At 40.0% G+C, this 72,089-nt stretch overlaps 1 protein-coding gene across 1 annotated transcript; it reads right to left on the bottom strand.

Moving 5' to 3' along the window:
• Positions 1-11,858: 11,858 nt before the first annotated feature.
• Positions 11,859-46,789, bottom strand: hhip (hedgehog interacting protein). The gene is made up of 13 exons (XM_053502683.1): positions 45,880-46,789; positions 41,728-41,920; positions 34,858-34,993; positions 33,193-33,394; positions 26,800-26,951; positions 26,091-26,264; positions 25,767-25,910; positions 24,752-24,873; positions 23,562-23,685; positions 22,458-22,588; positions 21,388-21,472; positions 13,607-13,755; positions 11,859-13,499 (listed from the first exon to the last, which is right to left on the bottom strand). Exons 1-13 carry the CDS (start codon positions 46,132-46,134, stop codon positions 13,303-13,305), a joined length of 2,064 nt encoding a protein of 687 aa, XP_053358658.1. The 5' UTR covers positions 46,135-46,789; the 3' UTR covers positions 11,859-13,302.
• Between the last annotated feature and the right edge of the window lie 25,300 nt (positions 46,790-72,089).

Genomic DNA, 72,089 nt, shown 5'->3' with positions numbered 1-72,089 from the left:
CACGTAATTTAGGGCAGCCAGTTAACCTACCGGCATGTTTCTAAGAGGTGAGAGAATGACATGTTATGAATTTCTTGGATGTATTAGCAAAATGCTCTAACCACACTAAGCATTAACAAGTCATTACACTGAGCCACGGTCAGCAATATAATGTAAATAAATGCGTGTGATTGGCTACAACGAACCATAATAGAGGATCTTCTACAGAACAATGGAGGAACAGAGGAGTCATATCTTTTTTATAAATTCTGCTACAGTGTTTTTTCAAGTGTTCAGTTTAATTTGCTAAATTACTCTGCTCAGTTCACATCCAGATAATAATCTAACCAGCTGATGACCCCTGATCTAGAGAATAGAACATTTCTTCCACTATTTTTGTTCATATTTGGACAATTATTCTCTATTTTTAGAAGCTGAATTACCACCAGCTGATCAGATGCTGTCCAGAATTTCTTGCCGAAAGGACTTCAGCAGAGGGAGCCTTTATCCTTTGTGTTGAAAGGCTTTCTCTAAAGCACTGACCTACAGCCGGACTCTTTTAAAGCCGCACTTGAGATGGAATGCAAGGGCATCATTTGGCTTAGATTAAATCTCTGAGGGGGCTGAGGATGATTTTAGAAAATATTATGCACTACCTCGTGTGGGGAATCACGACACAGCACCACACAAATCTGTGTATGAAAACCAGAGCGCCGGTCTTTTTAAAGAGACGGAAAAAGGCGCATCCTGTGCCAAGAAAATGCAAATGATGTGAATCCAAAAGGAAGAATGATATCAAAGTACCAGGCCTCATCAGGGATGTGAGAGCAACACAACACTCCACTGATATTCATTAGGGCATATTGTGCAGTGATTAATTAATTTGTAGCACGCAGCCATGCCGATGATTAGAATAAAACTCGTGACAGTGCTGTGGGTAAATCAGGATGTTTTCTATTAAGCACGTGTATGTGTGTGTGTGTGTGCGTGGACAGGCACATGTGGATCAGGAGTGTGTGTGTGTGTGTGGCCTGCAACAAGCAGACATTGACTGTTCTGATTCATTGTGAATGCAGTTTGTAAACAGCACATTCTTCTCTCCCGCCTCAAGCTTGGAGAAACGATAGAGTGCCAGCTGTCAACACAAGCACAGGGCATCATCACGCACATCAGAACGCAGGTCTCGTGGACTGGATAACCATGACAAAAATGAACTTAATGAACATACACATATATACATACACATTTTATTCTCAAGCAGTGATGCTTTTTATTTCTTCCCCTTTTTAATAATAATGAGATTTATTATTGTATTGATGATGCATCTGCCTTAAGCCAGCTTATACAGTACACCTGTCCTGCCGAAAGTGTGCTGATAAATTTTCTATATTTTTTATTTTTATAGTAACAACTAATAACTTAATGGCAGATGCTCCTTCTAAACAAACAAACAAACAAAAGTTTGCTTGACATGGTGATGGTTTCTTGTATTTCAGAATAGATTGGCTGTACCCAATGCACTTCCAGTAGATGCCACAGTCGAAGCCACAGCAAAACAATACCAATGAACTGGGGTATCAGCTGAGATTAAGACAGATCAGTATTATTTTAAAAGTATTTTTTTTAAAAAATGTTTTGAAAATGAATATATTTAAAAATATTCACTTACTTCCACTCATCGTGGAAAGATTCAATGGCCGTGAATCGAACCCGGACCCTGGAGGTGCAAGGCGACAGTGCTAACCACTACACCATTGTGCCACCTTTATTTAAAAATATTTATATATTAAAATATTTTAAGTACACTCTTACACTTTTTTACTAGAAGTTATAAATAAATTAAATGTTAAAAAAAATACGTACAGTAGAAAAGGCCGTACAGTGGAACTATTTTATATCCAGCTCCATGTCATGCTGTGTCTGGTCTGTACTATGGTCAGCCTGATGTCTGCTTGGTTCTGCCTAAGCCATGCCCTGCACTGCCTGAGCCATGCCCTGCATCATCTGAGTCTTTTAATGCCTTAGCCATGCCTTGCATCGCCCAATCCAAGCCTTGTCCTTGCTCAGCCAGACACTGCACCTGCTCCAGGAACATTCTCTGGCCTAGAGGACATGCTATTGTTTCTACTATCTGGGTTCAAAAGTGGTTTACTTTTTTCAACACCTGACTGCAAGGACATAATGGTCATCCTTCTGTCTGGATTTGAAGATGTCATGCTTGCAGCCCCCCCTGGGATTAAAAACATTATGCTCATTTTGCACCTAAGTTGCAATATTGTTCTGGTGATTTTCTGGTATTCTTGCTTCAGGGATGCCATGCTGGTGCTATTGCCTGGCTTTAAGGATAATGTGGCAGCATTTAGCATTCCCCAAAAAACCCAGGAAGATTCGTCCCAAGTCTTGGTCTTTACCTATTCCAGGTCCCAGCTCTGCCACAGTGTGCACACACGAATCGGCCCTTTTGCTTACATCCAGCTTTGTTACTGTCCACACACCTAGTCCAGGGCCCATGTCCATGCCCAGCTCTGTTCCCATCCTTATATCCAGTGTGACCACAATCTATGTGTTGGAAATCCCAACAAAAATGTGGGAAGGGAGGGAAGAATTATGCCAAGGTCTACCCTTAGAGGCTGTGGTTGAACTATGTTTTATGTTTCTTTATAAAAGCTTTGTCTTTGTTCAAAGATGCTTCACATGTGTGAATATTAAACTAATTTTTAAAAACCCTGGAAGCTATCTACAAAAGGAACAATAGGTAGACAGGTAGAGTGGCCAACCTATCAGTCTTGAACAGGTGCCCTCTGGCAGAAGTTTGGTGTTGGGGTTCCTTCTAAGGTGGGAGCTCAGCATGGGAGGCTGCCTCCCTCCAGCTGTGCATTGTTGGCTTTGGGAGTAGCTTGGCAATAAAAGCTGCCCTATTGGCCTCTGGCAGAATCTCGACTTGGCAGGTTGCCCTAACTCAGCTTTGTGTAGGAGCTTTGCAATACAGGTCACCTTGACAGCCTCTGGCAGGTGTTTTACTTGTGAGGCTGCCTTGTTGACTTCAAGCTGGAGGCTGGCACTGAGGCCAGTGTGTTGGCCTCTGGCAGTAGCTTGGTAATGGTGCTGCTTCTTTGGTGTGGGAGGCTGACTTGTCTGCTTTAGGCTGGTGCTCAGCTTGGGTGGCCGCCTTGTTGAACTCAATTAAAATTTATTTATATAGCGCTTTTAACAATGGTCATGTGTAATCCTGTTGGCGTCTACCACTTCCTTCACAAGAATGGAATCTGGCAACTTACCTTCGCTTGCTTTATTAGGAACACCTTTACACTTGCACATCAGGAAGTTTTCTAATCAGCAAATTATGTGGCAGCATTGCCGTACATAAAATCTCGCAGATAGAAGTGAAGAACTTCAGTTTATGTCAACATAAAGCAGAAAAAATCTGATCTCCGTAACATTATCTGCGGCATGCTGTTGGAGCCAGTGGTTTGAGCTGCCAGGGAGAATTTAGTTTCAATTATCACTCTTTACATGCAAAAAAGTGAGGAGTGAGATGGAATCAGAGCATTCTCACATTTAAAACAATTCATGGTTGTTTTATAGGGATAGAATATAGGAGTTAAAATGCATGCTGGTCAATGTGTAATTATGAAATGTGTAATTAGAAAAGGTATCAAATAGTAATAAAGTAAATGTATGGCAAATGATAAAGAGGCATAAATAAAATATTTAAGTACAGGTACAAGTCGCATAAATTTTAAAGTTTAAACATCATTCAAGTCTCATAATTATTTTTGTTTTATATTTTAAGCTCATAAAAAACCCTTTTTCTTTTCTTATGCTTTAGATCTTCTATAATCAATTTTTAATGAAACCAGTGTCGTAGTGCTAAACGTTTGTCTGCTCTTTTTAATTTAGCTCTGTTTACTGTTGAGTGAATTAAAGCAAAAAAAAACAAAAAAATTATACAGAAAGACATGCAAGTAGGCAAGATGAACAGCCACATGTACAGGTTGATATAAAACCACTCTATACAAGTACCACCATAAAACATTTGCATAACTTGTTTTAATGTGTTTGGGAAAAAAAAAAAAAAAAACCTGCCCAGTTGCTTTGTGAAGATACCTCAGCATGGAAACTTTTACCTAGGTGGTCCCTTTCCACCCATCCAGTTGTTTACTTCATTCTTCAAGGGATCACAGCTGAGACAAACAGACAAAAAGTGTCTGGTTTCACAACCGCACACAATGGCCTTGACACACCTTCTCTCTTTAACGCACATGTTCACATATAAACACTTTTGTTTAAAACTATACACACACAGCTGTACCTGCGCACACAAACTGGTGCATTCGATACTGATGGGTAATTAACAGCAGAGCAGCAACAGAACTCAGACGATGATCTCATTCCTCCACACCCATCCCCCTGGCCCTCCTTTCCTGACACTTACCTGTCTTCTTCTGCCAGTCTCCTGCCATCAGATTGGGCTTGGTGTGTGTTTACATGACAGATTGGGCCCCAGTGGGAACCTTAATTGCATAATTTCATGGATGCGAGTCAGCGTACCGGCTTACAAGCAGTAAACATGAGTGGAGGACCAAGGGTTTTGATGGAGTTTATGTTCTGGCCAATACATAAAAACCATGCATGCTTGGGTTGGATCATCTGTTGGCTCTGCTCAGAGTGTGAGTGTGGCAGCGTGATGGATGTAAGTTGGGAAAGCGCCATGAACCAGATGGTATAAAGTGTAAAAGCCATGGTTGGTATAAGGAAGTTAATTTGGACTAAGCAATGTATAGTGCATGATTTTTAAATGGCATACACTGCCATACTTTCTTTCTTTCTTTTTTTTTTTAATAACAGTTTTTTTTAGTTCAATGCTGCACCCAATGTTCTCAGCATAGGCACAGAATCCACCATGACCCAGACCAGAATAACATTGGAATGAGGTGAAATCCCACTGATTACTGTACAGTTCACAGTCCTGTTGAATTCTTGTTTCTTAATAATTAGAATGTGTTCATTAAATTTCCTCATTATAACCAGCAGCTCTCTGTTTTTATATTAAAAGTTTACAAAGGAACTTGTAGAATGGATGCTCACATTTATTATGGGCTTATAAATAGAGTTAACACTGAGGCTTTGCATCTCCAGGGTCAAGGGTTCTATTCCCTCCTTCAGGTCAGTGTGTGTGTGGAATTTGCACTTCCTTTCTGTGCATGCTGGATTTTTTCCAGGTACCAAGTTTTGTACTGTTTTTTAAATTTGGTTTTGGAAGGAATCTCTAGTGTCAGAAGTTTCTAGAGTTTGTTACAAAAAACGTTGAATTTTCATTATTTCGCTTTAATGCAGAGGGGGAAGGTAACTAAGTAAATTTACTTCATTACTTCACTTAAGTAGATATTTCACATACATGTACATTATTTGAGGAGTTTTATCAGAGGATACTTTTTAACTTTTTTTACTACATCATGCAACAAATATCTGAACTTTCTCCTTTACTACTGTACATTTCTGTATGGCTTTACGTTACACAAACAAAGTGGGAGGGAATATTTGAAGTAGGGAGCTCACCTGCTGGCGATTATGCATAATCGTATGATTTGCCTTCCCTCTGTAAAATGCTTAGTCATATAGCAGGTGTTTGAAAACGTGCAAACGGTTGCAGACAGCAACGAAACTGTTCGCTCAGGGAGAGAGACTCTTACTATGATGCAAAGCCTGCTGTGAGCTAATACAGTACAAGTTCAGTATATTTGATCCTTAAGTAATAAAAAATCATGCACTTTTGTACTTTTACTCACGTATATTTGAACATGGTGACTTCTGCTCTTACTTGAATAATACCTAAGCCATCTCTACTTTTACTCAAGTACAGGATTTTTGTACTTTTCCCACCTCTGCTTTGATGTGGTACAGTAACAGTAGCTTCGGGTTGTATCAGGTGACACAACATTACCCCATCATTAAATGTTTTCTAACCAGAACACCTCCAAGTGTTCCATTTATAGTTCAAAGGTTTTATAGTTATTATTCATGTTCATAAGTGATTGTTATAATTCTGCAAGTAATTGTGTCAAAAAATTTTTTTTTAATAAATTACATGGTTTCTGATAAAACTGCTTGTAAACACACAAACACACAATAAAATCGAATTAATCTTTGTTATTAGATTATTGTTTTTCTATTTCAAAACCTTGTATTTCCAGCAAAGTTAAGGCAAAATGTCAAAATCACAATCTTAGGCTTCCTGAACGAGTGTGTACTGTCAGGAATATCAGAATTCCTCATTCCTGGCCACACACACTGCAGCAGTAGTCCTCAATGACTCAGTCATGTAAACACATGAAGTAACAGAATATGCTGTGCAATCAAGGCCGTGACAAGAACAGATACAGAACCGAGGGACTGTCATGCAAGGAAACTACATCAGCTGTTTACCCAATCCCTTCTGAACCATATCAATACAATTTAACTTGTGCCCATTATTTAAAAGTATTCTACCTTACAACTCAAAAAAAGCTCATGTATAATTACATAATCACACGTAAAATTTATAATTGTTCCCCGGTCATCGTTTTTTAAAGCAGGATCCATAAGAATAACGTCTGTCCACATACAAAGAATTGTAATGTACTTCTATAATACCACCCATCCAAGTCAGAGAAATATTTAGTATACAGGCTTGTCATGTTTACCCAGTGCTGGGTTACACTGTTTATTAAAGATAGCCAGACAAGGGGCCTTTGGGGGACAGAAAGAAAACCATTCCAAATGAAAAGAAATGATTCATGCCATAGATAACACGTAAACTAAAACGTACCCCATCACCCTGACTCTTGCTATTACGGTTGGCTCCAAACACTTAACAGACAACCAGGCATCGAGCGACTCTCTGAATACATCATGGTGGCTTCGATGATGTGGGTGGTCCTCATTTGTTATGATAACGAGCACTCAATCTGATTGATATTTGGTGATATTCCCTGGGTGATGTGTTATATTTATTTGAAGAATTTAATTAAACACTGTCATTCTGCGCAGCGAAACTGCAAAGGTTCATTTAGACCCAGCGTATCTTTGTGTGCTATAAAATCAACTCATATGAAGCCTGTTTGGATTTGGCGTGCGCCCCTGAAATCTGATTGCGCTTGTTTCCCAAAAACCGCACCTTGTGGAAGTGTGGAAATGGAAATTCTGTACGACTGAGGTCACTTCTGTCTTCTTCAGGTATTGTAACAGCAGTGTGAGAGCGCAGCATTCAGTGTCCAGGGTTTTAGTTCAAGATTAACATTTTTGAAATATTGCTCTAGCGGCCACCTCGGCCGCCTTGGCGTCCTCTGAACGTCTCTCTGTGCACTGTACGTTGAAAAAAAAAAAAGAAGAAAAAAACCTCACTGGAAATTTGGCCAGTGACGCACAAGGAATGAGACACTTCCCAGCACTGAGCCACAACAGACACCAGGGGCACCTACGTAAAGCAATAGTTTGTTTGCACAGAGAAATATTCTCTGATATATTTGCGGCAGGACGCTAAAATATTTATGTGTGCAGGACACTGTGTGCACACTGAAGCCTCTCAGTGTGTCCGTCTACCTGTTGTGGACACAGTTTCAGATAATCTGTGCTCAGTCATGCATAGCAATAGCCAAGCCAGATATGAAAACAGGAGTCTACAAGCAAAAATTATGTTTTTATTTCATTAGGACAAACACAACCCTGCAAGAATTGTTTACGGATTTCACAGATAACTAAAAAAAGAGATATAACAGATATAACAAACAGAAAGACTGATGCCCGAAATGAACCTCTCTCTCCCTCTCTCTCTCTGACATTCCACAACATCACATCAAATACACAGTGTGTCATTCATTAATAGATTCAAATAATGTATTGATTAAACACAAAAATTTGTAGTATAGGCAGAATAACATACTTTACTCATGCAGTTATACACACATCAGCTAAAACATTAACACCAGAAAACATTAACACATTAGCATTTATTATCAATTATATGCCAGCAAACTGGTGACAAGATGATGGGCACCCAAGGCTCATCCATGCCCAAGGCCAGTCCATCTGGTCCGATCCCACATCTGCCAGATCTGGGATCCGCATCTTACCAGATCCCAAAACCAGTCGAGCAACCATGGGATCCGCTGCACCACCCTACAACTCGTGGCACCCAAAGGATCCGCTGCCAACATCCTGGTGCCAGGCACCACAGAACTCCCACTCAGAGGTCTTATGGAGGGGAACCTACACAACGCATGTTTTTTGTGCGCAAATCATGCACTTTTTTTGTTATGAATTGTTGCATCATACTAGAAATAATGGCTTATTTCTGCATGATTTGTCATGCAGTCATTTTGTCTTACTTAAATGTAACTACATTTATTGTTGTGGAATGCCCACATTTTGCCCATGCATACCCGGTTATTACTTCATACTGTATGCGTAAGTTTTATTTGGTTGATGATTGAAGTGAAAAACCTGGTTACACATTGATTTAATGGTTAGCATTGTGGCCTCGCATGTCCAGGACCTCTAGGATAAGCTCCAGGCCTCCTGCGACTCTTTACAGAATGAGCGGTCTAATGAAAGAATGATGAGAGTGAAGTGAAAATAAGTAAACACAACATTGAGAGTTGTTGTTAGTTGTAGGTCTTTCGGCTCAGAACATCAGATCCACAAACGAAAAGGTTTTACGCAAGATGCCCATTCTGATACAACCCTCCCATTTTATCCAGGCTTGGGACCAGCACTGTATGTATTGGGCATTGGGTGGAACTCGAACCCGGGTCTTCAGCATGGCAGGTGGGGAATCTACCATTGAGCCACCCATTCCCTAAACACAACATTGACAGTAAAATATTCTTTCTGTCTTTCTGTTTTGGTTTAAGGATCTTTTACCCACATTTTCTTCCTTCCTAAGCTTGCTTAATATTCCTAAGCTCTATCTACAGTGCCTACATATTTTCTGTGATGAAGACAGGGACTGTGAGGGCCATTCCAAAAGCAGGACCTCACATTTCACAAGTTAGTTTATGGTAGCTTTTGAGGTATGTTCTGGATCATTCTCCTGTTGTAGAAACCTCTGTTTAGCCTAATTTTGACAAATTATTGTCTAAATATTGACAACCGACAATTTTTTTTGATAGTGGAATCTTTTTATTCATTTACTTGTGGATGGTTTCCTGTGCCACATAGACGGGAGTTTGGCTTTGGCTTTTTTTCTTGTGTCTCTTGTTCTTCCTGTCTCTTGTTCTTCCTGATCTTGCCTTAACTTGTGCAGTTAGTGGACATCCAAACCATGCCAAAGAGTCCTAATAAGCAAATTGAGGTTAAATAAGTTCTGAGATTTTGCCAGCTGGATGTCTGAACTTTTGCACGTTTCAATTAGTATTTTATTTATTTATTTATTTATTTATTTATATTAAATGATCAAATATAACGTAATTATGCATTACCACTTTATATTACAATAGCTATAAAACAGTTGTTCCCCCACCAGTATTTCTTTTCTTCTTTCTCCTAAAGTTAATAGGTTAAAAACACACTAATTTCAGAAACCAGAAAATGCAAATACCTCCATGCTGAAGACTTTTCCCAGGAATAAAAAGAAAACAAAGATTTACTTTGGACTGTAACAAAATTCTGACACTGGAGACTTCTCTAATACATGCTCTATTAACCTTCCTTTCACAATATCAGCCATAACATTATGATCACTGACAGGTGGCCTGAACAACATCGTTCACCAACTACTCCGATTTCAGCCAACATTAACATTGATTATCAATTATATACCAGTGAACTTGTGAGAAGATCATGGGTCCACAAGGCTCATTTTATGCCTGCGGGGACCAAAGGCCAGCCAGTCCAGTCTGATCCCATAGAAAAGCCAATGCAGAAAAACTTGCTGCAAAAAAAAAAAAGTCAGCGCTGGCCATTATACTGTAGATAGGCACCAGAACACCCAGTGCACTCAGAACCAAGCGGGCAAAAAGCCCAGGGCCGCTAACCCGACCTGCAAACTCCTCAGATCCCAATATGATCAAGCACCCATGGGATACGCTGGATAACAAGTCTGATCCATAGAGACCCCAGCATGTAACCCATAGCACCCAAATGATTCAGTGCCAACATCCAGGTGCCAGAGACCATGCCAGAGGCCCTGTGGTGCCGCACCTCGAAGGGCCAGAGGAACCCTTATGACACGAGGGGAGCCTAAATCCTAGGTGTTTTTAATGTTTATGTATATAATCTTATGGCTGATCAGTGCATATGATAAAGGAAAATAAAAACGCAGTCAGCGCCTGAGGGTGCGGTTTCTATAGCAACAATAATGAGTTCATTAATATTACCTATTATAAGAAAATGAAATCAAAATCGTCTGGCCAATCAGGATTGAGATTGAGAAATAAGTCCTTTCATCAGTAATAACAAACTGGTGTATTTTTACTAAAACTTTTCCTGTTTGTAGGCTGACAGTTCCTGTTGGTGTACCTCACTACACACGTCATCCATTGAGTGTATTAAAAAAAAAAAAAAAAACAGTCTTGCATGCTATACACTTTAATAAACATAATGATACTTTTGGAAAGACACCAAGATGGCCCTAGTTTTATTTACAATATATGATCAACTTTTTCACATGAAACAGAACAAACATTGCAGACAACTTAAATAACTTTATGGCATGACTACTTAAATAATAGTAGTAAAATAAAACAAACCAAAACAAAAAACGAAAAAAAAAATAAAATAAAAATAAAAATGGGTTACTCTATTCACATGACACCTTCCCAGCAGCTCCAATGCAAGTTTCACATTAAGTGCTAATATTACAGAATAGACTTACAGCATAGATTCCTTACATTTACCGAAAGCAATGAAGTCAGTTTCACATCATAAGAGTTGTTAGTGTATGTCTGCAAAAGAAAGTAATCACTCTCAGCGACACGGACAGCAGGTGGGTGGTGGATGGGGGGATGACATGGTTTATTAATTAACGCAAATCTTTCTCGGATTAAATGTAGTAGAGCAAATTTCCATCTCTTTGGATGCACTTGGAATACGAATTGACTGGCATATTCTGCAAGGGCTAAATTCAAGATCAGCAATGATGAACTAAGACTGTTTAGGTAGCAGTAGCAAATATAGACTCGAAATAAGTATATGTTTTAAATGAGTATCAAATTAGGTATTCTGTCTTTTATAAGTGTCAAATCTGTTTATGTTGTCAGTTATGTTATGTTATGATGGGGGAACCTGAAATCAGTCAGGATAATTACACAGTCCTTTGCAATGTGGAATGTTCCATTGGCGGTATCATTCACTTTATTGTTGACTCATGCTTAGAGTATATGGTTACACATCTTCCTGTTTCTGCCTTTAGGCATGCCTCTTTTACACATCCTCAATACAATCGGTCATTATCAAAAAAACAAAACAAAAAAAAAAACACTGACTTGCATCATTTACCCATGTTAAATGTAACTTATTATAGCGATAATAAAACATCTTCTAATAATCTTATGACTGAATCAAAATGCTGTTACACAATGTACAGAAATTCAAATAGGTTTATGATAGCTTTCTTTTTTTTTTCCCTACGTATGAAAAAGAAATCAGGAAAAAAAATACATAATGTGAATCCATAGGCTTAATGTAAAACTGCTCTCTAGTAATACTCTCCCCTGTCATATATTATTACGCTTAAAAAAATAAACCTTCCTCTATTGAAACAATTGTAATACTATATTACTTTGCAAAGCTAAGTAGTACCTTTCTTAGTACAGTACTATCAGAAATGTACAGCACTACGCGGGTTCCCTTTTGACACTTTTAACTGAAGACCAAATTCATATATATATATATATAAAAAAAAAAAAAAAAGACACAGATCGTTGATTGATAGATAAAACAAGATCCCAGTGAATGCTGGTAATCTATTATTTGTTAATATTATATATTTTTTATACTCGTGGCAGTGTAACTAGCTCAAAAAACGATGTGAAAATGGTCTGACGTGCTTGATTTATACAAAGCTAGCTGGGTTTTTTGCTGAAAATTCAAACAGGAACAACATGACATACATGAACCTAATGAAATGTATGTAAATCTATGATACATTATTTATATTGAAAGCAGCGTGCATGGTCATGAAAAAAAAGATATATAATATATATGTATAAAAAAAGTTGGTAGAAATATTGGAATCAAAGTGACCATCGTTTAAAAAAAAAACCAACAACCTTGATTTGCAACTATATTGTTATACAAAACACTGATTGCAGCTGTCTTTAGGGTTGAACTGATTTTTTTCAAAAAAATTTACTAAAACCTTTTTTTTTTGCAAAAGTTATTAATGGCCTTGCAGAAGAAACTATAAACAGACTGGCATCAAGTCCCAACTACGTGAATCCATGACTATTGCTGGTGTTACAATGGTTTTTTTATGTTTTGTCATCAGCCTTTTTATATATCATAATGGTGAGTAGGAAAAAGTGAGATTTCTCCAATGAATTGATAAAGCATTCTGTTCACACATTGATTATTCGACTTGGCCTTTGGTTGAGGTGATGGATCCAGGGCGATTATGACTTCCTGTGGCAAGGTTCAGTCATTTTGACTGTCCATTTGATTTCCCAGTTTGAGCCTTGATTTTAGGTCTTGATTTCGTAGATTTGTCTTTCCTTGGCTACACAGTAAGTTTGCAGCCGTTTGTACAAACTGTGAAAACTGAGCTTAGATTCTGAGTTCCAGTGATTTTAAGGCAACTGAAGAGTCCTTTTCACTGGCGAGCTTTAAAAGCAGAAATAAGGACTGAGTCCTGACGTATACACAGCAAAGTTATAGCTAAAACACTGAGTGCTGTACCCTTTAGCATTGTGTAAAGGCTTCTCCTGAATACCCATTTGTACCACAGTGTGTGTAATGTGATGCATGGGACAGTGCTTGTATATCGGAAATGTGGAGCAAAACATGGAAATATAATTCTGGAACAATGTTATTTGCTCTAAATCTCAGTGTGGGATCTTTGTCAATAATTTAATTTAAAAAAAAAATGGAACTTGCTTAATGAGTCCTCATGGTTTACCCAAACAACAAGGATTGCATTGAATGCATCGAGCAAATTTGGGAGTAAATACCAGCATTAGTGGTCCAATGATGGTCCACCATATGTGTGGGCAGTCAGTGATGGTAATGAAGTTGGGATGCAGGTTGGAGGTTGGGGGGTGTTGATGTCCTGAAGGCAAACCCTCCAAAAGGCCTCCTTAAAATTCCGCCTTCAGACCAGAGTAGAGGATTGCAGTCATCCTGCCCGATCTAGACAATGTAGCTGGTGAAGTCCAGCAGATATGATGTCATGTCAATGATGTGATCCAAAATGCCACTTTTGTCACGATCATCCTGGGTGCCTCGCTCCCCTTTCTCACACTGTGCCCCGGAAAAGCCTTCCTTACAGAAGCACTTGTTGGGTTCGATGCAGACGCCACCATTTCGGCAAGCAGGTTCACACTTGGCTGTGACGAATAAGCAGACTTTGTGATTCCTGCTCACTTTTTTCATTTAACACCAGTATCAATTAGAATATGTAAGGATATGTGTGCGCGTTCTGCATTTGACTCACCTCGTAAGCAGGAGGGACCCTCCCAGCCATGGTTGCAGCAGCATTTGCCCGTAGGAGTGCAGTGGCCATTTCTGCATTCCCGAGAACAGGAGCTGCTCAGCATCTCTGGAGCTTCTACTGGCCGCCGGCATTCTTTGGGTACCTGAGGCCTGTGGGAACATCACACTATGTTCAAGTAAGGTTGATTATAAGGTGAGGTTGATTCTAACTGTATGGTTCCCAAATCTGATTGGTTGGAAGATAAGGATTAGATATTTTGCTCAACAGTTACAGCAGCATTGTATGAAGGGCAATCAAGTCAAACCAGGACTTGTAAGTGAAGGCGTAAAACTGATTTTTGAACATTTATAGACGATGTCAAGTACAGTACTGTGATAAGACTATTAGTCGCAGTAAAACATTCGAATGGTGCAAATGTTTTAAAGAAGGCCGTAGTTTGTGAACGATGAGGCTTGTAGCCCATTGCAGTTGTTCCTGTTAACATTCGGCGAGTGGAACGCCTGATATCCTTAAAAAAAAAAAATCGATGGATAACTTGTCACCAACCTGCAGAAGAGACGCCTCTATATGCGTAAACACAACCATTCACCAACACTACTTTCACATGAGAGGAACTCGGCTGGGAGTTATTCCTACATCCCCCATACAGTCCTGACTTCGCTTCAAGCCATTTTCACATGTTTGAGCCATTAAAGGAGTTCCTGGGAGGCCAGTGTTTCCAATCATGGCTCCGGCATACTGAGGAAACTTTTTTGTCTTGATGCACTAGATGCACTAAACATGCTTTCTGCCAATTAGGAAACATGTTGCACTGCCTCTGAGACACTGATACAGTGATATTTTTGGTGGAGACCAAAAATCATCGACAGCATCAGCCCAATCAAAATAAAGCTGTAAGTAGGTTTTCCAAGAATGTGTGCTTTTGCAGTTGTTGGCAACATCTATCTGCACTATGAATGGGAAACTATTATTACTATATAAATAATAACTATTAAACTTTAAATTATTACTGAATAATAATTCACTTCAGGGTGGTATGAGTAACTTCGCCTTTTTGTCGTTGTAAGACACGCCCCTCTTTGACCATTTTCCTATAACAACACACCGCCAAGTGATGTATTTCTTACCGAAGCAATGATACATACACACCCTGAGGCACATATTGATCAGGGTGGATACACATCCCACTGTTTAAAAATGCGAAAAACATGCAAGTATGGGGAAAAAATGTTATTGCTAGTCTTCATATGATGTATGACGGTACGTTTCTTTTGGCCCGGTAACATCTGGAAGTGGAAACAGTACCGTTTTGTGTGTAATGGGGCTCGAAGGCGAAACCTCACCATCACACTGAGTAGCTACTAATGAAACTGTGAGAGCTGCAGCTCTTCAAACAACCTAATGCTTCCACACACCGGCTAATGAGCCAGGCGAATCTCTTCAAGACTGTCTATTACTAAGTGGGCAGACCTGTTGACATACCCAACATGCACGCACACACACACACACACACACACTGTACTGTAATTGGACTCCACTAAAGCAGTGGCTATAAGGAACAGGCTGGAGAGCACTTAGTTAGTTCACATCCTGTGTATTTCACTGGGAGTGGTGCCTGGGAAAGTGAGGTGGCCAGCATGTGAGGAAAGTGGAAAACTGAAAGGAAGCTACCATGTGGGCCTTTCTCCACTCTCCAGTGCTCCACTGGTTCTTATGTCACAAAATGTTTTAGAACCTTTTGCATGCGAAAGAGTTCTGGTTACTAATGATATTAAAAATATACGAGAGGAAAGATCATTCCCTTCGGTATATTTGAAGCCTGTGAGTTGAGGCATTCATGACTTAAGTGTATATGTGTGTGTGTGTGTGTGTGTGAGAGTGTGGGATGCTGGAACCACCCTGACAGGCTCAGTGACTGATGGCAGGAGTAGGGTGGTAACAAGGGGCTTCTGGCAGGCTGTATTTGAAGGGTGGGATGGGGTGGAGGGGATCTGAAGGGGGTAGCAGGGGTAGTTCCCATGCTTCCCACCGTTGCTTTCACCACCCGCATCAAGTCTCCCCTTTCTCTTAACCGTACTCTTTTTTTTTTTTTTTTTGTGCTGTTGTGACAGGCTGTATGTTGTTAAAACAAAAAAAAAAAGTGCGAGAAATAAGGGGAAAGAAACTGAGATGGAGGGTGAAAAAGAAAGAGCAAGAGAGGAAGAGAAAGGAGAGAAAGAGGCGGTTCCCCGGAGGATTGGGCTAACGCCGTTAATGACGCGGGGGTCAGCGCAGCTACTAAACAGTTTGCAGTACTGGCAGGGTGGCCGTGAAAACAACACCTGCTGCTGCAGCCCTCGACAAAGGCAGCTGGGTCAACAGGCACTGTGGGAATGTATCAACTCTGAGAGGCCACTTGCATAAAACACAGACTGATAAATTAAAGGAGGGCCATGGCTTATTAGTTTAAGGCCTTCCTGGAGCCTGCCGTTCCTCCGCGCTGAATAGGAGGCCGAACACATCGGCTGCTCGGATGCTCTTTGTCCCGCTACTCGAGTAACCTGATTCTAGTTTGGATATGAAACTTACAGTAAAAAATAAAAAGTACCTGCCTTAAGAGTGAAAAACTCTGTCCTTCACAATTCATTTCAGCGTCTGAATCTGATTTATTCTGATCTTGATTTATTTATGACCACGTCCTGCACTAAACCATTTCCCTTATCTATTATATAAAACTTGAATGAAACGCCATTCGTAGCTTGCTAATAGTTTGTCTTTAGTCTACAACTTCTTTTTCCTAGACGAGAAGCCTAGTAGCTTAATGTAGCCTCTTAAATCTTATGTACGAGGTTTTAGGCTAGTTGTATTGTCAAAATAGCAAAGCATGCTAAAACCTGATTTATGTTTCTGCGTCATGCCTACAGTACGCTGAGCCTACGCTGCAGGATTTATACTTGTGCCCTGGTGTGTTTGTGTCGCTCTGCAATCACGCCACCACACTGCTAGATGGCGGTGGGTTATCTATGCTGCTGTGCGGAGGATTTTTTACGGAGTGGATCTTGTTGGAGTTAGAGCTAAAAGATGTTGAACGACAGTAACTTTTACTGAAATTACTGCAATGCTGAAGGAAAGAAGATGACTTTTAACTCAATAAAAGAATGGAAGCATAGAAAAAGAAGCCAGAAATGAGGTGCTACCAGGTGGACCAATCATGGACAATTCTGATCAGAAGGTCCCAGGTTCAAACCCCACCATCACCACCATCACCAAGTTGCCACTGTAGGGGCCATTTAGATGTATAATGAGATTTAAAAAATGTAAGTTGCTCTGGATAAGGGTGTCTGACAAATCCTGTAAAGTAACAGTAAAACATTTGACATCCATTGGATTGGTCAAGACCCCGCTTGAGCAAGTGGTTGGATTATTTGTGACTTCAATGCACCTTACTTATTGCTGTAATCACGACTCAATCTTTTGGTATTTTTCGTTGCCATTTCTAATTTAAAACATTATGCATCGTCCAACATACATACATAAAAAGCTGCATATATGAAGTTTGATGCATGACAGTATCTAAGAGCGGATTATCTTTTCCTGTTGCCAGTGAGAATCCATCAGCAAAACAATACATACGTACAAAATCCTAGGAGTCCCACAAGAGGTGCATTTTATTTTCTTTTTTTTTTCTTTCAGAAGACAGTTTTACTTCCTGGCATTTAACTTGCTTAATTTGACAATACACCAGTGGAGTTATCCTAACAGTGGGGTGTACTTTGGGAGTTACGTTCGTCGTCCATGCCAGAATGAGCTTCGTCACGCTACTCGCTGCTGTCCCTCTATCCGTTTTTTGTTATCTCTCGCTATTGTCCGGCAGTCTTTGTGAGTACATTGTGTCAGAAAAATTTACTGTGTATTGTATCTGTAGGCCATTCAGTGACACTGCAAAGGGGCTTTGTCAAAGGCGAGGACGTGGTGGAGAGTTTGTAAGATTTAGGGGACAAAGTCAAATAAAGGGGGCTTTGGTAAAGACTTGGGGGTTATAGAACTAGAAAATGTGAGCAGTTTTTTCTTTTACGTATTTGTATCCTACTTCTTCTTCTTTCACACATCTCTAGCTTTCTCTCGCACTTGTGCACACACACGTGCATACCTCCTAGCCTGTTGAGAAAGGCCTGAAGTGATTTGTGGCTTCCATAACGAAAGTACTTCATTAAAAGGCTTCTAAAAAGCCCATTCAGAACCCAAGAGCTCAGCGCTGAAATCCAATCCACTGAAAGGACAAAATCTGCATGAAACATATGCTTTATATACTATTTTTTTTCTCCTCTTTACAGTATGCTCTAAAGCTCCATTGTAAGGTATGTTGACCAAAATCGACCTACCACAGCCAGCTGACTGCTTATGAGGAGTTTAGAATTACGTAGATGGGGGGTGGGAAAGCTGATAGCTTCTTTGTCGCTTCGCAAATTTTTGTGAAAGTGTTTTGGTTTGTAGATTAATTAAATGAAGAAAAATATTTCAACTCTGGAAAGGGAAAAAACTCTAGGCTTTGCACTGCTTTTAACGTACCAGACTTCCTACTGGGCTTAAAGGAGAGAGAGTCACCTTTCAATTTATGAACTGTCAGAAAAGGAATTAAAGGGGTTTTTCTTGCACAGCAGGGATGTCCTTCGATGCCAAAGGTGCAAGTGGAAATTCTCGTAAAGCACTCGGCACATCTGCTCAAATTTATGTTTTTGTTGCTTACTTCAAAGGGAACACCCCATACGATATTGTCACTGTAGGTGCTGATTCAATTCGTATTGTGGTCATGTATCATTTTATACATTTCCAGATTTTTCATATATATATATATATATATATATATATATATATATATATATATATATATATATATATATAAAATTTATTTTTTTTTTCTCGAGATTTTCTTACAATTCTAAACCCAATTTAGCAAACATGCTGCTATTTCCAAACAGGATGGATGCTGTGCTGCAGATGAATAGTTTAAAGCGCACCACTTGTAGAACACGGCAACATTTTCAAACCTCCAATGGGAACATACTGTATATAATTAAAAAAAAAATTTTGATAAATCGATTCTGGAGTTAGTGTGGATTTGCTGCACAAAAATAACTGAACCATTTTTTTTCACAGCCACATCTACAGTATAGGACTACATGGTATCCTGTAAACATGTGGCAAGATTGAGATAAGGAAACATTGTGACTTTGGGCTTTATAAAAAGCAAAGCACAACATTTTCAGTAATTTATTAATTAATTCATTTAATTTTCTGCTATTTTGGACAGAGTTGAGATGGATCCTCAGGCTGTCCCAGGAACACTGCCTATTTATCATTCGATATTCGTGCATTGCTAAATTAACTCTGTCTAAAAGTTACTCTGTTGTAACATGGTTACTGAAACATCAGGGACGGTTGATCTGATGTGTGCCCCCACATCTCCCCGAAGCCTCACTGCGTGAGAAAACCGACACAGCGAATCGAAATCAAAGCATGATGTGTGTTTTTTTTAGCCCCTCAATTCTCACAGATGCAAGAACCAAAAGGAAAACGCCTACGATGCCACAAAGTCACAGGTACATCAATGCAAGACCACCCGTCATGATGGTTTGAGCGAGGTCTGTGGTGTGATCGGCTCGCTGTCGTTTGGTAACGAGATCCTGCGAACTGACGGGGTGTGTAAATCAGCGCACCCAACACCGTAGTTCTTACAGACTAAACAAACTCAATCAATCAAGGGAAGAATGGTTCCTTGGAAAAAACGCAGCATTGCCAGAAAACATAAATAAAAAATAAAAAAAAAGGGTGAGAGAGGCCTGGGCATGGAGGGAACATCTGTTGCATAATTAATTGAGTTAGACTTGGGTGGCACTGTCATTACTTAGTTATATGTTTACAAAAACGCTAATTCTCATTGCATTTTTTTTTTTATAATGATTCAAAGCAATTTACTTTTGGGATATTATAAATCAAGGCAGAAACATTTTCTTTTTCTTCTAGAATATTTTAATCATGAGCAAGTTCCTTGTAATAGGTTTGATAGGAACAATACAAAAAGTGGTTTCCCCACTTTGGAAGCTCTATTGGTCACGTCAACCTGAGAACAGCGAGACCGTTGACAGTAAATGGTTAGATTTTGACTGGATTCAGCTTGGAACACCCCCTAACATATGAACCTTCTCTGTCGTTATAAGGAAAACATCCCTCCTGTTGATGACAGGTGTGCAAGTCTCGTCAAAGCTCGGAAAATATGCCAGCAGAGACCACACATGCTCGCCAGTTAACCAGTGACGCCTGAACTGCCCTGACAGTGTTGGTGTTAGAAACACATTACACTAACATTTAGAAATGGTATGCTTACTCTCCAATTATGGCTGAGGTTTGTGTTGGCTGAGGCCGGCAGTTGTGTGATGATTTGTTTAAAGGGGCATAGTCCTTGTGTGTGTGTGTGTGTGTGTGTGTGTGTGTGCACGCAAAGGAAAGCGAAAGAAAGAATGTGACTATGATATACTTAAAGTTAAAGAATGTAAAAAAGCTTGGGATAATCCCAAGCTCTCATTCTTCTTGTAAGCACAATATGCAGGCTGAAACTGAGCGGTAGACAAAAAGCAGAGTCTTATTACACAAGTTAATAGTTTGACATTAGATCACTGGGATGCTGAAACAGTCCAGGCTCACTTAAGTGAAATGAAGTCAGAGGAAATAATGCTGAATACTGCTAACTACACCAATCAGCCATAACTTTAAGACCAGCGCCAGGTGAATTGAATACTGTAACATTTATTAACTATTAGTAATCTGGGAACAGGATCATGAGAACCCAAGACTCATATATGCTCGCGGGGACCAAAGGCCAACCGATCCCACAGGAATGCCAATGAAAATAAAATAATAGGGTTAAGAGCCTTGCTCAAGGGCTCAACAGTGGCAACTTGGTGATGCATGGGCTCGAACCCCGGACCTTCAGTAACCCAGTAACCCACAGCCTTAACTGAATGAGCCACCACTGCTGAAAAAAAAGTTAATGCTGACTATGAGAGAAACGCACCAGAACACTCAATGCATCACAGATTGCTGTATATGGGGCTTAACGGGTAAGGATGTTGACCTAACCTATAAATTCTCCAGATCTCAATACGATCCATGCACGCATGGGATCTGATGGACAAACCAATCTGATCAATGGAATGTGCAACATACAGCAACTGTGGCATATCTTCAAAGGTTTTGTGGAGCTGTTTTGGTGGAAGAAGGGGAACCTAAAAACTGTTTGGTTTTAATTTTAAATGATTTACATCTTATTGGTGATTGTTGTTTATTGCTTTAAAGTATTTTTTTCCTTAGCAATCTCCAGTGGCAGGCCACTTGCTCCTATTAATTTGTTAGTTCATCCATTCACTTGTTTGTTTGTTTGCTCATTTAATTATTCAGCTTCAGTAACCATTTTATTTGGACCAGGACTGCCTTGTATCCAAAAGTGCCAATTTTAGAAAAGCAGGAAAACCAGAGAACCTGCTATATGATCTTAGAGGCAACCTGCATAGAAACTCCAAGCAGACAGCCTAAGCTCCGGATTGAAACCTGCAGCTATGATACCTGCTGCATCACTCTGCCTCCTTGTAAAGTCAAAGTTACCAAATTATCCATAAAGAGCTCAGTGAGCGGGTTAAGGTAGCCTCTACAGGTCTGATGTTCTGTAGGTTAGGAGATCTTGAAAGATTTTTACTATTGAGGTATAATAGTGAAAAGAGCTTGATATCAGTAAAATGTTTTTTTACCTTTTGGGGTCCACCAATTTGTAAAGCCTCCCACTGTGTAACTGCATGGGTAAGCTTTTGCTGGATGTCAAGATGTAGACCTCACCTGGTTAAAAAAAGGAGATTGGGAAACCATGAGGATGTCATGCATGCAGAACTTGGTTTATCTACTATGGCAGATTCATGACTCTAGTCAAATAAATCATTCTTCTACTTACCATGTTCTTATGGAACGTTCATCAAATTGATAATTAGAATTGTGGTTTTGTAAGTTCTGTAAATTATAGAGCTGAATCCGTGTGTTTGATTTCATCCATCTGAGCACCAAAACCCTCCCTTGCAGATCTCTACCGCTTGGATGGCAAAAAAATAATAATAAAAAAAGATGGTGCCTTGCTTTGCTTATTCTAGGCATTTTGGAACAAGTAGTTCATGTTCCCCTGTGATAAGAGGTCAAGCGGGATTGTACAGCATGATGGAACACAGGCTTGCTGTGAGTCACTTGGAGGTTTGATTTCCACCAAGTCCTGCAATCCGATCCCTATGTTCTGACATGGAGGAACTTCATCACTGAACTTGGCACATGGTTCAGATAAATGATTGCTCCGGAGAGGAGAGAGGCTGTTATCACTGGGTGTGAGGGTAAATTTGTGGTTTGGTTGGGGAAGTTAATTGCAAATGGAAACCCTAGTCACTGACAAATCATTCTGACCTTTGAATCTTGTTCATATCTTCTGTCAGCAGCAAGAAAGAGAGGAAGTCATGTGTCAGGAAGTTAAACTACTCTGTCATAATGGAATGTGCCATGGAGGAAAGGTATTATGGAGTGGGAGTTGGCTTTCCAGTGTGACCTTGGCAATGCCTGTTCTGTATCACTGAGATATCCTTTTAAATTCTGACTCTTTTTTGGCCTCAAAGTCATCTGTATTCAGTGTCTTGTATGCAAGGCATCTTATTATTTTGGAAAGAACTATTCTGGACTAATGAGCAGGGTACTAAAGAATAGTAATAATCATAAGTAGTATTATATTTCAAACCCGTGCTTAGCAGTAATCAGAAAGCTAAGAGTAAAAAATAAAGGTTACACTCACCTAGTTCATCCTCTCCAAATCCCAAGATCTGTCCAACCAAGGTGGAACCGCACGAACTTCTACTTCCAAGGCAGAATGGCTTTTCTTGCCATGGCCGGTCCTCTGATGGTCTCTGGAGTATTCTGAGCTTCCTGAAATACCAACATGGTGTTAAATTTCACCCTAAATCATGGCACTGAGAACAAATTATCAAAATCTGAAAGACCTAGGATCAGCCATTGATCAGCCATAACAATTAAAACACCTATTTTTTGGTTTCCATTTGGGCCAATAGGGTTCTGGAAGTGTGCAGGACTTTGACAGATCGTTTGGGTGCCTTTTTAGATATTTACATTTAGGCATTTGGCAGACGCTCTTATCCAGAGCGACTTACATTTTTATCTCATCATACATTTGAGCAGTTGAGGGTTAAGGGCCTTGCTCAAGGGCCCAACAGCGGCAACTCTATGGTTGTGGGGTTTGAACCTGGGATCTTCCAATGCCTTAACCACTGAGCTACCCCTGGCCCCTAGATAGGAAATGTTTGTGCTCAATGCTTTCTATAATGCTCAGAATTGACTAAAGCACTGACTGGGATTTGAACAGACAGGTTGACTTTTGGCCCCCTCAGGCATGGGAGAGCTTTGGATGCCCATGATTCTGTCCCCAGTCTACTGGTGATCGATGTTGTGAAGTTCACCTATCAGTGGTCATAATGTTATGGCTGACAGGTAAACTTTTACATTAAAAATTCAGGACAAACAAAATACATTTCCAAAAAATTTTTTTTCACTAAGTATTCTCCATTTTTGGACAACATTAGTAGATATCAGAGGACGCTGAGTTACACAACTGTGTTAGTAACAGAGTGTTAAGCGGTAATAATATGAGGTTTTGAACAAATTTCCAAATTTCCCTTTTTCTGCAAAAAATAATATCCCTTTTTCAGAAAGTGTGCACACTTGGACACACCAAACCAAAGGAAAGCTGTCACTTAGCATCATATAGATTAGAACTTACTCCCTATACCACTAAAACATTAAGAATAGTTTCTTACTTAACTTTATTTGTAACTATGTGCCAACATGTAACACATACAGTTTGTATTGTACTTAATTATCTTACCCATTTTTGTCACCAAACACGTAACTTCCATAAAGTCTTCTTGATTGACAGCCTCTGTAGATGAATCCACCAACTGGAAGTGCACCACTGCTGGACTCCAGGTCAAAAACAGATGGTTCATTTTCTGTACAAAAAAAAAAAAGGCACACAATCCTATCATGTCAACAGCATGCCAATGAAAGTTCCTAAAAATGTTTTGTATAAAAATGATGATTCAGCTCTTATTTGAACGTCCTTGTTTTCGAACCTGATTGCATCTTTCTATTACGTCACATTGTGTCATAACATACATAGTACAGCAACAAAGACTCAGTTTGCTTAGCAATGTATATCCCATATTTCCAACAATCCTTCAGCATGGCAGTGGAGGAGGGTTTTAATGACCCATGGCTTGGAAACATTAAAGACAACTTTATTTTATGGATAGCTGACTATGCTCCTTTTTACGAAATGGCATCGTTAACGTCCAGCTTGTGTGAAGGAGGGTCCACGTTCTAACAAGGGTTTGTGTACTGTGTGTTTGAGACAGTGTGTATAGCAACATAAGTTATGGCAGCTTTGGGAATGGCCGGTATTATAATGTTGCAGTCAGCGTGTTGTAAAACTACTCAGTGCTGTTTAATGAACCTATACTTTCAGCAAGTTGATGCTTTAACAGTGTTAAAGGACCAGTAATTTCGCCTATTTATTAGACCTACTTTGGGGCATGCGTTGGTGGGGTATATAATGTGCTAGCATGACTGATCGGGTCAGACGTTTAGCCATCTAAACGAGCTAATTCTTAGATTCAAAAGGAAGTCTTCTGGTATTGATTAGGCTCTCAGCCATATGGTTTGTGCTGAACTGTACCAAAGCACCATGGACATGTTAATTACGTCTGACAATGATATATCATATTCATGAACACAAACTTTAATTTCCCTGGCAACAACACTGTATAACCCTTTTGATTCAAACGTTCTTCAGTTCTCTTCCACAGCTGGAGATGCCTCAAAGCCCATGTTGTCACATTCTAAAAGAATGTAGTAATAGTAATGAAGTTAAAACTCAGTACTGATAGTTTTAGGAAGGAAACAGCGGTAATGCAGAGATAGTTTCTTTCCTTGCATAATGCTGTTGTAGTTATTAAGACACGCTGAAAACTAGTTAACATTTATAACTCTAGTATAAATGGAGATGAATAGACATACCGTAATCTTTTCCTTTGCTGATTTGCAGGATTCTTCCGGTTGTTGTGTTTCTTCCTGTCGTATCGGTACACAAGATCAGGAGGCTCCCGTTGGTGTCCATGTGAAGTTTATCCACCGCACACCTAAGACACAATGTTGATTAGGACAGCCATTAGCCAATAACCTGGTCACAGAGTGTATTACTCACAAGAGCTGTGTGAAATATGCAGCTTGTCATAGTGTTTGTTTAAAGCCAGTAGAAATTCTTATTTCTGCATTTTCCTAATGTCCCCAACATACAGTTGTTTGTTTTTTGCATTTGTCCTACAAAGGCAATCTATAAATAACAAGGCTACCCTTAAATCTTTTTCGAAACTTTCGAAAGTAATAATAATAATTATAATAATAATAATAATAATTAATAGCAGATTGGTATTATTACACTGTTTCCAAAGAAACTGAAAAAAAGGGTTATACCCAAACGTTTTGATGATACATAGCCTACAGATGGGTGACAAATGATTAAGTCCCTAGAATAGCTTCAATATGCCTTGGCATTATCTCTGAAATTTTCCTGGAAGGATGAAGACTGTTCCTTTGATGATGGTGGTGGAGAGCGCTGTCTTAACACATTGCTTCCAAAATCTCCTACAGTTTTTCAATTGAGTTGAGAACTGGTAGTATGGCCATAGTATATCATTTACAGTACATGGGTCTAATACTCATCAATGGAGGATACCATGCCCACCAGGATAGAAATGTTTCAATATAGGATAAAGGTGATCAGTCAGAAGAATGTTGGATTGATTGATATGCTAAACCATACCAAGCCATGAAAGAAATGACCCCCATAACCCCCCAAACTTTCCCTCTGAAGGAAGCAGAAGAAGATAGCATCAGTAGCCAAAGCAACCATCAGAAACCAACCAGATCCTTTATTCAGATGACTTTGGAGAACAGACTTAATCCAAACCTTAGTCATCTTGCTGACTTAGTCATCTTATGACTTGCTCTGAGGAAGCATCCTCGTACCCACCTGCCAGGATCATGCAGTCCATGGGCGAAGATTTCTGGTGGCTGATTGGTGCTGTTGAAGTACGGGTTGTCTCCTGGTATGACATAGGGTGTGGAGCAGTGATCCGTGTCGACATCTACCCTCAGAACTGATCCAGTGAAGTCACTGCAGCAACAAATCTCTTTTAGTTGGTTGATAGCAAATATCAAAGTCAAAGACAACCTACACCGCAAGCTCACTGCTCATCACGCCAATGGTTTTAGAGCTTTAGATAGCTCCATGTTTTGTCGTTACCATCTAGTACTAGATGTGCATATTCCTCATAAACATTGTTGGTAGAATCACCTCAATCCATCCATCTCCTCCATATCATCCAGAGTGATCATCCCATCACCCAGAAAGATATGTAATAGCCCATCAGGTCCGAAGTGCAACTGCCCGCCTAAGTGCTTCCTGTGGAGCTCGGCCACCTCCATTAAGACCCGAAAAGTCCTAGTGTCCACCTGGTTGGGGTTTTTCCTTGAATAAAACATAGGAATTGTTCAATATACACCTTTTTTTATCCACTGCCATCTTGATCTGTGCCATAAACCTAAATTTATATAAAAAAAAAGCACTAGAAATAAAACACATTTGTATAATTTATATTTTAGAAATAAAAATGTTTGGTTATCCGTTACATGTTTATTTTCCAAGAACTGTTGTATAGTTTAAGTATTAATCATGCAAAATGTTAAATTAAATACATAACGCTCGATTGCTATATTGTTGTGTCTGTGAAAATCAAACTAACTGCTTAACTGCTGCATGTTTTGCGATGGTGCAGAAAAGAATTTCCGTCAATGAACTTTAATTATGCACCCCCATTAAATCTCTATAAAAACATCCTTCACTGTCATAAAATATTTTACAACATGCTTGGCAGTCAAGAACCTGGTTTTAAAACATATCCTGAAACATTTAATAACAATCATGAAACAAATTTTATTTCCCTCCCACCCATCAACATGGTTCAGTCTGAGATGTGAGCAGTGTGTAAGTGGCTGACTGTTACCTGGACACTGTATACTCGACCACACGGAGAATGTGGTCATGAGGGCCGATAGCCCAGCGCTCCTGGTTGGTCGTGTAGGAGACGTAGAGCTTGCCGTTTTTCTTATAATTGGGGTGGAATGCCAGGCTTAGCAAGCCCCTTTCATCTCCTCCCTGCAAGTCAGATGGGGAGCACAAAGAATCTAGAAGTTAATTATGTTCCCTTTTTAAAAGCCAGCGTAGGGCCAGGCTTAAAGCCAGGCCCCCCATGTCCCTTTCTGTCCCTCTCTTTCTTATTCTCTCCTTTTCTATCTCGCTCTCTCCATATGGGAGCCAGTTACCCCCATGCCCTCTTGCTCCGACTCTCTTTTATTCTCGCCCCCCTTTCTCCCTCCTTGACTACTGCATTACAAACAATTATAAAACATTTGACTCCCGGCAACCCCCCCCTTTTTTTTTTTTTTTTCCTGGTCCTCCTTTTGGTTATGTGTGGCTCATTTTTGGGGCGAGGCCCCTCCATGATGCTTGGTCCCTCCCTGCAGCCTCCACCACACTAGTGATTTGTGTGTGTAATCTTTGGGGGGATATCCACGAATGCAGCGGCGAGAGGCTGAAAGAATTTATTAGCTCACTGGCAGTTCGTCGAGAGCACAAAAAGCCCAGGAGTCCTTCAGCCCAAGCTGTGGGCCTCCACCTTCTTATCCCATCTCGACCCCCACCCTATTCCCCTACGCACCCTCTGTTTTTTAATCCGTGCAAAATTTGAGAGAGGAGGAAAAAAGGAATGGAAAAAAAAAAATCAAAATAAACAAGAAGCAAACTGCCAACTCCCACTGTCTTGGCAACATGTTTAGAATAGCAAAGAAATTGCTTGTGTAATAGGTAAACCTTTGTTTCACCCTGGGGGCAGCAACATCGGTTGTCACAACTCTGGTGGTCTACATCATTGTCAGCTGTAATAAGCAGCTGTATCATTTCAATCCCTGACCGAACGATCAGGTTGGGCTTTCATCTCTCTTTTTTTTTCTTGTATTGTTAGGAAAATGAAAAGAATGAACAGAATGCCAGACATATGTGTTCAAAATGTTTGAATAACAGCTTTTTTTTTTTTTTAAAGAAAGATTGTTTTTGAACAAGGATTTAGCGCTTTGGGATCGGACGTAACATGGGAGGAATGTTTTCACCCCACAATGAGCCAATGCAGCGTGTCCAATAAACAAATACAGTATGCCGTCATGTCAGTTATGCGGCATTCCTTTCGGATATTTCACAGGAATTGAGTAAAGAGAGGTCTTCTGTGAACTGCTTGAGTTAACTCTGCGGTTCAGCTCGCATATCGAGCCAAAACACACAGACCATAAATTGGTCAGAGAAGCTCTGTTAAGCTGCGCCGATCTAATCCAAGTTGGACAGGCCAGTGGCACAAATGTGGACGCGAGTCTGAACCATCCCTGGAATGCTCCAGAGAGGAGTGTAAAAGATCTTCAGAAACTTGAGTAATCACACTCCGGAGTCTTTTCGTTTCGACCGCAAGAGTGGGAAATCCAACAGATAAATAATGACTTTATGGCCTCATTAGGCTCGACCAGACATTTGTTTTTATTAAAAGCCTGTTCCTGGGTCAGCAGTTATAATGCAACCAAGGGAATGCATCTTAGTGTGTTTCCTAGGACTGATTTTATAACCGAAACGCTAAAACAAGCCCATGACTGAAATTGCATGAGCCTTAAACATTGACCATTGAAGCGGGCAGACCCCAGTGATGATACTGTGTGGCAAGAAAGATCCACTCCTGACTCCTCTGATCTGAATTAACAGCTGAAGTGTAGCTGAAATGAAGCCAAATTCACTTCATTGTGGTCCATTTATCATTAGAAGAGTAGGAATACCAGTGGGGGCAAGTTGTTGGCAGGCTTGCGCCCAATGAACAGGTCTGCTTAATTGCAACGCTGGCACAAGCGCCCCAATCTTCAGCCAAGACACTTCAACCACGTATTTCCAAGCTCTTAAGGAATTTACAAGCTGGACATGTTGCAAGATAACCTTTCTTATGTAACAGCAACCATAACATATTACTCAAATCAGCGCTAACTGGGTAGGTTATGATGTCTTTCTGGTTTCTGTCTCTTTTATTATGATTTCTTTTTTTTTTAATTATTATTATTTAGACTGTCTTCAAGTGTATTATACCAGCAACAGCTTCTTCTTCAAAATGCCTTCCTAGGAGAGGCTTAGTATATTTAGCGTGTGTCTGTTTTACAATATCCAGATTCAGGGAAGCAAGCATGCGATGACCATAAGAGCATGCCTTTATAAGTGTTCTGCCAGTAGTGGAACCAGAGCCAGGAAGCGAGAACGAGATGTGCTAAAGCCACACACTACACAACACTCCTCCTAAATTTCACGTAGCCATTGGCAGTTTCCTGGCTTTTGGATTTCAAGGCTTGATGCATAGCTTAGCTCGGTGTAGCTTTTGATCCTAGTGCGCTCGCTTTGGAAATCCTACCTAAAAAGCATTACCCACAAGCTGATTGCAAACTAAACAAACAAACAAACAAATAAACAAAAAAGCCATCTGAACTCTTGATCCCAATCTCTGGGCTTGGGTTTCACACACATCTAGTGTTCCATCGCCTTCAAAAAACACACAATCCTACACCTGTTGTTATACATTACTGGAACTGGAAATGGACTACAATGGAAAATTGTATGGAAGACAGCAAATCGCAATGTTTTCGGCCACACTGGTTTACCCCGAGAGCTAAACTTTCTTCTTGGGGATCAGGACAGTGCTGGGGGGTGTTAAGTCAAGTGAGATGACAGCAGTGGTCGTTTCCTGAAGTGATCTGTTAAAAAGGAGGGGGGTGAGCAGGAGGAAAAAGGCCATTTGTCAAAGCTGGGGTACTTATCCCAGACAGGTCTGAGAGCCCTTCTTGCTCATCTGAGTGAAAAACCCCAACAGCTGTGTGTGTAGTGTGACAGAGAGCATGACATGCCGTGAACTATTTGCTTCAGCGAGAAATACTTTATTGCAGCTGGCTGCCTTCGTTCTGGCAATAGAGCCATGCTCACGTTGCATACAGATGTCTTCATCCCCGCCGCCATGCACCCCGGACTAGCAGACACAACAGCGGAGCGGTCCCGTGCTTTCGCCGCTAACAATGCAACGTGCAACGAATCAAGTCTAAACTCTTAATCACCATCTCCCTCGCACAAATATTTTAAAAGATCAACACATGCTCCGGGTCTTTACGTGTCACCATGAGGACTGGAGTTCATTTCGGCATCTGGAAAAGCTTGACTCGACGCAAACCCAAAACAAGTTAATTGGCGAAGCACCGGCGCTTAAGCGTAGTCTTGCTCTGTCAAATCCAGACAACGTTAGCAGCTGGTTAACCTGGTAAACACCGCACATGCAGCTGTGATGGCATGGAGGAAGATCATTATCCTACAATGCACAGCTGAATAGAAATAAAAAAAATTTCAATTACCCAGTTGGCTTGGGAGTCAGCTGACAGGGTTTAATTGTCCCACTTAAGGACCGAGGAAACGCGTTGCACTGGTGTGAATCAGGAAAGAAGAACAGTGAGTATTGACTCTTCATGTATGTATAAAGAGGTCAAAAAGAATAATTGTGTCTGAGTCTCTTGGCAAAATGGCAACCATGCGAGGTATGCTAGTCTAAAAACAAGGCTCATTCAGAGTGATAATGACAGAGGTGGAATATACACGCGTTTCTGGACCCTTGGGGCCGAAGATACAGCAGACACTATTTAATCAGAGAACACCCACAGCGCATGAGGGACCTCCCTATAGTGGACAGTGCATTGTTATTGAACTGGTGTAATTGGCAGCCAGAGGACTGACGGTTTAAGGAAACATAGAACATTAGAATCATAGCAGTGATAAAAATACTATCTACTTTTCCTAAGGAACCAGGGGACCTACCGCGGACGCAAAGAGCGCAACATCCTGTTGCCGCTTTGTATAAACACCATCCGTTCTGTGTAGCTCTCGCTATGATAGCAGCCAAACTTCACAGAATAGGACTCTTGGGGACGAGCAGGGCTTGAGACTTCCCTAATTTTGACATAATGAGTGTTGAATCCACAGCCAATTATGCTTAATTACGATAAGGTGCACAAGGTCTTCCTAGCGAAGCGTTCGCATGTCAAATTCACGGAAGCCCCTAATCACTCTCTCTGGGGAAAAGAAAGAAGCATGCGACACATGTAAACTTCCTTCTTCTTGGGACGCTTGTGCAAATAAATGCGTTTTAAAAAGAATGCACTTGTAATGGGGACAGATAAACATCCGTAGTGGCACACGGCAAAGCTCCTGTTGATGTATGGGAAGATATCTTACAATCGAGTGTCCACGTCCTCTAATTTTACAGAAATTTAATTAACCATAGCCTTTATTGGCTGTAGCATGAAGAATAACATACAAGTATATGCAACATATAATCTCTTATCTCTAAAGCCTGCTTTACGCTATGTAATTTTTCACTTGTCACACTGTAAAATTTGGTCGCCTTCTATAAGAGAGTGTGAGTGCTCAAGATTCTATGCTTAATAACAGACCTGTGATTAAAGAAATATATATGTTCTGCTTACAGCATCAGTTGGTCAAATCTATTAGATGCACAGTTAAATGGAGCTATAGATATAAAGTAAGTCGTCCAGGCCATTTAATTGGACTGATGTCCTCGTCCCATTATATAAGCATAGCAGGGGAATTGATTGATTGACGAAGCAGGTCCTATTCTGATACAATAGATGGCGATATTCCCCTTTCAGGTGGTTAGTAATTGACTTATTATGTCACAGAAGTTAGCTAGTGGTAAACTGGTACCATGTCAAACAGTAACAGCAAGTTTGGAGTGCTGCGTGCTGTACGATTAACTTTTTGTACAAATTAGATGCACACCATCCTTTGTGGCTTCTTCCACTGTTCTGCATTTTGCTCGACGTCTGGGGCAGGGAGTAGCTCGAATCCCAACTGCATAATCTGGGTGTGCTAGTCTGACTTTTCGAGTTTGATTCAGTAAGATTTCAGTCTGACTAACATGCTTTCATTTATTTTAAATGTGTGGTTTTAGTCGGACAAACACAAATTAGCCAGACTGACACCATGTACTGAGTGTAAAGCAAAAAGCATCTTCCGTATACATTTTGCCATTTCCCCTTCCATATTGCACTAGTGGGTTCTGTGTTCTTCTACTCACTCCTTCTATTTATACCAACACTGTATCTGGTTTAAAATCTTTTCAACTTTAGACTCAGGCCTGCAGGGCACAGACAAAGTGTGAGGTAGAAAGGTAAAAAGTCTTGCCTTAGGTTTTACCCCAAACGTCCTTAGTTTTTATTTAGTTCAACATTAAAATATACTAAAAATGCACCTGACCTGCATTATGGCATCCTGGAGATGAGACTTCCCTGATACCAGGAGCCCAGGATAGATGGAATTCCATTCATCCTGGGCTCCTGGAGGTGCTAATTGCTCTTCACTACAGACACATTCACATCTTCCTGTCTGGAACTAATCCATGGAGTAGAGCGATGTGTATTCAAAGAAGCACTCCTCTCTCTCTGAACTATTCATGACTGTGCCTGACACTGAATATGTCTGTTTATTTTTGCTCTATAAAGCATGCTAGTTATTGTCAGGCATGCACTTCCACACTGGGTTCAGGTAATACACATCACCCCAGTTGAACCAGATCAGAAAAAACGAATAGAAACAATACATGTGCTATTTAACAAATTGGGGGCCATGCCCAAAAAGTCGAAAGCTCTTGTTTAAGGGGGAAATAAACCAGATGGTCCAGCTTCTCGCGACCAAATCGGTATACTAATGGTGTGTACAGGACCTCATTAATCCCATTCCCACAAACTCCCAAGGGAATTCTGATTGATCTCCATTCACCTAATATAAATTTTTTTTAATGTTATATATTTATATTTTTTCTTACAGTTTATTTAAAAATATAAACAGTTTAGTTTTTTGAACATCGATGCAAGCAGTTAATGATGATGCATGAATGAAAACAGGAAATGCATCATGCAGTGCTGTGCAAAGAGGATGCAATCTCTTATTATACTGTAGGGCTAATTAACTACGCCTTTTTTTTTTGCTTCCCAAAACTGTCCACCCTATTTTGCTGGATTGGATTTGGTGAACTATAGCAATGGTCGACTTGTAATTGTACAACATTATTAGATCAAAATCTGAAACCAATGATTTTATTTTGTCTTTTTGGCCAGAATTCCCAGACCACCGCACATAGTACTGGCCCAGGTGAACAATAGTCTAAAGTGCTGTTTTTTTAGAGCCAAAAAAAACTATATATATATTTTTTTTACCGTATTCCACCCACTAACTAGCATTTAAACAATGCTTCAGTGTGTCTCACCTTGATCCCAGTTTGCACTAGCTTGTGGATGTCCAGGTATGGCTCTTTAAGAAGCTCCATATCATGGGTGAGGATGTGCACAAATCCTTCCTTCTCCACAATGAAAAGGCGCTGCGAGCCATCCCCACAATGCACCACGGCCACCGGCTGACGTAGTCCACTCAAGATCTCCTGAGCGCAGTAGCAGTTGTGCTTATGCTTCCTGATGAAGAGAGCAGCTGAGTCAGATCATTCAATAATAAATTGTTAAAAACAACATTAGGTGGCATGGTGGCAAGCACTGGGGCCGTGCACCTCCAGGGTCCGGGTTGGTGGAGTTTGCTTGTTCTTTCTGTGCTTGGTGGGTTTCCCCCAGCTAGTCCGGTTTCCTCCCACAATTCAAAGGCATGCAGCTTAGGCTAATTGCCTGTAGTGTGTGAATGAGCATGTGACTGTGTATGTGTGTGCCTTGCAATAAATTGGCATCCCGTTCCAGGGTGTACCACTCTAAAGGAGAATGCTTCATATAATGGATTTTCGAATGATTTATATCGTATAGTTTTCTGTATAAATTGGTGAATTGGTGAAAGGTGTCTCCAAGTCTTTAAGACAGGACATTGTGCGTCGTGTGGTTTCTCAATAACATAACAAACTCCGTTTTTTTACTGTGGAAAATGGGAGGTCAATGAGGGAGTGACATTAATTATAAAAGAACAAATTTTAAACATTGCTTTAATATGAGAAGAATAAATCACTATATAAAAATTTTTTTATCTTTAGGGTCACAAAGTTGACCAGTTGTCTATACCAGCAAGTGCGTCGGGAGCATTAGCGCGGTCAGCGGCAGGTGCCGGCAGCTACAAAGGGAATCGACACAGGTTTAGGAATGCACAATGCGATCCTGCTGATACGGACATTCTGGTCTGTTTTGTCTAATATTCACACTGATAAATATCAGACAAATATGTCTATGTTTAAAGAGTTACTATCTACTCATATTTACATTACTGAACATATCCAAAGTGTTTTCTCGTTGCTCTGGCTCCAAGGATGGAACAAACGAAAGATGTTTTGGCAAAAAAGTCAGGTGTGGATTAAAGTGTTCCGGAGCAAATGTAAACTAAATCGATGTAGTCCTTATCAGAATCCTGAGGTTCAAACTCAACATCGGAGTGAACATTTGAGCTCTTTAGGCCAAAAGTTTTTAAAAAAATTAAAAAAGGACACCTATTTTGTTGGTTCTCCTTTAATTCTATCAGCTAAGATAGCTGCTTTCAGAGACCGTCCCTGACCATGTCCTTTCACATAAGCTTCAAAGCCCACTGGTGCAGATCAGAGCAGGAGCAGCATAAGCACTTTCTTTGTGCCCGTAAAGCTGGCTAAACCAGCACTAGACAAACAAACCTGGCTCGGGCCATGAGAAGGAGGGGGCATCGAGCCAGGCCGAGAGCACAAGCGGGAATATTTTTACATGTAGGCTCATTCATGCATGTTGGGACATCAATGACCTCTGCTCCTATCTGCCACAGTGCTGGCATTCATCGTCTGATAAACTCAATTTTTTAAATCGTCAGCACAGAACTAACTGTGACGTGAAGCCATCTAATCCATGAATGCCAAGGATTGCTCTTATGTAAAGAAATGCAACAATTAATCACTGAAATCTGAATGTACATCTATACATACCTGTCGATTCTCTCATCTCCCAAGTAGTTGGAATCCTGCCCGCGCAGTAGCTTTCGGTGGAAATCGGGAAAGCACAGGCCCCCGTTCCTCCTCCCGTAGTATTGGCAGAACTCGTCTACATCGGCTTGGAACAGCTCTGCCAAACACAGACAGACAACTGCGCTCAGCCCGAAAACAGACACCACGCGAGTCTTAGAGGATGATGTCATCGCCTCCAAGACCAGCAGAATCCCCTGTAGCTAAAGCTGTTCCCCAGGCAAGCTCACACAGTTCGAGACGTCTCACCACAGGCTCAAGCTAAATCCCATCTGTGGTTATGGTGCTCTAGCTCGACACTTGCTTTAACATTTATAAATCTTACTCTTAGATGAACCTGTAATCCACAACATCGCTGAGTCTGTAGTGGGTGTGGAGTTTATGTACCGCTGATATTACAACTACAAATATATATGGGACGTAAAGGTAAAAGACATTTTAAACACAGCGAAGTCATCCTTTACAACAAGTTATGCATATGTTTTAGATTAATAAATTAAAAAATAACAGTCTGCTGAACTTTTGTCTGTCTCAACAAACTATAACTCACGAGTACATTCAGGACGTGAAATTTTTTAAATATTCGAACAATTCAACAGGATGTAACTGGAGGTTACATTTTTCTGAATTTCCAAAAGGTCATGGCAAAAAGAAAAGTATGTTCTATGATTTGTTCTTTTTTTATTTTCTGAGATATTGGCTCAACCCTGGAACCTACGGCTACAATCACATTACCAACCTAAGGTGACTCAAATCTGATGAATTTTTTTTCACCCTAATATAATACAGATGTGTTTTTAAGGCTGTCTGAAAGTTCAAATCTGATGTTTTTTCCGATTGTATCTAAATCACTTTTATAAACGGTCCTAGATTGGGTATACAGTATATCCCATACTTGGTCATGTGACTTGAATGAGAAGGCGCAGATCAGATTTCATGCATAGGGTGCTCGCTGACGTCAACATTCAGCACCGGCAGCGTGGGGATTTCATAGCAATGCCATCAACAGCTGCTGAACCAGCTTAAGTGAGACGTCTGGCTTTCTTCCTTCTTCTGGACCTCAACAAATACAGCCTACTAACTCCTCGCTGTCATCCAAGGCTAAACCCCAAGCATGTATTTTTGCTAAAATTGCATCTCTTGCTGGGTTTTATCCCAGATAACGTGAGCAAAGACGATCAATGTGCACATGTGTGCCGTTTCAGAAGACAGACACTTCCACGTTAGAGTCAGACAAAATTCACTTGTAATGTGAACTGCCATGACAGGCAAAATCCCATCTGGATCAAAAGGCCTGTAGTGTAAATCAATGAAGGCAAATTATTCATTAAAACTAATTAATGCATGTCATTAGCATGGATGCTAGATAAAGAAATTAGATGTATTTATTAGTTATATGCTAAAGAACGCGGCTACCCATGATACAAAAGTAGCTGTATTTAGGAAAGAAAACATTTTTAGAATGGTTAAATGCTTGTTTCTTTAAATAAAAAAAAAATTAAGTTACACGGGCTAAACGACACCACCTCTTTATCACTGTATACAACCGAGAGATATTGCGAAACTGTTTCAGACAAATGTGAGCGTTGAACACGCAAAACACAAGCGTGTCAAACTCAAACTTGTCAAACGTTCAGTGAAGTCCATTTTTCATCTGGAACATGTCAGTAAGATTCAAACAGATGATGAATGAACACCTAAATTTGATTGATTGTGCTTCGCAGATTAGATTTCCTTGCTTGCTATCAGGGGAAACACACTGATTTACTTCTCTATTAAACAGCCAGTATAAACCGCTCAGGATGTAAACAGCCCCCTTGGGAAGCGGGAGTGATAAAAACCTAAACGTGGCCTACGTGGTAAGGCTTTACAGCGATGTTTGTAAAAATGTAGCTTTGTTAACAGCTCCACAGTGACATAAAAACAACCGGGTTGGTGATTTCCTCTTAACTAAACCCTCGGTGAGATGAGCGTCTGCTGGGGAGGGCAGAGCAAATACAACAGTGATCGAAACACAAACACACTCCCCACTTTACTTTCATCTTTAACAAACCCCTTCGCATTGCCCGAGGAGTGTGTATGTGTGTGTGTGTGTGTTTGTTGTATGTTTGCTGGTGCTGGTGCTGGGGGTGACCACACCAACAACTGAGGTGATAGGATATCCCTAAACATCTAAACACAACAAGGAGATCAAAGCCACACGCACATACACGCTCAGCCATGCCACCCACGCGCAAGTTGTTATCTCAGGCCTGCTAGTACGAGTGCCGCGTCATAGCGAGGCAAAGCGGGAAACGTCTTTATGGGGATACTACCTAGTCTGATAACGGACTGGGGTGTCTCTGGTGCTGAAAGATGGATAAGAAGCCCATAAAAGATGCTGTTTGTAAGCTCTGTGGAGTTTTAGAAGATGAATAAGTGCTAATGGCTTTGCCTTGAAGTGGCTGAGGTTGGTGGTGAACAACAACACTGACACGATGAAATGCATCAATTCTTTAGAACTTTATAAAGATCTAACAATGGGTTATTGTTTTCCAAGTTGGTTTCAACATACAGTACTGTGCAAAAAGTTGTGCCACTCAAATGCTTTATATTTTGTTCCAAAGAGACTTTCTTTTATTTTTAACATAGTCCTGGGAAATAGTTCTCCAGGCTCCCGTCCCTGGACCTGACGTAGTGACCTACGAATCATTCAAACATTAAAAAACATCTAACTTAAGGTGAGAAAACAGGTGCCGATGATGACAGATGATCAGGCCGGTGATTAGTAGACTGGTGATGCTGAATGCTGAGTGGTTGGAACAGACGAGAGGGGAAATGAGGTCGCTGCTGAGGTTGTTACATTATTTTTTTTTAAATAATATCTGTAGGCCAAAACATTTCTTTAATTTCCCATTTCTTTAATTTGATATGCATCATTTAATTTGAATTTAATACAAAGAAATACTGTTGATCATAATATTATTAATGATGTAAGTTAAATTACAATGTTATTTACAGCAGCGTTTCTATGATGTGAAATGTAGTTAGCTTACTGTCCTGGTGTTCCTAATTACAGAAATAATGGTCAACAATTGTTGAATTCCTACGAAACAAAGAGGTTTGTTGACCGTTGTTTTAGTTTTTTAAGGATTTCGTCTATTACTAAGACGAATGTGAGTTTAAATCCCAGCACTGTCTCCTTTTAAGTGGCTCTGGATAAACGTGTCAGGCAAATATGTGAAGAATGAATATGCAGAAAAACAACAGCGAGACATCAGTTCTCCTGGTTGACTGCTCGTGCGACCTCCTTTAAAGTACATCTCAATTATCCTGACATAAAGTAATACATTTGAGACAACAGCTCATATTTATGGCAACCAGCAGTTTTAAGAGAAAAATGAAAGCGATATGACCTCGGCTTTCTCCTACATTTATGGGCATGTGAGCAAGTTAGAATTAAAGATGAGGATCCAGTAGGCAGAGTTATACAGTAACGTGCTCATTCGGTTTTATTCATTTTACACAAACCGGAATTCTGCTCCAGGCTTTTGGTGCCAGAATGAAATGACCTGTTAGCACCAGCAAGTCAAAAGATTTCTACCAGTGACCTGAACAACTTAAATTTGGGCACTAATAGCTTTCTTTGTTCAGCTAGAAATGTGTGACTTGTATTGACACATTTACCTTGTAGTTCAGTTCTCAATAGGTCAAATTTTTTTATTTAAATAAATGATTTTTTTTGTTTGTTTATTTATTTAATTATTTTGTTTATTTATTTTATTAATTTGTTTGTTAATTTATTTAATCCAAAAAATTGATTGATGGATACCTGATCTTTATGATTCTCAACAGAGTTGAGAAAGTTTTAATCCTGAACATTGTTTTAAAGCACTTTATCCAAGGCTATCCAAGCTAGCCCTAACCCTAACCCTAACCCTGGGTTACTCCAGGTATGATACATTTTTACATATACATGCATTTCTTTGCTATAAAACTACATTGCTGGTTAAGTTCGGAGGATGCACAGGAATTCTTTCTTTATTTTTTTCGGCTGTGGAATGAACAATTTGAGTCCCATTATTTCTTTGGGAAAATTCGATTTGGTTTACAGGTGTTTTGGAATACAAGCTGCTTCCGGAACGAATTATGCTCGTAATCCAAGGTTCCACTGTACATGCATTTTTTTTGCTATAAAACATTGCTGGTTCAATTCGGAGGATGCACAGAACTTCTGGTGTCAAAATGTGGTTGAGGATTTCCGCTTCTTACTATGTCACATAATCCTTATTTAAATATTATAAAATAGGATTTTTTTAAACTTTTTTCCCTGAGCCCCTCCTTATAAAGAAATTGTAACATGATACAGTAATACAGTTATCAAAATGGAGCTTACTGAACCAGGATTTTGCAATAAGCATAACTTAATTAGACTAAATACTGTATTTTTATTTGATGAGTCACAAATTGTAACTTAAAAAAGGGAAAAAAGTATATAAATTCTTTATACCTGCTTTAACATATGTATGTGCTAACCTGCTTTGTTGCAATATCAGATGTAACTACAAATGAATAAAACAATAATCATGTACATTTCAAAAATAAAAAAAAAATTGTAAAAGACATGACATTATTTTGTTCTTTAAAAAAGTATAAAATGATATAAGAAGAATAAAATTCTTAGGGTTATTACTTCTGGTTGAGGTGTCACGCCACTCTATTGCTGATAATTTTTTTCTGTGTCATTTTACCCTGAAGTTTGTTGCACCATCCACATTGAGAGTTTGCATTTTCATCATATAATAAACCACTCAGGGGGGGAAAGGCCCAGAATATAAAAGTATTCACTAGAAAATAAATTATATGTACATAAAAAAAAAAGAAACTACAAGCCTACGGTTCTAATTTGGGCCATTTATGGTTAACAACTTCCCTAAACATATGGCCAAATTACTACATGGCCACACACTGTCTGCGCGTCCGCACAGTACGGCCCGGTTTTATTGTACTGCCCCGAGAGCGCGACTCTGTCCACATCGCTGCTTCTATGGTTATACTTGCATCTGGTTATCTTCCAGCTCAACCTGGGTGGCCACCCAAAGTACTTGACATCTTGATGCACTTCAGCAGTTTTACATATACACAACCTTTGTAGAAAAATAAATGTGTCATTCGTCACCACATATGCTGATTTTGAAAGAGAGCGAGAGGGGAGGAGGGACGAGGAGGAGAGCCGAGGTTGGTGGACTTCTGTTCTCTGGTCTTTGGCGATGTTTTTTCTGCGTCGATCGTTTTCAGCATGTTTGACCGACAATATGTTTAGGACGACTGATTTGTTTGTGTATCTGTGTATAAGTGTGTGTGTGTGTGGCCTGCTTGGATATCTACCCCAGTCTAATCTACATACCATCCCATCAGATGGAATGTGCCAAGCAGTGACAGTTGCGGCCTCTGCACAGTGACACACCCAGGCAAACACAGGAAGTTTGTTCCTAATGCCATTCATGCTATAAAACATAACGCCCCCCCAACCCCAACCCCAAGCCCCCCATTATAGCTGCCTAATGTTTAACCGTTGTGATTTTCTTTTTTCGGCTCGGCAGCAAGCATACACTGTTTAGACTTTCTTGAATGCACCACCAAGAAAAAACAAACCGTCGAAGCGGACGGCTGTCATAAAACAGCTGGTATTTTCCGCCACACCGTGCGGCAGGGCAAGGTGTCAGGGGCGGTCGTGTCTAGACCTTAGTCATACACGTGCACCCCGGCTCCACTGACGTAAATACAGACGCTTGCCAGGAATACAAAAAAAAAAAAATACATTAAACCATTCATTCACATCTATTCATGCTAGATTGTCAGGATTTATTTCGAGTATGTGTGTGCGTATATGTGAGTGCCTATATGTGTGTGTGTGTGTGTCCACTCATGGGTGCTGAGGTGTGTCTGACAGCTGCGACATGACAGTGCGTGAGAACACCACTTGGTCCGTGATTGCTTGCATTAAGATATGACTTGAACAATTATGACTAGTAAAGTTCTTAACTTTTTAAAAATTAAATGTTTTTTTTTTTTTCATGTTTGTGCAAGTATGAGATTTGATTATTAAGGAAAAGATCTAGAGCATATTAAAATAGCAAAACCTGTGCCAAGCGCCATGAATCCGAGGGGATTCTGCTGTATCTCAGATTGTACCGAACAGCAGAAATATTTAGACGTTCACATAATCCTTTCAGTGGAAGCGCAGAACGACAGTGCTCACGGGCATCGTGTGGGATGGCACTGTGTGGAGAAGAAAAAAAAAAAAGCAAGCAAGCAGTACGTCCTGTACGCCAGGACTAATCAGTCAGCTTTGTTAGGGTTTGGCAGAAGCCTTGAGCACCATATTTATGTGTGTGTATATGTGTGACCCATAAACAGTGGCCGCTGCTGTGGGATAAGTCAATACCTTTCGCTCAGTGTCTAGATGCGTAGCATCTGTGGAATGATAATCCTTGTATTGTAACCTTTACTGGGATTTTATTCAAACATTTGGAAAGGGTTTGGCTCTGACGTCTTTTCCTCTGGCTTTAGGCTAAGCATTCATGCTGTAAACGTCCATGTGCTCACAGCGGATCGAGGTTAGAAGCTGTATTACACAACGAAAAGACCTTTGGAACAAACACACAGTTGGACGTTTGCTGTCCTGCTGTTTCTTTTACAACATTTGATTCGTTTTTGCTTGGAAACAAATGCATTTGTCGCACTGCCATTTGAGGTTTGCGAGCATTACGCAATTGTTTTAATAAACGGCTCTGAAGCATCAAATAAGGTTTACTTATGAGTGTTATTTAATATAGCGCCAGTTTATATTACCTGGTACGTGCCCCCTACAGGTATAGTAGAACTCTTGGCAGTAGTCGAGGCAAAGACGGGGCAGATCTGGTTCATGGTGTCGTGCTGACTCTTGTTCGGATAAGTGGAAGAGCATCTGGGCATTTGGTGAGCAGCGGGCACACTTGATCTCCTCCAGCAGTCTGGAACACTCCGTGTTATTGGTGGAAAAGATCTGAGGAGATCAGGCAAACAGTGTTACAGCAACGACATTTAAGAATTCATAAAACATTATAGCTATAGAAGCAGAACATATGCAGTATGTTTGAATGGATTTGGTGCTTTTTTTTTCGTAATTTCGTTGAATTGAACTGGCTTTCGAGTCTTAGTGGGCGATTCTGATTTGGTTGTGCGATAGATAGATTGGCATTTGAAGAAGGCTGTGACATTTGAGTCTCGATGGAATTGGGATGAGTCTCGCTGGCGTTTGGGTGATTTTTGATAATTCTGTATTAGAATCTCATCGTAGTCTGGTTGGCCTTTGGATGCGGCTTTGCCTTTTTGTCTTGTTGGCCTTGGGATGAGTCTGGTTGGCACTGGAATAGGCTTTATTGTCTATTTGAATCTTGCTGTTTTTGGCAGGGGTGGAGAGGGTGAGCCTGATTGGCACTGGAAAGAGCCTGATTAGAGTATGATTGGCACTGTATTCACATCGGCTTTTCTTATTCACTGGCTTTGGAGTGAATCTGAGTGGCATTATGATGCGATTTCTTTGGTTTTCAAGGAGTCACAAAGATTCCTCGACCACTTGATGAAGCTGATCTACTTTAAAAAGATGACAACAGAGGCTGCCAAACAGTTAAATTTAGTTAAACCAGTTAAATCCAAAATTACACATTACATGTTGGCAGCATGCCATGCTACAAAACAAAAACAAACAAACAAAAAAAAACACACGGTAGAAAAAAATGCAAGAAAAAAAAAAACGTGTGCTTTCTGAATGCTCTTTTAAGTCAGCAAACGAATGCAAACAAATAGATCGGGGCCGAGAAAATTAGCAGGTTTATTTACGTAACAAATTAGCTGTAATAAAACAACAGTGTAATGGGCCTCTCCTCCACAGGCGTGCGCCTGTGGCCCAGCAGCAGCCGCCTGGTACCACTCGCCTGCTCTGTGTGAGGTCCATGTGTAAACACCAATTTAGAGATAGACAGGCACATCATTCCACCGCTGGGATCAACAAATTAGCAGTCTGTCCAAGTCAATTAAAGCTGTGGCCTGCCCCCAGCCTCTTAAACAGGAACCTACAGCCACAAAAGTTTAAGTTTTAACTTTATAATTAAGTCTATAATTCAGCCAAATTAGCACTGAAAGACATTTGAGTGGTGGTGTTGGTGTGTGTGTTTTTCTGTATACAAGAAAGAAGATAAATGAAACTGTAAGGAACCTGGCTTACCATCCTACTGAGAATGCAAGGTTGTGATGAACAATGCATAATACAGGTATACTGTCTGGGACATTCTTTCCTGTCTTACTCTGACGCTTCTGCTTGGTTCCCCAGCTCATCTAGTACCTCTTCTCCTGCTTTTAAATTGCCCATTGATCTAGCAAGCCGTGGACTGGCACATGGTCCACGGAGAGCAGCATTTGTGCGCTCTCAAGCATGCCCAGTGCCCATATGCTGTTGGGATAGGCTCCAGTGATGCCCTCACCCGTACCACAAACAAGAGCACCTTTGTTTGTTGGGGTAGGGGAAAAAATATATATATGTGCTCTAGAATTTAAAAGTATTTCCTAAAGAGGGATGAAAAACCATCAGGGTAAGTCATGAAGATTTCAGCCTTTTTAAGTCAGGCGTCATTCCTGACAAGTTGCTTCATGAATATATTGCTTCCATTACATAACAAGAATGAAGGCCAAGTCATACGACATGGTTAACATTAATAGCAAATGTTATAAACAAACCATTAAACAAACATTAAACCCGGGAATAAACTTGTGTCGAACCTTCCTTTGATCCCCTTGCACTTTAAAATGTTCTGGTCAGCACATACTCTAGGATTTGAATCTCTAAATAAATGTTGCTTATGCCTTGTTTTACCATGACCACAATTCTTAAAAGATATATACTTTTTTGAATAATAAAGAAATCTGGATTTATCAAGATCATCCAGAGCGGTACTGCAGCTGCTGGGGTTACTTATTAAGATCTGCACAATTGCCTTTGTCAGTGAGATTACCAGAACAAACATATAAACACACAAAGACACACTTGAAGACAATTGCTTGTCATTCAACCTTACACAATGGAGGCGGCTAAAGTCCCACAAGGCCACACGGTAAGAGGCAACCAGGAGGCCAAGGAGTCGCATTACGTCATGGATAGCCGAAATTCTGTACAAGTTGGAGGTTTTATGAAATCTGCATCAGAAATAAAGCGCAGATCTGATCGTAGGACGTTGTGAGGAATCGCATTAACCTGACCATCTAGTTCTTTAAGGGAGCAAGCTCATCTGTGGCTAAAGTGTTTAAGGGCTTAAGCCAAACATTTTTGGTCCCTTAGGGGGAATAGGTGTAAGTTTTCAAGGGGGGGGGGGTTGGGGGGAGGGGGGGGGGGTGCAGGGCAAACGCTCTCCCCACGGCATTAACACTTGGCCAGGGCCGAGCATTCGGGAGAGTGATGTTCTCCAGCTCCAGCCATTAGTGAAACTAACAAACACAATGGTGTTGTTGTTATTCTTTTGCCATTGGCTCAAAAGGCTCCGTGTGTGGGCAGTGTAGCGGGGAGGAGGAGATGTCCACTCCCTGTTTTGTTCCATTCAGAACCACTCTTATTTGCATGACTTGAGCAAATGAAATGATGCAATATGGCTTTTTTCTCCCAAAATGTAATGCCACCCAGCCACATGGGCTGCCCGACCAAGGCCTTTTACATGAGAAAAGGGGCACTTTTCTTTTTCTTTTTTTTTTTGCTGTGAATTTGCTATAGAACCACATTTTTTTTATTTGGTCCATGATTTAATTAAAGCATGGAGTCAATGGGACTGAGTTTGCCAATGCAAAAGAATTGCCAATCAGACACATAAATCTGCATTTAAATAAAACCTGTGTGCTGGAAACATCAGGTGTTTAGGTAGGGATTTGTTCAGGTAATAGCTGGTAAACACTGGGTTTTCATGAATGACTGAACATTTATAAAACAGCACAGGACACAGACACAGACATTGAACATATCTGTCAAACAGGCTAATGCAGAACCACGCATCAAGAACATCCCTAAAACCAGATGAAGGCATGAAACCACGATGAACCTGCTACAAAATTTTCATTTCTATGAACCTCTAAGAATGATCATTAATAGCTATAAAGGGAGGTTTTAAGTGAGACTCGATTCTATTCGACTGAACTTTAGTGTCACTGCGCATGTGTTGTATGATACGAGGCAATGAAATACAGTTTGCATCTAACCAGAAGTGCATTTGTGGCAGAGCAAAATAAATGACATGTAAGAATAAGGACAAGAAGTAAACATATAAGGTGTTATATTCAATAGATGGATGCAATAAAGGAAGACATTGTATACCATGATTATGATATCGTTGTGAGCAAATTATTCTGTAGAGCGCAATGAGGGAGGATATGGTGGAACATGTGCAACAGTTATAGTAGTATATATATGTATATATAGTAGTGCATTCTGAGTATTTTAAAGTTTATATATTGAGCTACAGTTTCGTTACAGTATAAGTTATGAGCAGCAAAAAAGGAGTGCAATCCTATCCTATACAGTTTGTTATAGATAGAGATAGGATGAGATTTTTACACCCACCTTGGCATGACTTTCAATCTGTACATAAGGTTTTTAAAAAGGTCATGACTTACTTAGGTTTTTTTACATGTCTATAAGTGCAAATGATGAATGAATGAGATAAATCACATTTCAACTCTTGACTTAAATCACTTCATTGGATTGAAATGTTACAAAGCTTAGGGTTAGAGGTTAATCCAGATCTATTCTAAATGAGATGTATGGTCAGAGCAAGAGTTGCAAGCGCAGCTAGTTTTTATACTTATCAAGAGAACATCCAGTCCAGGGGCTTTAACACACCTGATTCACGACCAGGTGTGTGAGAGCAGGACCTAGGCGAGGATGACAAGACAGGAGCGATGAAAACAAGCATGTGAGTGCGTTACCGTGGGGTCTGTCCGGTGCGGGACTCTGCGGCTCGGGCAGCACGAGGCGCGCGGGTAGAGCGCGGAGCAGACGTCTCCAACGCCGCCGCCGGGTGCTTTGCGCTCCTTCTTCTTCAGGCGCCTCGGCAGACTCCCGTCGTAGCATCTCCGCCTCCGCGGACTCAGCTCGCCCTTGTCGCCCCACTTGGCGTCCGCGCACTCCCACAGGTCGGCCACGGCGATCACCAACACGAGCACGAACTTCAGATGCCTCATGGCAGGGAAATAAATAATCTCTCACTCTCTCTCTCCCTCTCTCCCTCTCTCTCTCTATATATAGAGAGAAATGTATCTTTATATATAACGGCTCTGAGATCAAAGGGTTGCTTTGATGTTTCTGATTTTAAAGGAAAAGTTTCCTCCTCCTCCCCCCCCAAAAAAAACAATGTATACAATCTTCTGTTGATTGATGTGTTAAGTAACTTTGTAACAAAAATTAAGTGTACATCAAAGGCAGGGGAAACAAACAAACAAACAAACAAACAAACACCCAGCAACTTCACGGGAATAAATAAGGCTACAAGTGCAGTCCCGACACGTGTAAAACGTGTTCTTTTATCATACTGTAACAAGCTTTAAAACGTGTAGCATATTCATCCGGATAAATAACCTCAAGTTAAATCCCGTTTAAGCAGCGCGTAAAAAAAAAAAAAAAAAGTTTAGTCGTCTCTCTCTCTCTCTGTCTCTCTCTCACACACGCGATGCTCCGATTCTTCCGCGCGCTCACGTGCTTGTTCCGATGCGTCTCCGTCTTCTTTTTAACCAGCGCGCGAGAAGCGAGTCGGATGACGTGCGTCGACGAGAGCGCGCAATAGACGCACGGAACGCGCACGGTGCTACCTGTTGGGACGGGTCGGGTCTGATAGCTCGTGTCGCAATCCTGCACACTGTTACTGTTATCCTCTTCTCTAACACACCCATTTAAACCCCCCTCCCAAGCACACACACACACACACACACACACACACCCTAACACCACCCCCCCAGAAAGGGCTTAGTGTAAAATGAACGGGTTTACAGTATGTGTGTGTACGTGTGAGTGTGTTGTGTGTGTTAAAGACGAGCTTTAACACACACACACACAGGCTCTAAGTTTTAGTGTTAAGTCAGAGAGTATGTTTCCCAACCCTGGTCCTAAATTCCAAGTTTTACACTTGTTATGATTTTATGATATTCCTCTGTTATAATAACTTTTTAATTAAACCATAGAGTTAAATCAGGACAGATCAGCGTGCAAAGTAATAAGGCAACTTTAATTTTTTTTTAAAGAATTTTTTATTTAAGTTCAGCCTTTATTTGTCACATATACATCACTGCTCAGTGAAATTCTTTATTCTTTGCATATCCTGCTTATTGTTTAAAACATTTTTAAATGTTTCAGGCTGGGATCAGAGAGCAGGGTTGGCCATTATACAGCGCCCCTGGAGCAGACAGGGTTAAGGGCTTTTCTCAAGGGCCCAACAGCGGGTACCTGGCGGAGCTTTGGCTCGAACCATCGACCAGTCCGATCACTGACTCAGAGCCTTGAAACGTTGAGCCACCACCGCGCCTAACTTTAAACAAAGCTAAATGTTGTGTGCTTTTTAAAACCTACTCAAAAAAGTAACCAACAGTCCAATTATATACAGCATACCTTATATATATATATATTTATTCTTTTAAGATATTTATTTAGCCTATTTATATTTCCAGCTGAGATATTATAAATGAAAAAGAATCAGAAAATGAAGCACCAAAAATGTTTCGCCATTTGATAAAAAAATTAAATAATTCCATTTAAAAGCTCAAATACAGAAAATGTAAATGATTCGTTATCACAAAATTTGACTTTAATCTATTTTACAGTAACATGAGCATTTAAGTGTTTTCAGACTTAACAAAGTAAAAGAAGCATTACAAGTACTGCTTTTATCGTGAATACTGTCAAAGCAAGTCAACATTAAAAGAAAAAACAAGACAACAAATGAACACAAGAAGAAGAAGACAAACAACAGAGGTAAATATTTTTCAGAAAAACTGCTTCAGTCAATATTTCTGCAACGTAAAAAGAGATCTCTGAAACTGCATTTCAAATCTATTGACAAATAACATTTTAATGAAATCCCCCAAAACCTCATCTTTTACTGCGTCATGGACAGTTGTGCTTATTGCAAACTCAGTGAAACTTTTTCTTGCTGATTTAGGCATTGGAACCAGGCCTACATCTAGCATACCCAGGGGAATGAGATAATGGAATCTCCCCTTTAACTTTTGTTGGTCATTAAATGCAAACAAACTCGTTCCAGGGCTAATCAGGAGGCCGCAGCGGGATGGTCTTCGTTGATTAAAACATGCTACGCTATTACACAAGTGGGGATGTTAGAATGCCTGGTATTTCTGTTCTTCAGAAGGCTCCTGATAAGACAGAGCCAAACGCAGGACAAGTTCTCTTTTCTTCTCTTCTTCAGAGAGATCTCCAGATTGCCAGTCCATGAGGGAATGTCCGTAGCAATAAAGAGAGAAAGAGAGAGAGAGAGAGAGAGAATAGAACAGACCTCAAATCAGCTCCACTGCCACACCTGCACTTCCTTGGGGGTCTGACCCTGACCAGAGCTCTACTTGCTTATCATTACGGATCAGGAGCTGCAGGAATCCATGCTGATTGTGAAATGGCGGACAGTTATGGAAATGCTTCCGAGCTCCAAACAGGCATCATATGGGAAAAGTTTGCCTTATCTTATTCCTTGTCACAATTTAACTAAATTCTATTATGTTCGTTAGCAATGTTTTCAGATAGTATGTAAATTACAACCAAAATTAATAGTAAAAAAAAAAAAAATATATATATATATAAAAAATATGAATAGAAATTGTGTGTGTGTGTGTTTTAAGAATCTCCCATGAAACAACCGTTATTGATGAAGGAAATCTTGTAAAAACCCAATTTTCATGAGTTCAATAGCCACTAGTTTGTAATTGCAGAATAATATGTCAGTTTAAATAGACAATTATGGGAAAAATAATGAACAAATGGATGATATGCTGCTGCTGCCAGGTATGAAGTGAAGATACACTGACCATCCTGAAGTTGACAGTTTTCTGATAAACACACACTCTAGTGTTTTATTTCTCTTATACTTTGACAAATCGCCAGCATTATTATTATGTTAATTAAAAATGCCGTTTTATCTGCATATATGTAGTTACATTAATGTTAGAAAGAGACATATTTCCAAAAAAGGAACTTAGTTGCTATATTCATTAATGTCAAAACAGCTATAATCAGGTGTTTCATCACAGTCTCTCAATTTTCTCTTTATTGAAGCTAATACGGGAAAAAACTTGAAAATGTTTTTAACCTTTAAACGTCAATGGCAAATAGAGCAAATTTTTATGTTCACGAGAAAGCTGTAAACCTTCAGTGTGACTTAGGGACACACACACACACACACATATATATATACAATCATACATTATACAATTATACACTCTTACAGGTGCCTGTAATGTAATTAAGCAGCTAAAAAATAATAGAGGCAAGTATTACGATCTTGACTTTTACAAAGGCCAAACTGTAATGACTAGATGACTGGGTTATTGGGTTATAGAGTGATGCTCAGAGCAGTGTTTTGCAACAGTATTTAGCAGAGTAATGCACAATGCACAATGCCATAATGCAATTTATTTAGAAATGGTTTGAGGAACAATAACTTTAAAGTGTTTTCTTGGCCTTTGAAATTCCTCCCCAGATCCCAGATCTAATCGAGTATCTATTCGATATGATGAACTAACAAGTCCGACCCATGGTCCCGCCTTACAATTTACAGCATGCAAAGGGTCTGCTGCTAAGGTCTTGGTGCCAGAGAGCACAGCATACCTTCAGACCTCTTGTGTTGTCCATGCCTCAATGGTTTGTTGCCAGCATGAGGGAAACCTACACGGTTGTAGACAAGACAAGTGGTTTTCATGTTATGGCTGATGCTTGTGAAATCCCCTTAAATGGACAGGTATTTATTCCCATTAGTTCTTATGGTTAGCAGGTGCTAGTGTACAAAATGATAAGAAGAAACAATTAATGTGCTTGCAATATTGTAGGTTGTACCTTGAGAGAAAACGCTCGGAAAAGGTGTAGCCCCCCTCTTGATAAGAATAATTACAGAAAATGGGAGAACAGAGATATGAAAGCAGGAAGGTCTTGCAAGATGCATCTCAGGTATGAGAAGCCCAAACCTGATTGGGATGAAAACATGTGGGAGGCAGCTGTGGATGGAGAACAGAGTTAAATGCGTCTGCTTTGGAGAAAGGAGAAATAGAGAGGCCCCTGGAGAGAATAGTGATTTATACTTAAGTCCTGAAGATCTGTAGTACCAAAAGCATTTTTTACTATTTTAGATACAGTAATTTACAGTGTTTACAGTTACATTACAGCGTTACTTTCTAATAAAAGTAACTAGTTCAAGTAATTTTCCACTGCAGAAAATGAAAACTTCTTTGTGATTCCTAATGCATGTTGTTTTAGTCAAGACCTTTATAACTATTCTACCATCATCACTCAGTAAAGTCTGGCCCATAATCTGTTAACTAATAATACCCCTATCTCACCTACGCGGTGGCCGTAGGCACGGTTCATCATGATTCACCGCCAGTTTTGACACTGTGATTACATTTCCATCTTTCCGCGCGTCGGTCCTCGCATAGTCAAACCGCATACGTGAGATAGGGGTATAACAGCAGGAATAACAGAGCGGGGCAGGTTATCGAGTACGGGGCTTGTAGGATGACTTTCACACACACACACACTAATGGATGGGTAATAACTGCTGTTTGGCTCACAAATTACATAAATTGTCTGAATAACAGATTACATAAAAAAAAAAATTATTGAATAACTGGGTACTTAAATGGCGTACCTAACGCGTTAGATTACTCGTTATATCACAAAAGTGATCCATGTACTCTAACGTGTTATTTTGTAACGTGTTACACCCAACAATGGTAATTTAAATTATAGCTGCGAATAATTAATCAAAACTTGCCAATGCAGTCAGTGCAGGTTATATTAACATGACATTCATAAACAGCCATTTATGATCTTTTGTAAGAAAAACTAAAATCTCCAGTTATTCAATCTCCATTACTGCAGTAAACAAACCAGTCAGGCTGGTTTGTTTACTGCAGTAATGGACACTTTAGAACAACGCTACTGCATCCACTAAAACAAATCCATATGTACATTTGCCATGTTGCCTGCTGAATGAATTAAAGTGGCTTGCGAGGAAGTCAGACTTTTTTTTCCTTTTGCCAAAGGGCAAAACAAAATTCACTTTTTTGTCCTTCATTATCCTTCTCATTCTGTATTCCTTAACATTTATAAATTGATGTTATTTCCTATGCATAATAATATGATGCATAATAACTCATTGCATACATTACTTTTCCAACAAAGCAGCACACCTTAAAGAAATTAACGCGCACACACACACACAGACACACACACACACACACACACACAGTTCCAGACCAAACTGCTAAATCATAAACATATCATAAGAACAAGCATAGTCATATAGTACTGGGTGCGTTTATGGCAATTGTTCCTTTGGTTTTATATAAAATACACGTCTGTGGTTAAGAAGTCGACTGTGGTGGGCAGTTCCAGAATATGCTTTGCTTTGTCATTTGGGAAAGTCCCTGGGCGCAAAATTGGTTTTCTCAATCGAAAATGGCAAGGCATAACCCGTAGTCCTTTAGCCCTTAAAGAAACCCACACATGGTTCTGACCACAAAAGGACCACCAACACTGTGCAAGTCACTAGAAATGGAACGCTCATGTGATCATCTAAAGAGTCATTACAGGAGGTAATACAGGCCTGTCGGCATCGCCCGCTCCCTTCCTCTGTGCCCCCACCAGTCATAGCGCTCATTAATGCTACAGGTGTTTGTAGTGGCCAGGATGTTCTAATAGTGGTTTAATCAACTTCAGCTAGTCGATTAATCAGGGGTGGAAAAAGTCCACAGAATTTACATTTGAGTGAAAGTATATTGTACACTGTAGAAAATGTGATGAAATCTTTCTTTGTTACATACACTTTTATGATTTGTATTAAATTGGTAAAAATTATTTCTATTGTATAATTTTATTTCCATGCTGTTTTGCATGAAAGCACTTAATTGCCAGTAACTCAACTGACTACTGAACAGAAAACAGGCTAACTTACTATAGATGAATAAAAGGAGTTAACGTTAGCAACTGTAACAACGTGTATCACTACTATGTGCTTTTTAAATTAGATGCAATCCATGCCTTTTAGTGAGGCAAAGAAGTATTAAACAAATATTTGCTGGCCAGTGGTGGTTCAGGCGGTTGCGGTCCTGGATTGCTGATCGGAAGGTCAGGAGTTCAAGCCCCACCACCACTGGGTTGCCACTGTTGGGACCTTGGGCAAGGCCCATATATAATACCCGGCCACTGAGGTGGAGGGCAAATCTGGAGGAATGGGCGGGCTGCTTCAGGAGTGTATCCAGTGTAAAACCTGTGCCCGTACCTTGCAACCCTGAGAAAGGGAATAAAATATATATATATTTTAGGACATTTCCCATATATAGTATTAATGTATGATCTGCTGAATCATGTATGAGAAATTGTTTTGGCAGGCAAATTACTGGGTTCTAAAAGAATAAAACACTTAAAACATGGATATCTAACTTTTTCTAACTTCATGGATTTTTTTTCTTTTTGATCTTGTAAGTACAACTATTGCGTTTATATAATTTTTATCATGAAGCTAAATCGATTAGTCCTGGAAACTGCATATCCTGTGTAAAGTCATTGGAGGCCTGGAGCCTATCCCAAGAAATTTAGCGTACACCCAAGATGGGGTGCCAACCCATTGCGGAGCAAAAGCACATGCACACTCAGTCATACATTATGGGCAATTTGGCCAATTAGCTTACACTGCATGTCTTCGGAAACCCATAGAGCACCGGGAGAACATGCAAACTCCTTGCACACAAGACCAGAGGCAAGATACAAACCCTTAACCTGCAAGGTGACAGTGCTAACCATTAAGCTAAACTCAATCAAATAAATGTTAATTGTTCCTTTTTTTTGGAGTTTGACTAAAAGTCTTCTATTTCTTATTATAATCACTCAATTCCACCAAAACCTCTGTAATCCAGATGTTGCGTGATATATCTTCCAAATTCCTTGTAACTGCTTCGGGGTTAATGATCTGAATTGTGGGTGGGATGCATGAATAATGGATCATTTATTTTGCAATTGTTACTCCATATTAGGTGTTTAATTTGCATCATGTGTTTGCAACCTGGCATAATGGGATAGGAAGAGCCGTGGAGAAAATTGGTCCATCAACCCTTGATGCAGTGTTACTTAATCCCAGTGGCCACATGTTTACAAGTCATCGTGGAGCCGTAGCTGCTGGAGATTGAAATTACCTAGAATAAACTTTGATTGTTGGAATGGTCTAGGCGTGCACACACCAAGAAGCTATGACAGAGCAATTTCTTTGCAGACTGTCATAATTATAGGTGTTACTGAGCCTCCATGGTTAAAGGAGTTCATTCCGAATTTAACCTGTCATAATCACGAGCATGTAGTGCAGTGCATTTAAAAAAAACAAGGTACTAAACTGTAAATTACAAGGTACTAACACTTGCCAATAGGGCGGAACCCTCATGGGTATATCTTAGTCTAATTTCTCTGAGAAATTGACTGTAATGTACATTTAAGGTTAAATTTTTTGACATGTACTTTCTGGTGATTTTTTTTTTATCCAAACAATGGAAAAAATGAAAGTAAATGGATCTTGTTGGAGTTGGAGCCTTTTTTGATTGATCTCTTGATCTGATTGAAAAAAGGGAGCGAAGAAGAAGAAGAGAGCATAAATGACTAGAAAAAGAAGGCACAAAGGCATTGCTATCATGTTAACCATCTGCATCGCTGTGACGTGTAGGTACGTTTCTGGTGAGGTGTACGTCAGGGTATGCAGTGGGGTGCAGGATAGGGTACACAACTATGTAAGACCTACAGCATAGACTGGATGCAGAAGCATAAATCAGCCTTCAGTGAGTATAGTTTTGTTGATTTTAGCTTGTTTTTAACTGTCTAAAAAGATCATCTTAATTATGTATATTAAAGTTCAGTTCATTTGTAAATTTAGCTTTATGGGACGTCATAAAAATAGGGCCATTAACATTTTGTCACTTGGTTGACCTGCAGTTACGTGCCATGGGAAACACATGCTCTAGCAGTTAATGGCCCAGTGTTCTTCTTTCTGACAGTAATGGTAACAAGTGTTTTATACACAAGCTCTGACATTCCAAAAGCATGGAAAGTGGTCATGGTATTCTCCATAGTTATGACATATTCAGTGAACTTCTGTCATGTGTTTATGAATGCCTTCACGAAATAAGGAAGGGATCCAGTAGTCCTTTACAGCTCGTGTCCGCACGCCCCACTTTCCACTTCAATAAGTCTAAGCACATAAGGACGTTCTAAGTGTGGCGACTTACGTGAAATGATAGAGTGGATTTGTTGGTGGCTGTGTTGTACTACTTGCTTGGGATCAACAACCTTTAAATCAGTGCCTCCAGCTCTCGGACCACACTGAATTTCCCTGTGTTGTGTTCCCTGTCTCTGCCTCTTCCCTCTGCCTTTAGCTTGTTGGCAATCTCTTTTACTCTTCACGCTATCTCTCTCTCTTTTCCTGTCAGTCTGGGATTTTTATGCCCAGGGGCCGTCTTCCACTGTGGATCCATCGAATGTATAGCAAATAAAATAAAAAAAATGTTCCTTGTTTGTTTGCAACAACTATTATTAATTCTACACACAAACAAATAAAACAAATGCCAAACGTGAAAAAAGCATACGTTACTATGGTGACCTGTGACAAGACGTCAACTACCATTTTTGGAATGAGTCTCTAATGTCAGTGCTTAGTAAAAGTCATAGCCACATAGACGCATTAAAGTTTTTCGACATGAGAAAGGCTTCAGAAAAAAGGGCATCGGACCACAGGAACTAACTTGTCTATACAATAGTAAGTTTAAAGTGGTGCTGAAACGAAAATACAGGAGGGTGGGAAGGTTGAGGAGTCAAGTGTCACCTTTAACTGCTATAGTACAAATGTATAAAAATTACAACCTGTCATTCTTTAATAAATTTAAAACATATACGGTGTATAACTTCTAATGTTGGCAAACTTTTAAGAAGAATAACACCCCACATGATGTGTTATTATTGGAAAACAATCTATTATGGGATGGTAAAAGTAACACTCATTCAAAATTCACAATTTTTGTCATAAAATGTGGTCAAGACAAACCCCTCCTTGTTTTCTTTTCTTTTCCGCTTATTTTTGGGTGGAAAGCAAAGCCACCCAGAAATCTTTCTCACTTCTCCAAATGACTCGCCTCGGGTTATGCAAGCGAGTAGGAAAGAACCCTAAGCAGTTAAAGGTGACATTTGACTCCTCAACCTGCCCACCCTCCCGCATTTTTGTTTCAGCACCGCTTTGTGAAAGTGTCACTACAAGGCAGAGGGACTGATGACGGTGCCGGACTTTACCCTCGAGGCAGAACAGGAGTAGTGGGTTGGGGAACTTCAGAGCTTTTTACAGGAAGTGTAGACTTCATGAGCATGTCCAAACCACATCTCTCCGGAGACACCATGCAGGCCATAACTGGTATTCATTCTGTATTCGTCATTGAGGCTTTTTCTTCCCCTTACACACCTTTCATCATCTACCAGTCTCTCTCTGGGTTGACCATTGAGAACCTCCAGATGCTCTATATGAGGACCAAAGTATTGACTAATGTTGAACAAACCACATCATTTATGTCTGTTTCATGCCTTTCCTCCCAAACTTTATTCTAATACCATGATGCTCTGCACTGCATCCTAAAGGCTAGCACGGCACTAGCCCACAGATGGATGTCTTTTTTCCCCTTCCTTCCCTCTACCTCCTTCTCCTCCTACACACTAATTATTTGTAAATGGTTCCAGTAGGGTCCAACACAGTGACCCAGAGCAGACCCTTCGACTTAAAGCCCATATGTGAGTGAAAATTGCGGTGAGGCATCATTAGGCTTCTGCCTCATACACTGCTAATGAGTAGGAGGAGAAGAGAAGGACCATGTGAGTGGTGTGCTGTGGGCACCAGTGGCGTTGATGGTGGTCCTTCCCCATGATCCTAGCAGTTCCCTGTGTTCGACCCATCTGTTCCCACTCGAGCCTGCTTGGCTCTCTTTCAGCAATTGAGGGCTTCTACAGCCTTCTGGTGTCCAAAACAGTGGGTCGTTTTACTAGAGTTGGCCCAAAACACTGCCGAAGTGCCCACTGCAAATATATCAGTAGCAAGACGCAATGCAAGCAAGGCAGCATAAACAGCAAAGATGGAGCACATGGCTGGGATCATCAACCCGATTGCTGATTGATCCATGCTTGTGGCTGATAATAATTGTGCAAAACACTGGGTAATGTTAATGTACCATCTCAGGATAGGTCTGCAAGCTTTCAGTCATGTTTAAAGCAGATGACTGTATGCATTACACTGAAAATAACTGGTGGAATAAGCAGAATTCATTTACTTGTTTAGCATGAAATGCTGGTTCTCCTAGTAAATTTTTAGAACTGTACTTGATACGCAATTGGAACTATATAAGCAGCATTGATTTTATACTCACACATTTACTGGATGTTCGTGTCAGATGGACACAAAGGTAAATGGGTGAGAAAAAAATTTATGTTATACTTGCAATTGAAAGCTGTATCCACTAGGGACAGATCAGAGTCAAAACATTTTATGTTAGCACTGGAATTATTTCAGTGATTACTGATTAGAATCTGATGTGACTATCAACTGGCAGTAGAAGACCAAATATGGATGTGAAGACTCCCATGGTTTGGCCATGTCTGCAGAATGAAAACTAATGGGCTGCCATAAAAGATCATGTCAAGAAAGCGGCCACACCACTGGAGGGTCCAAGAAACAACACAAAAATAAAGTAAAATATAGAAGAAGATCTGCAGAACCAACAACTGACTATTAATGAGGCCACATGCAAGGCCATCATTATAGCCCCCTGAGCCCTCTGCTGTTACCATAGACTCATGTCAATGAGTTGTTGGGGGACCCAAGTAGGACCCTTAAGAACCTGAAAGATGTGTCTTATTTGTTTAATCCAACATGCAAAATGAGTTTGCACTCATTAATGTTTTCCCATGTTTCTAAATTTTACTCCCAACTGGTAAAATATCTAGAATGTATAAAACTGTAAGGATATTGCGATGAAGTTCATCAGAGTTTGTTATTGTCATTATTTCATACAATAATATAGTACTGATGGTACTATAACATATTAGATACCTGTTGAACTTTAGTAGCCACTGTAGTACCCAATAGGTGCCATAGTATTGTGTTACACACCAGAGTACCCACCGAAATGTCCAGGACCCACCTCAGAGTACAGTGATGCACATTATAGTAGTACTTCAGTACTCAATGAAGATTCACAGTACCTTCCCTGGTACTCTGTTAAACAGTCCTCAACAAGTTGAGACAAATTCAAGGTTATAGATAACTGTGCAATGTAGTCAGGGGTGCCATAAAGGCAAGGTGTATAAATAAGTGTATAATTCCAATGGCCCCTGAGTGACCCCTAAAATATTATAGCAATAAAAAATTGTTGGATTTTTTTTTTAAGGTTAAGGGACTTAACCTTAAAAAATGGTGTCCCTTTGTGATAATTTGTCATGAGTTTGTAGGATTCGTTGCAGTGATTACATCACAATCATAAGCACACTGTACCATTTCGTAGGTAATACGTAGTCCATTCACAGGTGATTTATCTTCACGGAATGACCAAGAATCATCAAGAATTTGAATTCAGGGCAGTCTGGCATACTCTTGATTTCATATTTGGGGATGTGTTACTTGCTACTTGCTACACTCCTCTCCCACATATCTCCATATAAGAATTTATGCCTTTGCAAGCACTTTAATTTGTTTTGTTGAAGGACATTTAGATTTTGTTCTGTAATAACAATTTACTTTCCCTCTTTATACATTTTTTTTCACTTTCTGTTTTTTTATATCCACAATGAGAAGTAAAAACTTCCTTTTATCTTTGACTTGATTAAGTGGAATGACTCACGTCTAACAGGCCCTATTTCCCTTGCCAGAATGTTTTTGTTGTATTCAAACCCCCCCCCCCCCCCCCCCCCCCCACCCGCCAAGGGAAAGGTACATTAGTTCCAACAGAAACTACAATGTGGTGGCTGCATTGTGTATTTTTTTACCCTCAGCACCCTGCATGAAATGATATGTGCGGGTGACACTGTGTTTGCTGATCCAGTCTTTGAAGGATGTTTTCTTGTTTTTTCATGCCACACAGATAGTGCTCTGATAATAATGGCCTAAAAGCAAGTGTCTGTACACTTTTCTGTTTGTGTTCATACCCTTCTGCTCAACTTGCTTCCACTTTTAGCTTTGAATTCCTGCACTTCTAAAGAGGTGTGTGTTGTTATTGTTTTTTTTTTTTTTTTTGTCCTAGTATCATTTTACCAGCATCCACCAGTTAGTCATAGCTTGGGGACTTACATTCCCGTTGGTGTCTGAAGAATGCTGTTGTCAGAGCGGTCACATACTCACATGTAGACATATTTTAGTCTTAAATGAACAGGTTCCCAACCCTAACCCCTAATAATCCCCTGTCCTGTGAAGTTCCCAACACACCTCATTTTACTAATCGACCAATTAACAACCCATCCTGAGATGAGTGCATATGATCATGGGAACACAAACTCTATTCTAGAGTAGAGTAGGGAACCTGTATCCCAATGAACGGACAAATAAACATGTGCATTTGTACAAAGGCAAGACTGCACATATTAAACTACGTCCCTTTACACACACAAACATCATCCCATCAGGCCTTTCAAAGCCTCACAACCATGCTTCATTTGGGCAAGAAATTAAGTAGCGCCTATTGCCATAAACACACTCTACTTCGGCTGCTTTCGTGTGGGAAAACCCATTTTCTAAATATTTCACAGGACAAAGTATAAATCACTAGAGTGCAAAAACCCAAGTTTATCTTCGCCTAATTGCAACGATACAGCCGTAGAGATGTGTGTTGATTGCGGTCCTCTCCGCGTTTGCATTCCAGATGCTGATAGTGTAGAGAGGACCACCAAAGACTCGAAGCACACTTTATTGACTTAAGCTGAATAAAGAGTCTGATAAAGAGCTTCCCTTTCTTGGCCATTCATCAGCTGGGGCGGATGGAGACGGCTGTCTCTGTGTGCTCAGTGTGAGACAGTTACAACAACGACTCGCTAAACACCGAATCACTGGACACTGACTCAGAACACACTGATTCACTCGTCCTGCATAAACGAGATATGTCTTAACTCGACACAAGCAAGAATGGGGACAATAAAAAAAACAAAAAAAAAACTTAGTTTTATTTAAATGAATTCAGTATGTGGGCTCACAGCAACAAGAATACACAATATTCACATTTGCTAAACAGCAAACATTATACTGTTTACACACACAGATGTAAAGGGTAAATCTTGCCAGTATGGTTCATTCTTTGCTACTTTCCACTGTTATTGTTTGCTATGATCTATTACCCACATGATGTACCACCCATGCGCAAGACTTCAAACAGATTCAACAAATACAACAGATTCGCTGCATACTGAATCACTCTGCACTTATGCAATGTGCACTAATACACTGTGCACTTGTACAGCGTTCACTCCGCAGGGATTCACTGACTATAATTCACGAGGATTTACTGGATAGAACATCTCCTGGGACAAGGACTTGCTAAATATGGAGTCACTGTAAAGCGATTTGCTGTATATTGACTCAGTAAACATGGATTCGCAGAACACAGATTCAGTACATGGAGAGTCCCTAAATGGAAATTCACTGTACAGTTATTCAACAAGTATTTACTGGATACAGACTGCAATACACTGAAAATAGTCCTATTGCGCAGAACTTCACTTAACACTTTGCATTAACTCACAATACATGCACTTTACATTTAGGCATTTGGCAGACGCTCTTATCCAGAGCGACTTACAATTTTATCTCATTATACATCTGAGCAGTTGAGGGTTAAGGGTCTTGCTCAAGGGCCCAACAGTGGCAACTTGGTGGTTGTGGGGTTTGAACCTGGGATCTTCCGGACCGTAGTCCAATGCCTTAACCACTGAGCTAACCCTGGCCCCTTGTAATGTAATTAGACTATAGACTTGATGCAAATGGATTATGAATTGTCTCATAATTTTCTCATTTTCTCAGCACATAGAGGTGATACACTAAGGTTTAATGCTAACTGACTGTACACCCATAAAACCCTCAAAGGTGGTGAATGAGTTTAATACACTAGCTAAGTCTGTCTTGTAAGTATCTGCACTTTACTTGCATTTTACTTTATAATTTTAAATGTAATTCACTCAATCCGCTCACTACTTTTTGAAAAATGTCCACAGAGTTTGCATGTTCTCCGCATGCTTGGGGTGGGTTCCCTCCGGTTTCCCCCATAGTCTGGACACATGCAGATTAGGCTAATTGGTGTTCCCAAACTGGCCATAGTGTGTGAATGAGTGTTTATATGTGTGTTTGCCCTGCGATAGATTGGAACCCCGTCCAGGGTGTTCCCCACCTTGTGCCCATAGTCTCCAAGGATAGGCTCCAGGCCCCTGTGAGCTTATATACAGGATAAAGTGGTTTAGACAGTGACTGAGTGCAAGTGAGTAAAATAAACCTACCGTTAACTTTGGTTGCTTGGTGAAAGAGGCATGAATTTAGCAAATTCAGGTAAAAACTTATATAAATATATCCACTTTTACTTAGCAAAGGAATTCTGGATATGTTTACCTTCTTTGCCAACCATATACAGTTTGTCCATAAGTATACCAGGAGTCATAAATGATTCACTTTTACTGACACCATTGGCACCACTGCTACTCCAGTCTAGATTTAGGCACTTAAGATTGTTCTTGCTCTAGACAAGTCATTGTAAGGTTCAGCATGTTTATCAGGATTGAGTGAACTCCTAATTAAAATCTTGAAATTAGCAAATTATTCAGTTTGAGATATTGAGGCAATTTATGCCCACACTTAGGTGCTTTGCGTCAGTCTCTGTGTGAACAAAGCTACAACACTGTATGTTTTGCATTAGGAGCCTAATTGAAATGGGACATTACATCCAAGTCAAAATGGACCTGGTCTGATGTGACGACCAAGCATCAAAATCCACTGGCACATACAGGAGGACTCTCACCAGCATTTTCACACTTGTCTTTCCTTTGGGAATGCTCTTTTTTTCTGTCCCTCTTAACCTGTGGTTTCCATGCTTCTTTGAGGCTGAGTTGACTGCCAAATATGAGCACTTTACTGACTCCAAATATTTGCATGGTCAATTGGGCAGTGTACTGTTGCGGTTGCGGCCCCACGAGTCACATCTAAACACCCTTGAGGCTTTGCAGATTTAACTCTTATGCTGTGCAGAGGGGAGCTCCTTTTGCTCAGGCATGCTTATTATACCACCCAGCAATTCAATTACAACACTATGCGATTTAACTAAATATCCCTGTCAATGAAAAGCTTATATTGTCATTAGAGAATAATTTCTTCTTTTTGTGTTTTCTGTTCACACTAACCAATATGGACAATTATGGACAATTTCTTTCCTTCCTTTAATCATCGCCATGTAATGTAATTTTTTTAGGAAATTGTTTTGTATATACATTAATATCCACCAACCATCTTTGTTCCTAATATTGTATATAAATTGACCATTTGAATACATTTAAATCTTATATTCAAAACTCTTATTTCAACATGTGCAAACATATTTTACTTCCTGATGGTTTTGCATCATTGTAATCATGTGAAAAACGTTTCTAGGCCAGGTGCAACCTGTTTCTTAGTTCTTTTATGACAAATTAGGGAGAGTAAAAGTCTGTTGTTTATTTGCGGTCCAAAGACGTACCCATGCAAGTCAAGGAGGCCATCATTATAGGCTGAAAAAACACAACAGACGTATCAGAGCGATATAAGAAACTTTCCTAAGAGGGAATGCACTGGTGAGCTCAGCAACACCAAAAGGCATTGAAGACAAATAATGTACTGTAGATGTTTCATTGTCAAAGTCTACAATCAGGTACTTGCCATTTCGCTCCAGAGATGCTCTACTGGATTCGGATCCAGACTCTGGCAGGACTTTCACAAAGCTGTTCTGAAGCCACTCTGGTGTTTTTTTCTTGTCAGTATGTTTTGGGTTGTTGTCTTGTTGAAATGCAAACTGTCACCCCAGCATGAAATCCTGAGCACTCTGGTGATGGTGTTCACTCAGGATACCTCTTTATTATTCTGCATCCACACTGACTAGTCATCCTTTCCCAGTATAAATGGTTTTAAATAAGTGATGCACAGTGCTTGATTTCCTGATTCCAACTAGCTCAAACTTCCTGATTCAAACTATGTTCCATTAAGCTAGATGATTTGAGAACTGTTCAGGTGCAACTCCCAGCAGTCTGTTATGTGCCTTGTGATTTATGAAGTGCTGTAGAGATGATTGTCCTTCTCTCGCATCAGGGTCTGAAGAATGATGTACATTGGATATACAGTACAAAACACTCCAAACACCTGTTGTTACATTGCCATTGTTGTGTATTGTGTGTAGAATGATGAGGAAAATAGGGCTTGGAATGCATTTTAAGATGAGAAACAACAAAATGTGTAAATCCTGACATTCCATTGGCACTGTATATTTGCAGTTATGGTAGTTTGTGCAATGACTTTTGAGCATGTTAAAATAACGTAACTTGGTAAAAAAAGCCTGTAATTTCAAAATGATGATAAAAGTTAAACGTATATTTATTTTGTTACAAACAATTAAAAATACTTTTTGAAATAACATTTAAATGGCTGCATTTCAAATCATATTTACATGGTTGTACAAAGGAACAAACAAAAACCATTAAAAACCTAGATAATTAAGTGTAGCAGCCACATGCAAAACAAAAACAAACAAACAAATAAACAAATAAATACATACATGCTTACTTTTGTATATAAATATATATATGGTCAAGCAATCTATATTATATATGGCTATAGACTGTCAAGCAATTTGGATGTAAGTTCTAGCCTATATTTTATATTGTAGCCTATATATACTCACTCACTCACTTATCTTCTATACCGCCTTATTCTGTATTCAGGGTCGCGACGGCTTGGAACCCATCCTAGGAAGCTTAGGGCACAAGGCAGTGTACACCCTGGACAGGGTGCCAATCCATCGCAGGGCATACACACATACACACACTGTGGTCAATTTGGGAACGCCAATTAGCCTAACCTGGATGTCTTTGGACTGTGGGAGGAAACCGGAGTCCCGGAGGAAACCCACCAAGCACGGGGAGAACATGCAAACTCCATGCACACTAAGACGGAAATCGAACCCGGACTTTGTAGGTGCAAGGCGACAGTGCTAACCACTACACCACCGTGCCGCCTTCAAACTATATAAAGTAGTGTGCAAAAGTTTTGAGACAGGTTTCGTTTTTTCATATTTTGCTTCCGAAAGTCTTGTATTTTTAATGAAGTCTTGAGGATTAGAGCTCCAGACTTTCTGAAGGACTTTTTGCCTTTCATTTTTGGCAAGTTTTTGTCTCTCTTTTTATGTCCAACCCCTGTACCTGAGCTGTTTCAGGGGAATGTTTTTAGTTTGTTAAGCCACATTGACCTTTGAATCATTCAACCATAAATAAGCATTACCTAACCTAACCTTACCTAAGGCATGAACCACTGAGAAACAGGTGCAGATGATGACTGTTGATGCTGAATGCTGATTGGTTGGTACAAATGAGTTTGCTGCTAAGGTTGTTACATTAACATTTTTTTTTTAATTATTGTATCTTTAGACACTTTTGCAGCCTGTTGCAGTAAAACATTTATTTCTATTTCAATCATTTAATCTACATCATTTAATTTACTTTATTCTGAAGAAATGATTGGGGGCTTGAGATTCTTTACACCATACTGTATATATTTATGTTTTATAAAGATGACAGGTGGACATTTTTGTACCTGTATGTAACTGGTACGTAAACTAGATCATTCTGTATTACATTGAAACAAACATTATTTTATCTAGGCAGCTGTTTAGAGATTGATCTCTAGTGTTATTTGATGTAAGGAGATAATGTATAATTTTAAATGATTAAAAAGGTGTTAGAATTTTCATTGTACCAGATCTCGTACTGGGTAAATGTGAATATGTGTGTGTGTTTGTGTGTGTGTTGTAGGGGTAATTCATATCCAGAATATATATATTCTTACTTTACACTTCATTTTTACAAGTCGGCTGTATGGAAATGCCTGTAATGATAGCACGGTATCAGTATTTCTGATAGCATGACTGCACATCGATGTCCTGGCTGCAGCCAGCTTCAGCGTGTGAGGTCTCGAGTGTACTGGCCGGTAGGTCTGTGTTTGAGTCATCTTAAGTTCTGTAGAGATGTCTGGATCTGGTGCAGTTTCACTGAGGAATCTGACAAAACTAAAACCCAGCTTTGTTTGTGGAATATTTTGCCTCTCCTTTATAAGCAGTGCAGTTATTAGTGAAATTATTTGTTTAATACAATGGCAAAGTTGGACAAATCCTGCCAAATTACCATGAAAGAAATGTAATTATATATATATATTACATTATATATATATATTACATTATATATATATATTACATTATATATCACATCAAAAAGTGCTATGAAAGATTTTTACTAATTACAACAATATATATACATGATATATACTGAACTTCCAGTCTCACACAGTATGATGCAGATCAATCCCTGCTATCTGTTTTTACCCAAATGAGGATGGGTTCCCTGTTAAGTCCGGTTCCTCTCAAGGTTTCTTCCTATTACCATCTCAGGGAGTTTTTCCTTGCCGCTGTCGCCGTCGTCCTCGGCTTGCTCATCAGAGACAATCTTATTATTTTGATTCATACACATTCAAATTTCATACAAACTTTAATAATTCTTTTGATTGTGTAAAGCTGCTACAATGTCAATTGTTAAAAGCGCTATACAAATAAATTGATTTGTATATATATATATATATATATATATATATATATATGCTGTTAGAGTAAAATAATCAAGGAGGAAGTGGTATAATAGATAAAAACATCCCGAAGTTGAGTATTTCAATATAACAGCACATACTGAAGTGCTTGATTGTCCTTATACCTGTAGCACATACAAGGGTGTTCAAGTCAAACTGGGACTTTCGATTGTGCAGAATAACAGAACACAGAGTAAGAGTGTTCTTTATTTCTTCATATAATCCCCTGCTACACTAATGCATCTAATCTCCTTATGCACTAATCATTGCAGGGAAATCTCTTTATCTTGTTATCTTTTATTCTATCTCATCTTTCCTTTTTAGGTCACAAACAAGCATTGCATTTAAGCGCTGCGCTGCACATCATACTGGATATGTTGTGCAAATGACAAATAATGTTTGACTTTAAATGATTTGATTGGCACCATTTTACTAGTTCTTGGATACCGTCAAGGTTCAAAGTTTTCTCAGTACTCCAGAGCCATGATCGGACTTTCTGCTTCACATCTAAAACACTGGCCTCTCGGGAACTCCTTTAATCCCTCAAAAATGTGGAGATGGCTTAAAGCAAAATGGTCATGACTGTACCGGGGAACCGAGTTCCTCAAAGTCTTCTGTGAAGTCCCAAGTCCCGGTTTGACTTAAACACCCCTCTTACATTTTATTCACTTTTTATATTATATTTAATGTTGTAAAATGTCCCCAAAACTTAGTTTCAGTTTTACTATAGCATTCCAACATTTATTTACTCACTCACTCATCTTCTATACCACTTTATCCTGTATTCAGTGTCGCTGGGACCTGGAGCCTATCCCAGGAGGCTTAGGGCACAAGGCAGGGTACATCCCGGACAGGGTGCCAATCCATCGCAGGGCACACACACTCACACTCTATGGGCAAATTAGGAAACCGGAGTACCCGGAGGAAACCCACCAAGCACAGGGAGAACATGCAAACTTCGTGCACACAGAGACGGGAATCGAACCCAGACCCTGGACATGCAAGGCGACAATGCTAACCACGACACCACCATGCCACCAACATTTATTCACTCTTATTTTATTCCTTCCTTTAAATTAATAAAACAAATAAAAGTATCTGTTATCCTATGCCATGACTTTTCCAACTTGGACCATTTAAAGGACAATTTGACTTAAATATATAGTAAAATAATAAACACTTTCATAAAGTTCATCATTTACCATTTAGAAATTACATACCCTTTTTATATGTTTGGTAAAACAACTACAATATTCCCTGTGGATGTTATTACCATAGTAACATTAGTTTGAACTTTTTTAACAATTATGTCAATTATGTAAGCTGTTTTATGGTACATATGATAGATACATCATGATCCAATAGATTTTATATATTTGGTTAGCAGAATTAAATGACCTAAAATGCACGACTGGCTGAAATAGATGACCCTTTTTGATAAGCAGGATCCAGTCAGAATTTATATAAGCTGGAAATGAACAGTCAATCCTCGGACTGCGTGCCCACCGACCAGGCTTACAAACACCCTTTAACATGACAGTGTGTATTTGCTCATGTTGTAACGGTTGCACGTCAAACCTAGGACACTGTTTAGGCCTGATTGAAATTGAGTTTGCACTCCTTTATCATTTGAAGTGTCTCGGGCTGCTAAGCTGATAAGTGCTTAATGATACAAGGATGCTCAAGTCCTGAGTTTGGAATATCGGTTTCCACACTGGCCACAAATAAGCGGAACAGTATACAGATAATTGTTTAGCGAGTTGTTTAGACTAACATTGTGTCACATCATCTGGAAGTAAATATTTATCAGTGCAGAGAAAGACTTGTGGGAAGGGGCGAGTCTGAATGTCTGGGCTTGAATGGCTAAAGTCTTGTGACGGGCCAGCGCTGGAGCTGCTGTTGACCCTGTTTACCATTAAGGGGGCTACAAGACTGATAGGCGTGTTATTGACCCAGGGGCCATGCCTGGCATGTTTGGGATCTGTTGAGCATATCCCGAGGTTAATCTATACAATGAAACCAATTATAGCCACTGAAGGTCAAACAATATAATCCATCACAGCGAGGACGGCAGAGTGCACGGATAAACAGGGATGGGACAGCTTCTGGACCGGGTGTAAACCAGCCAACCTGGGCATGCCAGGGGTCAGCGCCAGTGTTTAATTGTTTCACTGGAGGTGGTGGGGTTGTATGTATTGCTTGAGCAGGGCAAGCCAATGAACGATTGTTTGTTCTTTCCCTTTACACACACACTTCTGTTTATTTGAACATGGATCATATGCCTAACTGACTTTATCTGCGTTCCGCACTAAAGACTGAGACGATACATTACCCCTTATTTCCTTTCTAACTAAAAAAAAAAAAAGGGAACAGAAATAACTCAAAAAATAAGAGGTAAATAAAAGAGAAAGAGAGAAAAAGAGAGAGAGCTAGAGAGAGAGAGAAACAGATTGGATGAGTGTTGCATTTGATGACCTGTTAACAAGATGTTCGTGAGTTTAAAATCCCTAAACTGCCAGAAAGACACTTTAAGGAAAAATATGAATAACTATTACATTAAAAAATCAGAATACAATGAGGATTTTATTCGTCTATTAACATGGATAGATAACGTTGTCATATTTTAACTCAGGACAAATTATCAAGAAATATTTTTTTCTATAGCAACATCCCCCAGGGGATTTATCTTGTTTTGGATAAAAAAAAACGTGCTGCCTTTAAATATATTTAAAAAGAAATCAGTAGAAGACAGCAATAAAGACAGAAATACAGTACAATGAGAACTGAATTACACTTTCCAGCGTCACGATTTTACATGATCACATATTACTCACATACAGTCACTGTGCATGAAATACAGTACATATGTAATTTGTATGTGCCTTCTCGAATACTTAAGAGTTTAAGAAAGCAGCGGAGAGAGTGACAATGAGCGTCAGAGTGTCACCACCGGGGTGTTTGGGGTCACTAACAGGCCGTACACAGTGGCTCTGAGAGTTCAAGTCCTCCATGGACCACCGTGCTTGGGTTCTTTCCCCTCATCCTCCCTGGCTCATCTATTACACACAAGGATGGAATTATCTCACCAATTATAGCCTTCATGGTCGCCTGTTTTCAAAACAGAATAACTAACAAACATGAACATTTAATGAGCATGGACCAGCCGCACAGCTCTTCTTGGCTGTGTAGCTTAATTGAAAGTGGTTATATGCAGATCTTTGTGGTTTCAAGGCATCCTTTGGGATTTCTCTTAAACCAGTCGCTTTAAGTGATGCACTGGTGTTTCCACCTGGTGTTGTGTCCAGGGTATATCCCACCTAGTGCCTTGAGTTCCCTAGGGTAGGCTCCATGCCTCCCATGAACCTGGACAGAATAAGTGGTATAGAGAATGAGCCTGTAGTGTGTGTGCACATTGCAGTGGATTGGCACCCTATCCAGGGTGTGCCCCACCTCATGTCCTAAGTGTCCTGGGATAAGTCATGTAAGGGTAATAAAGTATAGCATTGCTTTTATTAATAACAAAACAATGCAATTGTTAAAACATTGATATGGTACAAGAGGAAAATCGTAAAAAGCAATTGGAAAATAATCACCTTTAGGGGTCATAATTAATTTCCTACACAAAAGCACACACTGAACATTTCTTTCTCTGTCTTGCTTATTTGCTGGTACCATGGTAGAACTCAGTAATGGCAGGAGTGTTTCCCCCCTTTAGTTGTCTGAAACACTCCACTTCATTTCAAGGTCTTGTTGCCCACCCAAAGAGGTTATAGGCCTTCGTTCCCAACTGCATCCTCTCTCTCTCCTAAGTGGGTGGTCCAACAGGGTACAGCTTAGGCACAGGTGGGGCATTGTAGGGGTGCTCACAAATATGGCCCCCCCACCAACAAGCCCTCCTCCCTTACACACTGATACACACACATACACAGACTGAAACACCATGCGTTTCCATGTGGAAAGGTAGACTGGGTTTTCAAGAAATCTCCATCACACCATTGGAGTACTAAAGGTACACAGTGGAACAATATACCATGGACAGACATGCGAAAATGAGACCACTTACCACATCAAAATACGTTTCTCCATGTGTACGCATTGTCCTAGAGAACTCACCATTTCAATGTCAGCGCTACAATAAATTGGAGTCGACTGTATCAACAACACACAGGGCAATCAACAAAGCCCAAATTGGCTTTTTAAAAAGGGGAAAAGCCAAATTCCAATGCCCTGGCCTCTGTAAATAATTACAGTTCTGCTGAATACGTTGTCCAAAGTTTACAGGGCAGGTTCACTGCACCCTATCTGTTGTTTGGAAGTCGTGGAACCACCAGCAAGATGTTGACATATGGTGGATCTGGTGCAGTGCACAAGGCATGGCCAAGCCTTGAGCATAATAAACAGAAGCATAAAGAGAGATCTGTGCAACACAGAAAGCACCCCCCCCCCCCTTCATCCAGCCATTCCCACCAGTCTTGTCTCTACACAGATAGTAGACCACCAGGGTTTGCTTCCAAATGTCTTTTTGATTGGATTGTCTTTTCGATTGACTTAGCTGTATAAACAGCTGCAAGATCTTGCTTCGTTAGCTGTGTGGTACTCATTTTTGAGGAAATTGTCTGAAAAATGGTAATGAATCTAATTAGCTATGAATGACAGATAATCAGAACAACACCAGTTATCGTATCTTGCATAATGTCATTCAGGCTCAGTGCATGCATAAGAAGATAAAGATGGTGTAAATATCAGACTTAGTCTGCTTAATAGCTACCCAGTTACCTGAAGCAGAATTTGTATGTTATCATGATAAAGCCTATACTTCAGATAGTTCAGATGTAGCTTATTTTTTTTAGGAAATTTGAGAAGGAAATCAAATGTATCCAGTAATCGAACATTTCATGAGCTTTATTTCTGATCATGCTTGCCAAGTGGCCATATAATAAACATTCTAATTACTTCTCCAAAATTGCACAAAAAGACATGAAACTAGTCCAGTATTTAGATTGAGTAGTCAGATTTAGATTTTGTGTTCCAAAAGTCCACTGTGGCTTGCACGCATTTTTTAATCTGCAATATTTGCAAATAATTACCATTGGATACTGCCATTATCCACTCTACTTTCCCTCTCCCATACCCACATTATTCCAAAATAGAAAGAAATGATTCTGTATGGTTCTGTGCAGACACATTTTATTGTTTATTTGCTTTTACCTATGTAAAAAGAATTCCGATAATTGACAATTTCTTGGCAGCTGCAAAAAATAAATGCCACCTTGACATGACACTTGCATAATGTGGTTCTCATCCTGGACCCTGGCAACCCAAATTCTGACCAAGCAGCACATTTAATAAATGCATCTCTGTTGCAAATGGCAGGTCACTTGTGTTATTATATTTTGTCTCATGCAGCGGGAACTAATTTTAGTTCTCTTCTCATAATGGCTAGAGTATAAATCACTCTCTCGAGTGTTGTAATGAATTATACTGATCAGTAATAACATTAACACAACCACCAGGTGAATTGAATAATAAGGGCTAGAGCGTCTGGGCTGATCCCACGGAAAACTCATGCTGCACAACTTACCAAAAAAGTAAATGCTGGCCATGACAAAAAGGTACCAGAACACCCAGTGCACCATAGCTTGCCATGTTTGGGGCCCAGCAAGTAAAGAGCCCAAGGCTAATGATCCTGCCTCCAAACTCCCCAGATCCCAATCCAGTCAAGCATCCATGGAGGCCCCATCCCACAATCCACACCACCGTAAGGATCTGCCTCTAATGCCCTGGTGCCTGACTCCACAGCACACCCCCAGAGGTCTTGTCAAGTCATGCATCAAGGGGCCAAAGATGCCCCGGTGGCACAAGGAGAACCTACACAATACAAATTAAAATTTTATTTGTCACATACACAGTATGATACGCAGTAAAATGCTTAGACGACTGATTGTGACTTTAAAATAAAAGACTATTAATAGGAAATAAATATGAAAAGAAAAATAGAAGGTAAATTTAACTAAGAAGGAATAAAATAACTGTACAGTACAAAATACAATATAAAAAAAATATAAAAAATATAGAAAAAAAGAAAGAAAAAAAGAAAAAACAGCTGTACAATATAGAAATGATGATGGGCTTAGCCTATCTCACCACCCTCTGTAGAGCTCGTCTGTCCTGCATAGTGCTGTGACCAAACCAGGTCATGATATTTTTCATCAGGATGCTCTCTATGGCGCAGGAGTAGAAATTCCTGAGCACTCTGGAGGGCAGTCTGAAGTCTTTCAAGCATCTGAGGTGGAAGAGCTGCTGCCTGGCCTTTTTCACCACGGTGTTGATGTGACAGGACCATGTCAGGTCCTGCGTGATGTGGACACTAAGGTATCTGATGCTTTCACTCTCTTCACTGGGCTCTTGTTGATAACTTTTTGATTGTTGGGGGTCTGGGAGTTCCTCCTTTGTATTGCTGACGTTTAGAAGGAGATTGTTCCTCTGGCACCAGTTCTCCAGATTTCCAGTCTCCTCCAGGTAGGCCGTCTCATACTGTAGTTGCCAGCGATCAGGCTCACCACGACGATGTTGTCAGCAAACTTGATGATGGTGGTGGAGTTAGTAGAGGCTATGCAGTCGTGCGTGTACAATAAGTACAGCAGGGGGCTCAGAACACAACCCTGGGGTCTCCAGTGCTGAGAGTGAGGAAGGCTGAGAAATGTCCACCCATCTTTACTGAAATTGGAGATCCATTGACACAGAGATGAGCTGAGTCCCAGGTGCTCCAGCTTAGTGGTGAGTGTGGAGGGAATTATGGTATTAAATGCTGAACTGTAGTCGATGAAAAGCATTTTAACATAATTCCCCCTTCTAGTGTCCAGGTGAATAAGAGATGTATAAACACGGTGAGAGATAGTGTCATCTGTAAAGCAGTTTGAACGATAAGCAAACTGTAATGTGTCCAGTGTGTCGGGTGGTGAAAAGATGATGAAGTTTCTGACCAGCCGTTGAAAGCACTTCATCACTACTCAG

The sequence above is a fragment of the Clarias gariepinus genome, chromosome 8 (genome assembly GCF_024256425.1).
Source record: "Clarias gariepinus isolate MV-2021 ecotype Netherlands chromosome 8, CGAR_prim_01v2, whole genome shotgun sequence".
Taxonomy (NCBI): Eukaryota; Metazoa; Chordata; class Actinopteri; order Siluriformes; family Clariidae; genus Clarias; species Clarias gariepinus.
The sequence above is the reverse complement of the archived record's forward strand: the minus strand, read 5'-3'. Positions and strand labels throughout refer to the sequence as shown.

Coding starts and splice junctions, on each gene's coding strand:
- hhip (XM_053502683.1), bottom strand. CDS start 46,134: ATGAGGCATCTGAAGTTCGTGCTCGTGTTGGTGATCGCCGTGGCCGAC. Junction 25,911..26,090: donor GAGGAGATGGATGGATTGAG/GTGATTCTACCA, acceptor TTGTTGCTGCAG/TGACTTCACTGGATCAGTTC. Junction 22,589..23,561: donor GTGTTTGGTGACAAAAATGG/GTAAGATAATTA, acceptor TTGGTATTTCAG/GAAGCTCAGAATACTCCAGA.